Here is a 72,089-nt window from a genome sequence, read left to right as displayed (position 1 = left end):
AAAGGCAAGGCAATGTTTATGATGACCTGATAGTTAACATAATGGGTATCACACACAAAGGGAGTTTTATGGTGGAATGACTTTGGTATTGGCTAATCAGTCATAGTGTTTCAGGAATGAAATAGATAAGCCTATTACATTTTTGTTCAGTTTGGATAAGCAGAGAAAAAAATCTTAAGAGAAATACTACCTTGGAGGCATCTTAGCCCATGAACCAATTTTCAGACTTGACCATTTTCAGAATCATAATCCTTTGAATAGAAGAATAACCAAGTCCTCCTGACAAAGGACTGAAGGGTTGGAATGTTTTTTTTTTCAATTCCCCCCCCCCAGAGGAACCTATGACTTTTTACAAGAGTGGGTGTACACTAAGGTAAAGTCTGTTAGTTTAATCAGACTTTCCAGAGGATACTGGTTCTGAAATGAAACTGGAAACCCAAGAAGCATTGTGGCTCTTTAGTTAAAGCAGGGGCTGTGAGTTTTAGCTAAAGTCTGACTCACAGTAGCTCCAGTAGGTCTCCAAATCATCCTGTAATTATCTCCTCAGCTCCTGATGCATAACTGGGATAATATACTTAGAAATTGTCAGTATTCCCACATTGTTTCTTTTAACTTGTAGAGTGAGGAATATTGGAAGTGTTGGCATCAAAAGGCCAGTTTTGCAGATCTGCTCCAAACTCAGGATGTCACACCTAGGTGTCATGTCACCTGTTGCTATGGTGACCACATACCTTCCCAGAGCCCAGGTCCCACTCTCACCTGCAAACGGATTATATCACAGCCTATATAAGACAGAGTTTTCCCCACTTTCACCCCCTTTTTTCCCATTTGTCTTTCTCTTTCTACCTTCTTTGTCCCCAGTAAAACCTCTTACACATGGAACTGCTTTGGCCTGATGTGTTATGTTCAGATATGAGCCACTATTCTAAGACATCAGGAAGCTTTTAGAATTATCTCTACCAGGGAAAATCATAAACCAAAACTATTTTCTTTTATTGTAAATATTTTCTTTTACTATAGTAAGAGGGACTAGTATAGTATAGTAACTAATATAGTATAATATACCATATTAATTTATATACTATATATGTGTGCTTTATATAGTTATTCTATAATAATATAATACAATATACTAACTAGTAAATAGAGTATATTAACTCTCCAACTCTGTGTCATAACTCAAATCAAATGGATTCTGATCATCTATCTGTTTTCCACAAAATATCACACTGATCACATTGATGACATTATGCTGATTGAGCCAAATAAGCTGAAGGGAACAATCACCTCAAACATATGCAAGCATATGCAAGTCAAATGATGGGAAATAAATCTTAACAAAAATTTAAGGGTCTTCTTTTACCTCAGTAAAAATTCTTGGAGTCAAGATGTATGAGCCATTCCTTTAAAGCTAACAGATGACTTATTGCACCCAGCCCCTTCTATCACCAAGAAAGAAGTACATTTTGTGGGCCTATTTGGATTCTACAGAGCACATTCCTAACTTGGGTGTGACTCAGAACACATCAGACTTTGAGTGGGACCTACAGCAAGAAAAGGCTCTTCAACACACGCAGGCTGGTTTTCAGACTGTTCTACTACTTGGAACATATAAATCCAGCAGATGCAATGGTACTTGAGATGTCAGTGGCAGATGGTGATGCTGTTTGTAGCCTGTGGTGGTCCCCTGTAAGTGAATCACAGAGGAGATGTTTGGAATTTTGGACCAAGGTTTTACCGTCATCTGTAGACAACTATTCTCCCTCTGAGAATCTGGTAAGGCTGCCATTGGCAGCCTGATCTCATGAAGGCATTTCTCAGTTGAGGCTCCCTCCTCTTTGATGACTCTAGCTTGTATTAAGTAGACATAAAACCAGCCAGCACAATGAGTGTTCTGTGATATGTTGACTGAGGAAGAGAAGAGCTGGGTATGGTTTACGATGGCTGTGCATGCTATGCAGGTACCACCTAGAAGTGGACAGCCACAGCTTTACTGAGACAACCCAGAAAGACACGGGTGAAGGAAAATCTTCAAATTTGGTAGAACTTGGGCAGTATATATGTTTGAACATATATATATATATATGTTCAAATTTGGTAGAACTTGGGCAGTATATATATTTTTCTTGGAAATAGAAATGGCCAGATGTGTGATTGTTTACTGTCAGTGATATGGAAAGAGCATGACTGGAAAATAGTTGAGAAAGACATCTGGGAAAGAAATGTGTGGATAGATCTCACCAAATGGGCAAAGGATGTGAAGATACTTGTGTCCCACCTAAATGTTCATCCAAAGATAACTTCAGCAGAAGATTTCATTTATTAAGTAAATAAGATGACCCATTGAGTAGGTAGCAGCCTCTTTTCCAAACCATATGTACCCTTTCCCTAGTGGGCTCATGAACACAAAGAAACAGAGATTGAGGCTATACATGGGCTTAAAATACCAGACTTTTGCTCTCACATGTTAGAAAATGTAAATCAGACTTAAGAGAGTTTTTGTTTTGATTTTTTTAAAATAAGTCTAGAGTTCAGTTCTTGCGAACAAAGATACAGCTCAAAATTGTTGACTTATAGTTCACAATAAAACAGGAATTTAAGATACAAGCACTTGGGGGGCTGGTGAGATGGCTCAGTGGGTAAGAGCACCCGACTGCTCTTCCAAAGGTCCAGAGTTCAAATCCCAGCAACCACATGGTGGCTCACAACCATCTGTATCGAGATCTGGTGCCCTCTTCTGGAGTGTCTGAAGACAGCTACAATGTACTTACATATAATAAATAAACAAATCTTTAAAAAAAAAAAAATACAAGCACTGACAAATGAAGCCAGTGCAGCACAAAGGCTGCCCTAATAATTTATAGTCTAGAGGCAGCCCTGGAGTTTACCATCATGATGACAAATGCACTGTCATTGTTAATAGAAGATTTCCTTGCCAGGACTGCTTGTTATGCAAGTCAGGTTTTGTATGCCATGCAGGATTATAGCAATAAAATCTACAAGAATTTGCAGTGAACTTTAATTACTAATACATTACCATTAATGGGAAATATGTGCAGTAAAGATACGGATTTTTCCTTCTGGTATTCTATGAGCCAATGATTTATACTATAATTTATATTAACATTTTTCAGTATGAAAAGACATCATTTGGTAGGAAACCACTTCATTTTTTAACATTCATTTAATGTAACTTTGTATACAACATAAATGAAGATACATCATTAGATATTAATCTTTCTAATTGTAGTATTTTATTTCTAATGAACACAAGGACATTATTCCTTTTTCGGAATAATACTGTTAGAAATTCTTACTATAAAGCAATAGTGTGAAAGATAATGTCTTTAAATTGGATCTAGCATCTTTGTGTTCATTTGTTTAACTACATTCTGTAATTAAGAACCCCATTAACATTTGCTCTACATTGGTGTCTTTCTTCAAATATTATCATAAATTTTAAAAAGAATAAGCATACATGCTAAATTAAGATGAATTTGTGATCCACAACTTGTAGTTGCTTTTGCCATAGAGACTAACCATTATTTTATAAATACCTGAGTAACGTGTGTGTGTGTGTGTGTGTATGTGTATGTGTGTGTGGAGAAAGAGAGAGTCAGACATGTAGATTTAGTCATATGGCAATGGTTAGATTTCATCAATTTGACAGAAACTAGAGTCATCCAGGAAAGGGAACCTTTATTGAAGAATTTTCTGCCTTGGACTTGTCTCTGGCCATGTCTATGGGGGATTTTTCTTGACTGCTGATTGATGTGAACATATCCCACTGTTGATGGTACTATACCTGGGAGGGTGAGCTTGGGCTGTATAAGAAAGGTTGTAAGTCAGTAAAATTTCATCTGTTGTCTCTACTTCAGTATCTGCTTTCAGATTCCTATCTTGATTTCTCTAAATGATGGACTATGACAAGGAAGGATAAACTAAAATAAACTCTTTCCTCCCCAAGTCACATTTTGTCCAAATGTCAGAACTACCACACAAAGCAAACTAATGCCATGGATTCACATTCATAAAGCCTATATGCATAGACATATACATTGCATCAAAACCAACAAAACTAAAAATGTAAACAGTAACTTAGAAAAGGCCCAGCAGTGGTGGTACACACCTTCCCAGTGCTCAAGTGGCAAAGACAGATGGATCTCTGAGTTCAAGGGCATCCTGGTTTACAGAATGAGTTCCAGGATAACCAAGGTTACAAAGGAAAACTCAGTCTTTCTGTCTTGGAAACAAACAAACACCAAAATAACTACAACAACAAAAAGATTAATAGTAGTAGTAGTAGTAATTTACTAAGAAATTCCAAATTTAAAAACACTGTGAAGGCTAATCTTAGTTGTCAACTTTACGACATCTGCAATCAATTAAAGCCCAAGCAGCTGAGCATACCTATGGGGGATTTTCTTAATGCAATCATTTGAGATGAGATAAGCCACCCAAAATCTGGACCCAAACTTCTGGTGGCAGCCCCCACAAAAGGACATGGAAGGAGGAAAATTTTGAGCTTTGCCTGCTTGCCCTCACTCTGGGATGCACTCCTTCACTGATATTAGATTTCAATATGGACTAGAGACCCATAGCTCTCTAGACATCTTCAGGATCCCCAGCACCTGATTAGGACTTCCGGATACCCAGCTTCATGAACTGAACAACTACCGTATTCTTGGTCTTTCTGTTGGGAAAAGGTCATTGGTGAACTAGGCTGATCACAGCCTATGAATTAAAATTATGAAAATACACCAGCCACAATCTTGGCAAATTATGGAATATAACTTACAACTTGTGCCAATGTGTATGTGTGTGTATGTGTGTACATCAAATAGTTATAAAAGGATTACTTTAGTTTTCTTAATATTTTATTATTCTTAGAAAATACATATAATTTATTTCTATCTCCTTCCAGTTCCCTCCACAAACATGGCTCCTTCCTAACATCATGCCTTCAATTTTTAAATCATTGTGTCAAATTCTGGCTTCCCATGTACATATGTGTGTAAGGCTGTGGGACCATCCAGTGGATCGATCATAGGTAACCAACCACTAATGGCTCCTTAGCTAGGAGTGAGGGCTCATGTTGCCCTTTCATACCCATGTTGGGATGCTGACTGGACTAGCCTAGTACGGGTCTTCTGCAGGTAACTACAACTACTCTGTGCTCATGAGTACAATGGCCATATCATGTTCAGGAGACAGATTTGTAGTAATTCTTCCCAATCTATGGTTCTTATAAGCTGTCTTCAGCATCTTCCATTATATTCTCTGAATCTTTGGAGAGGCTATGCTGTAGATGTCCATTTAGGTCTAAGCACTCCACTGCTTAGTCTCTGTACTTATAGCAGTGTTGATTCTATACTCACCTGCCAAAAACAAAAAACAAAAAAAAAAAACCTAGCTTATCTAATGAGCAGAAAGAGATACACTAATCTATGAGTATAGAACATAAATATAGACATCAAATCACCTTGATGTCATGTACATTTAGCAATATAATAATACAAAGTTTTTCCCTAGGATTTATTACTCTTCCAGCCACAGGGTCCTGGCAAGGAATAAAATAAAATAGATTAATTCCCTTTTACATAACTGAACTTAAATTCATTAAAATGTAGCTGACCACTCCTATAATACCTTATTGTACCAATGGGCATATCTTGCCAGGCTAGTCATTAGTGTATAGTGAATAGGTCACAACTATAGAAGACTTTTCTCTCCCAGCAGCCTACATAGCACCTATAGCCCTGGAAAAAACGAGATAGGTTGGAAGAAACTTTTAGCTCAGCTTGATTTCTGTGACCAAAGTATGAGGTGCCTTCAGCAATGGGATCAGAATCAAATTATGGTGGGAAATAAAAAGCAATGTAAACAGCCTATATTTTTTGGAGTTCTCTAGCAATCTCTTGACCAATATCTTGAAGGAAAGTATCTTATACCTGAGATTTTTGAACAATGCTGCCTTGTATCTGTATCAATATGTCTTACTGTATGTCACATTGTTGTGTGACAAACATGTCTACTCACTCCAGATAAGGAGTCCAGGACAAACCAAAGTAAAGCTACTGCCAAAGTCCAATCTGGTGAACCAGTGAGTTTTATTGGGGTTACTTATAGGAATGTGGGTGAGGGTTTACTTACAGGAGCAAAAATGACTCAAAGACCTGCATCACCAAAGCCCACTTCAGCATCTGTGACAGCTTACACAAGCTAGAAGTCTGAAGCACACTGCATAGCCTGTAGGCAGCTCAGCAGCTTAAAGAAGGTTTTTAAGGTGCACAGTTGGTGTAATCCTCCAGGCAACAAGGTTGGTTTTTTTTGCTAATATTAGGTGGTTGTCTAGTCTGAAACTCTTCTTTGTAGTTTGCCTTGATGTTGTGGAGTGTGTGGATGGGTGGGTAGGTTGGGGTTGGGGGTAGGTTGGGGTTGGGGCAGCCCCAGCAATGGCTAGGTCCCATAGATGACGTAGGGAGTCTGGGAAGGCTCAGTGATTGGGAGGATATTTCAGTCTTATGGACTGGCAGGCAGAGTGCTTCTTTATTCATACAGATCTCAGTAAGCAGGGACAGTTTGAACTGTTCCAAAACATAGATCATATCATTTTTGTCCCCAGACATAAGTTAAACTTCCACTTCTGGGAATTATAAGTTTAGTCATCACTGATAAAGTATGATAGAAGAGTTATCTTTTACAATCATTTTCCCTTATCAATCCCATAAGCCAACTTTTAATAATCTTGCTGTTTCAAGAGTACCAAACAGAAAAAAAATTGCCTAAACAGATTGCAATATCCCAAGCAGTGTATTATCATCTTTTAATTGTCAGAATGTCAATTGTCATTAGACACAAGAAAAAAATCTTCAGGCCAAAACTGCTGGAGTCATTATTTAATTTCTGGTATAATACAATCTTTATATTTTATATCTTTAAAGAATTTATTTATATGTCTAATCTTGGTATTCTTTTGTTCCTTGTTCATATGATACCACAGTGGCCCTGCACGGGCTAACCTTTCTAAGAAAGAGAGGTCTCAATACTTCATTTTCTTAAATCCTTTTTCCACAACATGGAAACTTGGTCCATCTATATAAGTGTCTCTGTAGAGCAGATATAACTCCAACCAATCTAACTTTGTTGCTGTATCTTTTCCTCGAGGTACATACCATATGTGTCAGCAATCTTATATGCTACATAATTGCCTGAGCAAACAGTAGGACGAGGCTTTTAATCTGATCTACTGCCAACTCCTCTAGCACACTGAATCCTTTTTACCTTTCTGAGTTTACTTTGCTCTGATTATCTTGTTCCTGAGTAAGCACAGGGGTGAACATTACAAGAGGATGTTGGAACCAGAGCCTCATAAGAACATCTCTGGTGTCTTTTTGTGAGTCATGACTCCAGAGTGTGAGGATTACCTTCAAGTAAGACCATATAAGGGTATTTCCCTAAAAGTGGGAGAGGTAATATGCTCAGGACTTTCTTTCCTGGGGAAACTTAGAAGCAGTACTCCTGAGAGAAGGCATAAATGATTCATAAGAATTTTCCCATCAATCCAATATCTATGAGTTGTTAAAAGCCCTCCACCCCCTCAAGCATGCAACACATGGAGATCAAGATCAAAAGTGAAAGACGGCACAATTGCAATTGCATCACGCACCTCAGCTTTACTGGATCTTTGTCAAGCAGGTGCACTGACTTTATGACTTTTACTGTTCCCATTAGATATGGCTGTGCCAGCTTGTCTTTGACTTTCAGCAGTCTTTACTGTTTATCCCTAGAGAGGAAGGATCTAGTAAATCTGGCCAGTTTTAGGAATTTTCTAAAGCTATTTTGAGTTTTGAGTCATACAACACACATACACACAAACCATTAGGTATGCATTCTCACATTAGTGTTCATCTCTAGGGAATCTACAGGATGACATAAAATATTTGGTCTTTAAGGCTGCAAACACGGCTCATTTCATAAAGTGTGCTGTGTACAAGCAAGGGGAACTGAGTTTATAGCACTAGAACATATCTGGAAACTGGTACATCAGTCCCAGAAAAACAGAGACAGTGCAACTCTGGAGCTCTGGCCAATCCAGCATAACTAAAATGACAAGTTCAGCTTCAATGAGAGACCATGTCTCAAATTAAGATGAGAGGAAACTTGATGTTACCTTCTTGTCTCCATATGCATGTATATGTACATGCCTCTACATGCACATGAATATATATTCCTGAAACACATATAAAATTTGAACTTTAAACTGACAAAGCAGTTTTAGCCTCATCTCTGTCTAGTCCCTAAATTCATTTTTCTATAGGTACCATGTGATATCTTAAAAGTGAACATTGTGGTGTAGACATGTGCTCACTGCTTTTTTCATTTGAATAGTCAGCAAACATGGTCTTCTCAGAACGATAATGCCTTTAAGAATCATACAGAATGAAGTGTCTCTTAAAGATAAAATGATGTTCATTGAAAGGACCTGTTAAGTAATTTACATTTGTTATACAATAGTTACATGTTAGGGGGGGGAGAATCATACAGACCCTGGTAGGCATTTGACTTGGTCTTTGAAGGGAGACAATTCTAGAAGTGCCCAGTTCTCCTACTTCTTAATTTATACTTTGACCAAATCAGTCTAAATCTAGCAAATCCCCAAGCTGGCAGCTGGATTTGAAAGTGTCACACATGTAGTTATGGCTTTAGAGTCATAAAAGACACATGAGTAAAAGGAATATGTAATCTTCCTTTAGAGGGCTGCTAAAGACAGGTCAAATAAAATGGGGCAGAGGAATCCCTGAGTCAAAAATCAGATGGCCCAATGTGTAAAGTTATGAAAGTGAAGCCTGGGTTAAATTGGATAGTCCAATTACACTTCACTTAAATAAATACCTATTCACATTGGCCTTTAATTTTTAAAAAATATTTTGGACATATTAAGTATTTTGCCTACGTGTATCTGTGTATCACATGTATGCCCTCAGAGACCAGAAAAGGGTGTTGGACCCCTGAAACTGTAGTTACAGATAGTAGTGTGCTAGCACTGGGAATTGAACCTAGGTCCTCTGGACTGTCTCTCTTTCTTATTCACATAAGTGTCTTTGTTTGGTTTTCATTCATCCACCATGACCACAGCATCTTTTACAAGGAAAATATTTAATTGGGGCTAGCTTACAATTTCAGAGGTTCAGTCCATTATAATGGCAGGAAGCATGGTAACTTATAGGCAAACATGGTGCTGGAGAAAGAGCTGAGAGTTCTACATCTTGATCTGAATGCAGCTAAGAGGAGAGTCTCTTCCACACTGGGTGGAGCTTAAGCATAAGACCTCGAAGCCCATTGCCTCAGTGACACACTTCCTCCAACAATGTCACATCACATCTATTCTTACAATGACACACCTCCTAATAATGTAACTCCCTGTGGGCCAAGCATTCAAACACATGAGTCTATGGGGGCCAAACCCATTCAAACCACTACAATAAGTCTATTTTATTTACTAACAATTGGGTGTGAGGTGTCCTAGTTTGCTTTTTTTTTTTTCCTGTGATAAACACCATGAATTAAAGCAACTTGAAGAGGGAAGGGTTTATTTCTTCTAACAGGTTAAAATCCATCATTGAGGGTAGCTAAGGCAGGAAATCAAAGCAGAAACTAAAGAACACTGCTTAGTGACTTATCCCATCTTCCTCTTGTATTCTGTCAGGCTCTTATACAACTCAAGACAAGGAGGTTGGACCTTCTCATATCAATTCTCAATTTTTAAAATGCCCTATAAGCCAATCTGATCAAGCCCTTCATCACTTGAGGTTCCTACTTGCCAAAAGGACTTTAAATTTGTGTCAAGTTTACAGCTGAAGCTAACTATTAGAACAGAGCATGAATTTTTCTTTTAATCATTTTTAAAATTTGCAAATATTTTCTTATGCCTAAGTACAGCTTGGGGGAATTGGCTGGTTATCTCTGCCCACTATTGGACCCTGGAGATTAAACTCAGCTCATAGATTTGGTAGTAAGCATCTTTATGTGCTATGCCATTTCACTGGCCTACAAGCATTTTTAACTAAAGCATTTCTCTTGATGCAAATAAATTACACATATGAGAAACCTAGTAAATATGTGTTGTTATTTCCTGATTGAGTAAACAAATGGCCAACTGTTTCAGGTTTACTATAAAAAGTTACCTACCAGTCATTTTAAACAAATCTGTTTCATAGTTTCCAAGAGAAACTGGTCGAATCCATTTCTGGATAACCTGAGAATTGTTGTATCCTCCTGTCTGCTGATATGCTTGTTAATTTATGTAAACTGGGCACAGAATAGAATCATTTTGTAAGAGGGAAACTCACAGCAACAGAAACCCTAAGATAGCTGACCAGTGCTTGTTTATATCACTCAGGCATGAGATGGTACCACTTCTCAGGGTGTAAAACATAGACACGTAGGAAATCAGAGACTATGGAACTTTAATGGTTTTGCCATTTTGTTGCACTTCCTGAAGTACAAAGGTAGCTCACAGACAAAGCCATGGCTAAGAATTTCATTTTTAGAAATTTAGTTGGCTCCTCTGTATACTAGCCTTTTGTCCTTATTTTGATTTTCCGTAATATATATTATAATTTTTGTTTTAGACAGTAATTTCTGTTGCTGTGAAGAGACATTATGACAACAGCAACTCTTATTTTTAAAAAGTTAATTGGTGCTTAAAGTTTCAGAGTTTTTGTCTATTATCATCATGGCAGGAACATGGCAGAGTACAAGCAGACATGGTACTGGAGCAGGAGCCAAGGTTCTATATCTTGATCCACAGGCAGCAGGAGACTGTTTTCCACATTGAGCATAGCTTGAGCATATATGACTTCAAAACACACCCTCACAGCAACACACTACCTCCAACAAAACCACACTTACTCGTGTAAGAACATACTTTCTAATAGTGCCACTCCCTATGGTCCAAGTATTCAAACACATGACTATGGGTGTCATACCTACTAAACTACTACAATATTCCTGTATTTTATATTTCTATAAGCAAGTTATTATACTTGGCTCTCTTCTGGCAGGTCTAGGCTGAGAGAAGAGAACCCAGTCCACAGAGTGTCTCTGAGGCTGAAGTGGGATGGTGAATGTCGCTGCTCCAATCCCTACCATCTGGAGAATAACCACCAGGAGCCTGGAGTCTGTCAAAGCAGGAACTCATTTGATTGTATCAATCTTTTGTTTATATAGGATTGAGGAAGGAGGTGGGTTTTTTTGCTGAGGTGTGATGACATAGGGGGAGGGGAAGGGTGAAAGAGGGTATGGGGTAACTGACAACAAAGTTATTCTCATCAGCAGTAGCTAGGCAAAGACAGGCTTAAACAGGTAGTGCTGAGTCACTCCAGTACAGAAGTGACTGAGACAGTTTTCAAAACCCGAGCCAGGCTCAAACCAGGGCCAAAATGGGGCCCAACAACTCCCTATGGTCCAAGCGTTCAAACACATGACTGTGGATGTCATACCTATCTAAACTGCTACAGTACTCATGTATTTTTTTTATTTCTATAAGCGACTAATCATACTTGGGGTTGTTATTTTTGAGTAATCCTTATGAATCTGGAACTTTATCAGAAATATTTTCTTATTTTAATTTCTGAAATTTTATCTTAGACAGTATGAGTGTTTTCAGTTTCATGTGATTAAATATGAGGTTAAAAAGAATAAAAGTTGTCTCTGATCATATAATCATACAGTTGGTCATCAAACCTTTGTAGGATTTGAACCTAAGAAGTCAACTGCCATGTCTTCATCTAACTGTGCTACACCATTCCTTCTTCAGAAAGTAGTCTTTATCTTTCTTAGAAGTAACATTCTGATGAGTAAACATATATAAATACACTTTCATTACATTGGTATTCTGGTTTCTGGTTTGGGGTTTGGGGTTTTTTGGTTTTGTTTGTTTGTTTGTTTGTTTTGGTGTTTGTTTGCTTGTGATGCTGGGGATCAAATTAATAATTATACAACTGGTCTAAGTCCTCTACTAACTAGACTACTAAATGGACTATTTAAATGGCAAAATAGAACTCAAAAAGTGTTAGGTCTCAAATGATGGATAAATGGCTAACTGAAGTGCCCATTAATATACCCAAGTGGACAGCCAGCTTCCCCCCTGAAGCCCTCAGTCTCTATCTGCTACAGGGCTATCCAGGCTGGCACACTCATCCCCTACCCTAAACTTCTCCAGCCCAGAGGCTAGGCTCCCCTTCTTGCCAGTTGCCCTTCCCTATATAATCTAGCCATTTTGGCTATGACTGTGAGACCCTGCCTTAAAGCATTTCTCCCTGGAAGGTAAAGCCCCTAAAACATTTCCCCAAGCTTGTTTTCCCTGATCTTTAAAAATACAGCTAGAAAGAAGCTCTTTGTTCTCTATAGCCTACAAAAGGCTTTTTTGTTTCTATACTGTACAACCAGAGATGCTGGCCTTCCTGTGCCGAGGACACGGAGATAAAAATTCAGAAAGAACTCACTCCTCACTCCTGCCTTGTAAATGTCACCAAGGACACCCGAAAGAGAAGAACTCCTCCCAACTCTCCTCCCAACTCCTCCCAACTCTCCTCCCAACTCCTCCCAATTCCTCAGCTAGCTGTTAAAAGCCCCCTACTGTCACCTCTCAGGGTCGAACTCCCCTGCCCTGCACAGGCGAGGGACTTCGTCCTCAGCTAGCTGATAATAAAACCTCTTGCAGTTTGCATCAGGTGTGGTTTTCTATTGGGACACTGGGGTGCTGGCCAGTTCATCCTGGGACTTAAGCGGAGGCCCGGCTTCCAGGGCCTTACATGCCAGTCTCTGAGTTAGACTCTTGGCCTAGGCTGCCCCTCTTAGCCAGAAACTTCTCTCCCTTCTCACCTCCTACTTCTCCTAACCTGGCCAAGCTCAGTCTGGTTATGTTAACTCTGGACCCGCCAAATATACATGCCTCTGAGTACTGTTTCTCTCTCAAATCTACAATAAACTTTCTCCTCCACCATACCTAGGTCATTTCCTTCTTTTGCTTTTTATTTTCATTCACAAAGTACTATTAAATAAATATCTGAAAACATTAAATATATACTTGGATCTACATAGTTTTATAGAATATGAATATTAATTCTTTATGAATTTCCCATTTCATTTTATTAATATAGAGGTCACTTACTTTTTCTTGGCTCATGATAGCAGATCTGAAGGCTGGTAATTTTTGTTTCGAATGTTATCCCCTTTCCCAGTTTCCCCTCTGCAAACCCCCTACCCTATCCCCACTCCCCCTGCTTCTATGAGGGTGCTCCTCCACCTACCCACCCACTCCCACCATACCTCAATGGCATTTCCCTACACTGGGAAATTGAGCCTTCACAGGACCAAGGGCCTCTGTTCCCATTGATGCCAGGCAAGGCCATTCTCTGCTACACATGCAGCTGGAGCCACAGATCCCTCAATGGTGTTCAGTGCATGGGAGCTCTGATAGGGTAGGGGTGGGTCATATGGTTGGTTGATATTGTTTTCTTCCTATGGTGTTGCAAACCCCTTCAACTCCTACAGTCCTTTTCCTAACTCTTCCACTGGGCTGGTAATTTCTATGATAAGAAAGTATCAGGTCTTAAATCTTGTTTACTATAGTATATTTTCTCTTTGGATTTGACAACACCCTCTAAGAGCAAATATCAGAAAGTCACAAGTAAATTCATGTTTATACTAATTCTGAGGGAAACAACTCAGTTTAAGGTGAGGGTATTATTCCTTTTAAAAGTATTTCTATTGTTTTGTTTTGTTTTGTTTTGTTTTTTAGACAGGGTTTCTCTTTGTAGCCCTGGCTGTCTTGGAACTCCCTTTGTAGACCAGGCTGGCCTCGAACTCAGAAATCCACCTGCCTCTGCTTCCCAAGTGCTGGGATTAAAGGCATACTCCACCACCACCAGGCTTTTCTATTGTTCTTATTGCTTTGTTGCTTTGCTTTTTGTTTTGCTTTGTGGTGGTGGTGGTGGTGTTGTGCTGGGGATCAAACTCAGGGCCTTGAGTGTGCCTTGCAATTGCTCTAGCACCTGTTCAATTTCCTGAGCCATATTTACAACCCTAAACTAAACACAAAAAGTATAAGGTTCAGGAAAAAAGAATTCAGCAGTCATCCTGTTTATCATCCACCGCGTACAATGCACCATGTTATACTGAGGGATTCACAACAATATACAAAATAACACTCACGTTTACCTAGAACTTCATCTCCTTGATGAAGAGAAGAAATTTTCTATGGAAAAATTCTAGGAACCAAGGTCAGGATGTCCTAGCTGATTTGTCTTAAGCTTATTTGTGTGAAAAACACCTACAGTTAATGACTTAATTTAGCTGCTTCTGTTAAACTACTTGCTTCTGCAAAGCCCTTCCTCTTCCATCCACCTGTGGATGCTGTCATGATGTGGGTTTTGCTTTTTAAAACCCCTATGCTCTGGACACCTGGGTCTACCCAAATACCTTTGTGTGGTCCTAGCCAGCTGGAATAAAAATTTTCAGTTGGCTCTAAAATGGTCTGAGTGGTCATCTCTGGTAGGCTACCTGTAACACTATCACTAAATTTTAGGCATGTGTGGAGATGGTTTTCTGTGTAACACAGTATTTAGCAAACCAGGCACAATGGTTTACCCTTGTAATCTCAGCAGTCAGTAAGCTGATACAGCAGGCTTGCCATTACAGAGGCCACAGCACCTATGTTACAGCTTAGACAGTATGGTCTATAAAATGAGAGACTGTCTCAAATACAGACAAAATTAAAAAGGAAAACAAAGAAGGCTGTGTGAAATGATCCTTGTGAGACAATTATGAAGCAGCTCACTTTATTAAGCAAATTAAGAGTATACTGAGTCTCTAGCCAGCTGCAGAAGTAGGCTTGTGCCTGGGGAAAATTCTGCCTAGAAAAAAAGAAGGTAACATTTTTTTTTTCTTTTTTAATCAAAAGCCTGCAATCACCTCACACCCGGTGCAGACCTGGAGGGGGGGGATCTTCACAAATATTAGGTTTGTTGTGCTCAACATCTCAGCAGGCCATTCCTCCAGAAGAATTAAGCTGGTTTTGCATATCAGCAAGGAAATAGGGCCCTTTTGTTGTTGTGCAGCACTACCAAGAAAAGTGAAATGCCATTTATTAACAGGACAGGCCAAAGTGGCTCCCAAAAGAAGGAGGAGCAAGGTCAGGGCAATTTGATCATTCTTAATTTATTTTATTGTATATTTCCATTATAGTGAGAATTTATTTACCCTTCCATTTTTTAGAAAAGGCCTATAGAGATATGGATAAGGTCATATTTATAAATAACAATCTGTGAGCCAACCTATTTCTATCATTAAATAGCAAGTCCATTCTTTTCCAACAAAAGGCCATAATTGCTCTAGAGTCTTGATTTCTATCCTTGTGTTGAAGTTGCTCCATCCTCATGAATCATAGATTTACACAGATCTTTCAGTGGTCTTATTTGGGAATCTAATGCAGCTGCCCAAAATAATTAATTTATACTTATTATAAACAAGGCTTGATTATTTATTAATATAAGGATTCTAAGCCATGGAGATTAACTTTGGGTTAAGAAGGGGAACAGACTCCTCAAAGTGACTATTCCACAACACAAATGATAATGCTGTCATGATAACACCACCTATTGTTGAGTTTCAGACCCAGGGACAAGGTGCATATTTTACATAACTGGCCTCCAGGTTTTCCCACCATCCTACAGTCCCTACCTGACATGCCCCATTCCCAACCCTGAACTTTCCAGTCCTGGGGCTGGGATGCCCTTCCACTAGAGGCTCTTTGCTATACAACTCAGATATTTTGGTTTCTCCTCTCTTTGTCTACTCACCCTCCTCCTTCTCCTCTTTTTCTCTTCCTTTCTCCTTTCTTCTTTTTCTTTTTCTTCCTCTTCCTCCTCTTCTTCTTCACTGCTGTTCCTTCTCTGTGCATGCACTCTTTCTCTCTCTTTCCCTTCCCTTTCTCCTTCCCTATAGCAACTTCCTTGGCCTCCTGCCTTGGGGTCAGTGAACTCACCTGTCTGAAAGCAGTTTCCTAATAAGCATGCATTTATATGTATTTGAATGTGGCTTGAATTGGCTTATTTCACTGGGGAGCAAACAATGTATTACCTATGAGTTAAGGCTTCTGTACTATAGAAACCACAGTTCCCTATATCCTTCTCAGTTTTGATGGGAATTCTCATTTTATTATTATAGAAATTCTTCATGAATTACTAAATTATTTATTTATTAACTTAAAATATACTATTATTATAAGAATAACTGAATTATTTAAAACAAAATAAGAACACCAAATAAGCCTTTCCAAATTCTCTGAAATCTTATTGTCCAAAGGTAACTCTTTCGAGTGAGGTTATCAAATAACTTTTATATTGTAATATGTATATATTATCATATATTGTAGGGTTTGTTGTGTCCCAGGTCCACTCCACCACAGGGCTCAGGTTGCTTGGGGAGGTGGGACATGGAAAGTTTTGACTGCATTTACCCCATGCTGGTGCCAGGTGGGTGTCCTGCTATGGGGCACCTCAGGCCATTACTCCAGGGGTGGGAATGCACAATCCCTGATTTGTCAGTAGGTGGCTTGGCTTGGTGGAGGCCATGGCTGGAATCCCTGAGAGGCTTTCTGTGGGAGATTAGATGCCTGACTCTTTAGGAGAAGGCCTGCTCCATTGCTTGCCATGACAGATCCCAATGAAAAGAGACAGTCCATGGTTTAAAGGCATTTATCGTCTTGGTGGAAAGTGAATGGGTAAAAACTGTACCCCACTTCTCAGGGCAAGCCTGAGGTTAAATACCTTTTGCAGAGAAGAGTGTCTGGGAAGGGGAGTTTATTGGCTAAGCCTCCAGGCCTTTAGGTAACTCATTAAAATAGAGATCTATTTTGAGGCTATGTGATCTGTGGTCATGTCCTCTACCTGTGGTGTTGCCCTTCACAAATCTATGGAGGGTTGCAGCCTCATGTCAGGAGCCTAGTGTCTGGGAGTGTGGCAAATGCCTGCCATTCCTCAGGGTCACTGGGATTTCCAGCTTGTTCTCAGCCAGGAACCAGGCTGCATTTCACAGTCCTACAATATATGATATATTTTATATATTTATATGTTTTATAAAACCAAAGATATGTTTTGTGGAGTGTGGTATGGTACAATGGGAGGACATACCTCAGCAGGCCCATGCTAAATATCCCTCCACCCTGAAGTACCTGCCATATGATGGGTCTAGTATAAAATAGAGTTTATTTAGGTTCATGGGAAGGGGAGTTCAGAAGAGAGTAGAGGCAGAGAAAGAAAAGAGACAGAGAAGGACAGAGAGAGAAAGAAAGGAGAAGAGGCTGGCCAGAAGTACATGGAGAGAGGGGCAGAGGGGAAGGGGAGAAAGGGGTCAGAAAGAGAAAAGGGGCAGAGAGTCAGAGAGAGTAGGAGAGTCCAAACAGTCCCTTTTATAGCAAGCCAGGCCTACCTGGCTGTTGCTATTGTTGGGTACAACATAGAAGGAATACCAACATATATGATATATCTATATCTATATATATCATATATATCACATATCATGCCATATAATATCATATAAATTATATAAATATACACATATATTTATATAATATATATAAATACACATATATGTTTATAAATATATATAAATACTATGAAAATATTAGTATTTTATACCTTAGAAGACCTTTTAGATGCTTCAAAACTAAAACTTAAAAAAGTAAACGAAAATGATTTGTACAAAATTCAAGTTTCAGTATATGAAAAGGAGAAGAGATGACTAAATCTTAGATAACCTGGAAGAAAAACAAAGAGCCAATGTGATAATAATCTTTTTAAATATTTATTTTAGTCTTAGTTATATGTGTGGGATAGTGCATATACACGTTAAGTGTTGATTCCCAGAGAGGCCAGTGTATGACATACGATTCCCTAGAGCTGAAGTCACAAATGGTTCTGAGGTGTAACATATACATATTCCACACTGAACCCCGGCAGGTCCTTGGGAAGAGCCATCTGGTGATCTCACCAGCTCCTGACTTTATGATGCTATTAATAAAGCATATGATAGAAACTACTATAGAAGAAAGTGGGAAGATAAACACTTCAGTACAGGTAGAGAAATACTTACATTTTGTCATTAGAGAATCAACAAATATCGCCTTACTCAAAGAATGAATGACACATACTTTATTCCTATTCTAAGAATTCCCAGTACACTAAGAAAATGGAAAGAACTTTATTATCAGTAAGCTAATGAAACTCAAATCACGTTTCCAGTTAGACAGTGTTTAGACAGAGTATTTTCTTTCAAGGTCACAGCCAAAAGTGGCCCACATGGTTCTTAAGAAAGCCTAAGTTGTCTTGGAAATTTGTAGATTTCATTATAAGGGATAATATTGCATCCTATTATGAGATTAATTTTAACTTCAATATTTAAATAATAAAGTATTTGATATTTAAGTAAATCAGCATTTGATCAAAATATAAGCTCTGAATACTCTTATGACTTATACATTTGCCTCAACCACTATGAAACTCAGATTATTATTAAAAAGTACTTTCCCCTCTTTCTTAACACTAAATTCAGGCTCTTGAAGATCTTTCATAATTTCTGCCTTGAGATCCAGTGGTGCTGTTTTGCTAAAGTTACAGGTTTCTGTCAAAAAATCCCAAAGCAGGTCTCCATTTTCATTACCATCAATGAAACAGTCTGTTATATCCATGGTGGACACAAGGTCGTAGCATTCATACTTAATACCCAGGTCATCCAGTATCTGCGCAATATCAGAAGATGTGACATACTGGCAGAGGTCATCCCTCGGTAGGCGACATCCATACTTTTTCCATAGCTTTTCCCAGCCACTAGTTCCTATAGAAAAAACAAGTTGTTGTTTTCTTTATTTTTTCTTTCATTTAGCTTCTCTCAGTCATTATAATAGAGTAGAGCACAGAACAAAATAATATTCATACCCTTTGTGAAGCTTAATTCAAGTAGCATAACAAAACCAGGAAGAAGATTAAATAGATCATATGATATAAAGTGTAAGCAAAAAAGGAAAAAACAACAACAACAACAACAAAAAACCAGTAAGGCTTAAGTGTGGTGAAAGACATTTGAATACTGCTGTTTTACCTATGATGATCACAGAGTGTTTCATATGGTAACATTTGAGTACAAATCTCTCAGCAACCACATAAACATCACAATGAAGGTTACTCCAGACAGAAAGAACAACTATTAGGGATTTGAAGCAAATACAAGGCTGGTACATTTAAGAACTAACCAGCCAGCCAAGGAACTTGGAGTTGAGTGAGCAACCAGAAGAAATGAAAGACATATCAGTGAAATGTTTAGTGTAAAGACTCATCACTTAAAACAAAATTCCAATAATTTATCCTTTCTGTTCATTTCAGTTTTTCATGTTGATAATCAAAAAGTTCTGCTAGTTAGCACTAAGTGAATATTTCTTGAGTTAAAATTGCTCTCTAACAGAAGCAAAGGAACACAGTAGAAAATATAGGATCTACTATAGTACACTGACCACTAAATGACCTGATTTTCTTGATTTCAACCTGTCTTTCTTGTCCTAATTAGTTTTACTTGTTTAGCCTACATTGTTTTGTCTGACTACCTCCATACATAGCATATATGCACATCAAAATATATAGTTTTTTCCACAAAACCTTTTATTTCAATGTAAACAAATCTGCAAATACACATAGTTTCTGTGCTTTATATGTGGTCATTATTAGAACAATCATACTCTCTTTTGGTTGTATTTTAGAACCTGGTAGTCCCAGTATCACAAAACACAAATAAACAACTATCCAGTTGAGTTCAAACACATATTGATCATTTTCTGTTAACCCACAGCTTATACAAAGCAATAGTAATAAGCTGAAAGGCAAAGGCACTGATCTTCACTTTCCTGAGCTCACAATAGCCTTTGATGTGAAATGTCAGGAAGGTTCCAGTGCAGAGAGTGGCGAGGTGGGTACTCAAGATAGTTTGGATAAAATCGACTGCCATTTACTCTATGTTTTTAATGGTTACGCATGAGAGACTATGACTGGGGAAATGAGGAACAATCTAGTTAATAAACTGGTTAAAAATGGACAACATATTTCTTTAATCGGGTTGAATTTATTTTTTAAGCACAAATCAAGCTATTTTAAAACATGACTTTTTATTTTATAATTCATACTTATTTATTTAATTTCTGGCAAGTATAAGCAAATTTCTGAAATATCTTTTCTTGTTTTGCTCAGTGGTTACAGTAAGAAAAAGATAATGTGACATTTCTTCATTGTGACTTTGATAATAGGAAGACCTTATCTGAGGTCTAGTCTAATGAACTGAACACTCTTAGTGCTTAACTCTCATTTCTAGGAACAATATCAATTAGAAATTCTTACTTCTTACACATGACAATCTCCTATTCTTCAATCAGTAAAAACAAAAACCTTGTGAACTACATATTTGAAAAAGCAAAACCTCTTTCTGCCATACGAAGTGCATTGACTGAATAATTTCTGACTCAAAATTCTTTTTTTTTTTAAAGTTACTTGTTACTTTTACTGACTTTTTGATTCCCTATAGAAACACACAGAGCTCATTTGGATCCCATGTATGGATAAATGCAAATAACATGGCTCTGGCTCTCGACAAATAGCCTAAAATTAATTAAGGCTTAGAAGTAAAGTTTATATATGTAGGAAGTACACTAGTAGTCACACCTCATGTGTCTTCATACCCTTCCCTGGGTCTGTTTTGTTTTCAGATTTCTTGATGCTAATAACCTATAGGTTTTATTAATTTTTTTGCTGCAGCCAGCAGACTACTGTATCTATAAAGGAGCTTGGCCAATTCTAAAATTCACATAGAACACCATATTCTAAACCATAAAATGCCTTTCTATCTTATGAAACGGCTCACAATGTCAGATTCACTAGTAGAATTGGTTTGTTTTGGTTTGGTTTTTGTTCTGCTTTTTTGTATAAATATGCCTTTTTTATTGCAGAATTTACTGTTCTAACCATTTAGGAAAAGGATTTCAGAATGCACCCCACCCCTCTCATAAATGAATATGAACATCAAAAAATGTGGGTAGGAAACTTGCAAGCATTTTATGTGCCCTGATGAGAAACAGCCACCACCTCTGTTTAAGTCCCAGTGATCATGTTCATACAATGGAAAATCACTCAGCCATTTAAAAAAGAATGAAAATATGTTGTGTCTTAGTCAGGGTTTCTATTCCTGCACAAACATCATGACCAAGAAGCACTTGGGGAGGAAAGGGTTTATTCAGCTTACTCTTCCACATTGCTGTTCATCACCAAAGAAAGTCAGCACTGGAACTCAAGCAGGTCAGAAAGCAGGAGCTGATGAAGAGGCCATGGAGGGATGTTCTTTACTGGCTTGCTTCCCCTGGCTTGCTCAGCCTGTTCTCCAAGACTACCAGTCCAGAGATGGTCCCACCCACAAGGGGCCTTTCCCCCTTGATCACTAATTGAGAAAATGCCTTATAGTTGGATCTCATGGAGGCATTTCCTCAACTGAAGCTCCTTTCTCTGTGATAACTCCAGCTGTGTCTAGTTGACACAAAACTAGCCAGTACAGGCTTCTACACATGATCTTCATGGAATAAGCAATAACTATAGTCACTGATCTGTCAGGCTGGTTCTGAGTGTGCAGCTCAGTAGGCTGTCTCATTTACAGACACTATGACATTACATCACACATCATTATATAAATCCCAGCTTTTTCAAAAGGATCCCCTTATTTTTATTGGAATGTCTGACTCTAGTGCAGGTTATCCAGGCTACATTCTCAGGTTCGTTTTATCCACCAAGACTGAGCAGATGAGCTGGGCACAGAGACATGATGATGAATAATTTAAATTGTTCCTTTTAAACAGTGTTTTATCACAGCAACAGATGAAAATGTACATATACAAGGCAAAGCATTTTTCCTTTCTTTTTTTCTTTTTTTTGTAAGGTTTGTTAGAGTTTCTGCTGTGCCTATTTGTGTATGTGTGCTGTGCACACTTGTGCATGTGATGGATGTAAACATATGTTAAGTTAGAGTTACAGGTAGTTGTCAGCTGCGTGAAATAGGTGCTGGAAATCAAATTCCAGTCCTCTACAAAAGCAGTATTGCATCATCTCTCACTCCTTTATGAGAGTTACAGAATATTTTCTGAATAGATGGAAACTCAAAGATTTTGTTTCCACAAGATACTCTAGACTAAGCACTGTTGCAAATGACAGTTCTACTAATCTAGAATTTAATTTGAAATGAATTTCATAACAGAGACAAAATATACTCACTTTATCCAAACATATGAATCCATGCATGTCTGTTTACAATTGATATTTTAAAATCCAGGTTGATTGAAATGGCTTACCTGACACAAGAATAATGAGAATTTTAGCATTGGCAGCTAAGAGACCATGGAAGAATTTCAGGGTGGCTGGAATATCCTTTACATAATACAGCATCTAGTAGGAAAGAAAAAGAAATGAGCTGGCTCTCTATGTTGATTTGGACTACATAGTTTGTATGCTTGTTGTTTGGACTATTATACTCAAAGGAAATTTTGATTTTTCACATTGAGTGAATTTGTATCAGGCAAAATCTTTAAACATAGAGTTACAACAAAAAGACATTAGGTGATGGACAAATATGCTATCCGCCTAACTGAGCTGGTCCCTGCAGGTATCCAAATAAAGAAGTGAATCCTCAAAGAAATAAGAATGAACACTAGGTGCAAATTGGGTTTATCAATCTTGATTAGACTTGGGGAAGTCTAATAACAACCAATTTATTCCCAATGTATTTAAGCCCAGTATAACTGAGAAAAAGTTTCATAGTATAATACAATCTACAGTGCATGAGAAAGTATAATTCCACTGAAACTTGATTCAGGTTACCTGTCATTTCCTCTAAGAAGCTAATACAGGTAACCTATCTCTAGATAGCTTAAGGGCCTAAGGGTATGGCTTGGACTTGGTCATATGGACAGCATAGAGGTCATTTCAACTATTTGCCATCTCTGGTGTTGTGGTTTGAACAAAAATGACTCCACAGGCGAATATTCATGAATGCTGGAGTGGCACTCTTTCTTGGAGTATGTATGGCCTTGTTGTAGGAAGTATGCAACTTGGAATGGATTTTGAGGTTTCAAAAGCCCATACAAGGCCAAGTGTCTCTTCCTCCTTCCTTGTGGACTGCAGACACAGGTATAGAACTCTCAAGCTACTTCTCCAGTACTATACCCATCTGCATGCTGCCATGCTTTCTGCCATGACAATGGACTAAGCCTCTCTAAGTTGTACAAGGGAAAATACATAATGTATAATGTGAGGAGAAAAGAAGCACCAGGAATTGTAATGAAGGTAGATTCAGGACAAGACCCCACCCAGCAAAGCTTGCAACTTATAAATGGGAATTAGAGAAAAGCTTAGGCAGTGAAGAAAATCATCAAAAACAGAATCTTGATAAAAATATATTTTAACAAGGAGGGGCAGAGCCTCAGCAAGCAGAAGAACTTGGCAGTTTTGGCCATGTAGTTCTGGCTTTAAAGACAAGGATTCAAGAAAGGGGTTATGGAAGGCTGCTCTGAGTCAGGAGAAGGAGGATGGAAGTCTCCTACTTCTCAGAACAGAGATGGATTGAACTGTGAATTTATAAAATTGGGAATATTTGCTTTCAGGAAAGATTTACATACAGATTTTGACTGAGTCACTTGGGGATTTTCACCCGAGGTTTGGAACTAGGATAGGGAAAATTAGTCACTGACTCCAAGTAGAGAGGACAGTGATAATTACCTGCTATAAACAATTATTAATTAACAATGTCTGTAGCACCAGGTAGAGAGCTCAACAGATAAATATTATAATAGGTATTAATAAAATTAATGTCTGTGGCTCCTTGCAGAGAGACAAACAGATAGATGGTATAACAAGATGGATGCTGTAGGCAAAGAGCCGAACAGAAAGAGTATAAAGGTATATTGCTCTAATATACCTCCCAGGACTGTCAAATTCTGTCTAATGTGGGCTCCATGGGAATCTTGGGTTATTATCCTGCTTGGCAAAATAGAAAAGGCCTAAGAATAGGCACATACAGTATTTTAGTTTACTTCATTTGTTTTGGATTGCTTTAACTTTCAAAAGGGGTGTGATTTTGAGTTTTGTGGTTATATTAAGCCTCTGGGAGAGAGGTTTTTCTGGTTACTGGCTCAAGAATATGCTGATTTGGGAGAAAAGTTTTGTCTTTGCCTTGTTAGAAAAGGTAATTAGTGTCTATATACCTTCCAGAGTAATATGGATCACATTTGATAAAGTAATACCCCCCAGAGAATTAGATTCCAGATAATCTCATAGCCAACCCAGGCTATTTAACATTGAAATAACAAATTTGAGAGGCTGGTTTTTAGATGGCATGAAATCTAAAGCCAGGACATCAATCAGGTGTAGAATTATAAGTCTTCTAAGTTAGGACAGATGACAGAGTGTTCTATTTTTTATTGACAAAAATGATGGACTGGGTGTTAGGTCTATCTTGTGCCTTATAAATTACAAAATGCTAATAGTTGTGCTCAATTTATACTTGAGAGAAAAGTTTTTTTTTTAATTTGAATAGAAATGGTAATATGTAGCAGGATTTTTCCATATTCAAATAATTTAATATTAATATAACAAGAAGCCTGTAATTGGACAGAGAAAAGGAAGGAAGAGCTAAGAGTTGCAAAGACAGGGAGCTAGAGAGAAGAGGAGGAGGAAGATAGAGGATGAACAGGATGATTCAGATTCTGCATGGCTTTAAATAGCCATAGGTAGCTGTAATATCATATATTGATAGAATAATTGGGATAATTTGTCTCTTCTAGGTGGGCAGCTTGTATCATTATCAATTGGCTCTGAAATTATTGTGTAGGTGTCTTGTGATTTGAGAATTTATTGATATATAAATCTGACTATTTAATTATAAGCTTCCTATTCTGTGTCATTGTGTGTTTTGATTTTACTCGGTTACTGGGAATTGTGACAGCTAACTGCAAGGTGGGTGATCATTGCATGGGGCTGGCATGGCAGCAACCCACCGAGGGTACATAGCGAGTTGGTTGGGGATGTCTGGGAAGTGCAAGCTAGAGAGTCTGCCAAGACGAGAACACCCCTCTCTGGTGTCATATGGCCCACTGGTATCCAGTATAGCACAGGTACTTACTGCTCTTATTTAAAATTTCCTGAAACAATGGAATCTCCCTCAGTGAATAAGAAAAGCCACTAGGACCAGGCATGGGTTAGGGGGTACCCCTGCATAGAGGCCCAGAGCCATGAAAGTGAAGCCTGGATTTTGTTGGAAACCCCCAAAATATTGGGAATGCCATAGCCTTGGGATATCTGCCACGGAGAGTTTCTACAAGGCTGTGGACCTAGCCCAAGTAACAGAAGTATGTTGTAATCAACAAAGCTGAAGAGCTGGTGATCTGAAGAATATTTTGACATCAGATATAGAACTGCAGAGTTTGGAGTTTGCCATGATGAGTTTTAGTCACTCTGCTCCCTTTCTTCCCTTTTGGAATGGAAATTCCTATTCTGTGTCCTTGTATGTTGGAAATTTGTGATGGGTTTTTGACTTTATAGGGGATAACATGAGTCTCAGAAGAGGTTTTGGAAATAGATTTTTCAACAGGGTTGAGACTGTTATAGACTGTAGGGATCACTGAAGTTGGACTAAAAGCATTTTGCTTTATGAAATATGTACAGGTCTATAAGAGCACAGAAGTGGAGTGTATTGGTTTGACTAAGAAAGGACCTCATAGAATTATATATTTGAGTACTTTTCCTGTGTAAGAGTTATCATGGCCATAGTGTTTTAAAACAGCAATAGAATACTAGAGCACATAGACAGAGAGTAAAAGATTAATTTTCAGTGGGCTTTTTATTGAAAAGTGGAAGTAAGATGACCAATTAGGAATGAATGATCAGCAACATGTGACAGGAGGAGAAATGTGACAGGATTTTCCCTGTCCAAGCACACTAAAGTATTAGTGCAGCAGGAGGCCTGTGATTGGACAGGAAAAGGAGAGGTGGAGCTAAAAGTTGCAGAGACAGAGAGCATATAAAGGGAGAAAAAAAAGCCAAGATGGAGGCAGACAGACAGGAAGAAAAACCTGAACCAGTATGGCTTTAAATAGCCACAGGTAGTTATGATCTCATAAAGGTTAGAATGATTGGGATAATTTGTCTAATCTAGGTGAGCAGCTTTTATCATTATCAGTTGGTTCTGAAATTATTGTATTAGATCTTGTGAATTGAGAATTTATTGATATATAAATAAGCTTCTAGAGTTTTGTTTCTACTGAGTTGCAGGGCAGAGAGCTATGGAAATTGACCATGGGGTGGACTGTCATTGCATGGGACTGGTGTGGCAGTGAAGGGAGAATTGGCAGACTGAGAGTAGCCCAGCGGGACCACGCCTGGGCAGAAACTAGCTGGATTGAGTGCAGGAATTTAGCAGGTCTACTTGGTTCCTGGAATGTGGAGCCGTCGAATACAACAGTGTATGGCTGAGTAGAAGCTAGCAGCTCCAGGACAAGCAAACCAGAGCTGGGAACACAGTGATTGGTCATTGCGGTGACTAGCTAGAGACAGAGCCTTCAGACTGTGCCAGAGTAGAGAGTTGCTGGCGGTAGTGCAGGGACTTGCAGGATCTTTTTTTATTATTTCTTGCAAAAGAGAAAAGAGAGGAAGACTAGGAAACAGTTGCTTGAGGGCAGTAAATACATCTAATAGAGAAATAATATTTGATTGATGAACATGTCAAATCTCTCCTGACACATAAAAGATTTGTTTTCTAAGGAAATATAGGCTTAGGACTGCTTAAATATGCTGAGCTATAGACTAATTTTTTTTTCTGTTTTGGCTTTTATGATTGTACTCCTTTGAACTCTATGTGATTTGGGCTATAAGAAGAAAGAGTACAACACTGATATATTCCTTATTATCAATAAATTTCAGTGATGCCTAGAGTTGAAGCCTAATGACATTTATGCAATAATATTCCTGATTAGTCTACTTCTGCTGAGTCATAGAAGTAAAGTTCTTCTAAATGATTGACTCATTTAAGTAACATATTGCCATCCTAATATTATAAAATATGTCCCATCTGTTATATGCATAGTATCAAAGATATCTACTAATGGTAAAACCAAGAGGTTTTAGAAAATGTCTTTATCATTTATAGATACAGATATAAGTAGAAGTAGAGATGTACATACATACATACATACATACATACATACATACATACTGGTCATCTATACCAGTAGAGCCATTAAAAACTCACTAGGATGTATAATCACTCTATTGTTTTAAATAAGTGTCCTTTTATATGTCAAACAATATTTGTATTTACCAATACCTTTTTAAGGCAGAAAGTGTTTACTTATAAAACTAGAACCAAAAATTTTCATTTTATGTATTCTTCATACAAATTTGTGGAAAACATCATTTTTGGTAGTATACTGTAAGACCATTCCCTACCTGAATCATATGAATAAAGTCCCACTTCGGTGGCTCTTCTTCTTCTTCCAGCATACGTTTTTGATATTCAGATGATGTCTCCTTGTGCCAAGAAAATTTTATGTTCTCCATGTTTGATGTCTTGGCTACAAGTTCTAAAATACCGAGAAAAGGTGGCCTATTATCAATTTTAATTTAATTACACACAGAAACCATTTTTTCATTTAAAATTTTAATGCAATGAATGTTACAGGATGGCGATAACTAATTTTGGTTGTCAACTCGACTACTTCAAGAATTAACTAAAACCCAAAAAGATAGGCATACCTGTGTGTGTGGGGGGGGGCATGGATTGGATCATTTGGTATGGGAATACCCACCCTAAATCCAAATCACTTGAGGTCAGAATGAGCCTAAGAATCTAAGGTCATATCTTCTGGTGGCAGCCCACATAAAGCTTGTATATTAACTTTCACTGATAAGTTCATCTATCCTGCTGCTAAGATATTCCTTTACTTTTATGATCTTCTAAGTATTATAACCTTCTTCTCTGGGATTACGACCCAGACTGAAGACCAGCTGAGTCATCCAGTGTTACACACTGAACAACTGCTGGATTTTTGGGCCTTTGTATCCAAAGAAAGTCATTGTTCGACTAGAAAGATCATAGCCAGGAGGCAGGATAGGGATAGGGGCTTTTTGGATGGGGATAGCAAGAGGACAAGATGTAGCTACTAGTGTCTTCTGGTTTAGAGGCAGATTCGCCACCAGAAGATTTAGATTTCATATGGCTTACAATATTAGGATTCTAGTTGTTGCACCTAGTGATTGAGTTACCATTGTTTCTGAGCTACGTTTGTAAGGTGTTTTCCTTCATGTGGCAGCTTGACTGAGTTCCAGAGAGCTGGTTGCCAGATGTGTACCACCAAAGGCTGGGGGACTTTTGAAGCATGGCACTAGTGTGGTAACGACCCACCCCCCAGTGGGAACTTAGTGAGCTGGGGGACAGATTTTGGAGCTCTGAGTCAGAGTCTCCACGAGATGAGAAGAGGCTGCCATTGCTTGCCAATGCATGAATTTATAAAATTGGGATTATTTGTTTTTAGGAAAGGTTTATATACAAATTTTGTCCAAATCACATGAGGAATTTCACCTGAGGTTCGGAACTAGGATAGAGAAAATTAGTCACTAACTCCAAGTAGAAAGGGCAGTGATAATTACCTGCTATAAATAGGGATTAATTAATAAATGTCTGTGGCTCCAGGTAGAGAGCTGAACAGGTAGATGGTATAACAGGATGGCTGCTCTAGACAGAGAGCTTAACAAGTAAAAACCATCTGCTTCCTATAGGCAGATATTAGTGAAAGTTTGAATTAATTGCTTTAAAGATGGTATAAAGATATATTGCTCTAATAAGTCTTACAGGATACTCATATTCTGTCTAACATGGGCTCCACAGGACTTTTGGATTTAAATCCTGGTTTCAGAAGCTGCCTGCTTATAAGCAGTATAGACAGAAGTGTAAATCAATTGTTTTAAAGATGGTAAAATAAATTCTTCAAGAAACTCATATTCTCTAACATGGGATCCATGGGAATTTTGGGTTTATATTTTGACATGATAAATTAGGAAAAGCCTAAATATACTCATACAGTATTTATTTAGTTTACTTCATTTGTTTTCAATTGTTTTTATAATCAAAATGGGTATAATTTTGAGTATTATGGTTATTTTATTGTTCCTCTGGGACAGAGGGCAAGCTACAGGTTTTCCTGATTGCTTGCTGAAGGATATACTGATTTGAGAAAAAGGTTTTGTCTTTGTGTTTTTAGAAAAAATGATTAGGCTCTAGACTTCTTCCATAGCTATATGGATCAGATTTGATAGAGGGAGACTTCCAGAGAACTAGATTCCAGAGAATCAAACAAAAACAAGTTACCTTGATGATACTAAAATTTAGGTTTGAGATTTGTATATTACAGAATATATAGCTTTAGTAAGATTCATCATCAGACATGTTAAACTGACCTTCTTGAACCCCTAATCTCATGGATTTTCATCTGGATCCACTCAGGACACAGACATCAGAAACTTTAATAATCTCTGGCATTGCCTTTTTGAGGCCAACCAACTCCCTCATTTTTCCCTACCCCCTCCCTCTTCAAGCTATCTCAATGCCCATATTCATCTTGAATAAGTTATGAAGAGTTGTTGTCCCAGTTCTTTGGACTGGGTCTGGAGGTGGTTATTCTAAGGTTGTCTTTCTGGGGAATTTAGAAATGGTCATAACTGGAATAGGGAGAAAATAATTAGAATTGATTGTATAGCCATAATCTCATTTAGTAGAAATCTTTATAATTGTTACTAAGTTGAAGTCATAATTTCTTATTTTGGAACAAAACTTATTTTGATGCAAAATCAAGGTTTTTATTGGTATAATTTTCCTCTATTGATACAAAAATTTTAGAAGTACGAGGCTTAGACCCAGTCCTTCTATAATTGTTATTGTAAACTGATCTGAGATGTTTAAGCCTGTGAGTTAAGGGCCAAATAGAAAATCCATGGCTCTGAGTTTATTGTTAGGGTGTTTTCAGATACTTTAGTTAGAAACAGCTGAGGGTATTTAATGAACAAAAGTCAGATTACTTTACATAGGTAGTTGGTTTTCAAAACGTCAGAAATCCACAGAATGTGACATTTGATGCTATTTATTCACTTCTTGTTGAGTCAAATCTGCTCCTAGCAGCTCCCTTTTTGTGGCTTCAATGAAGCAGCTGAGCATCTATACCTCCAGGTGAGGTGGTACATTGTGGCTAGGTGGCCACTGAGCAGTAATTACCTATCTCTCCTGCAGACCTGAATGGTCCTTGAGAAAATCCAAGCTACAGGTTAGGACAGCTTAGTTCTGCCAAGACAAAATAAGCTAGTTATTAATAATTTCTGTTTTTCAAGGTTTATTAGAATATCCTGGGCCAGATGGCTGAAGACTGATGCCCCAACTTCCTTACCTACTGGGGCTATATAGGTAAGCAGCTGTCTATACAATTTGTCTCAGTTCTGGAAACCAACCGTGTTAGGCTTCCTATATTTTCAGATAGTATTGGTCACTCCTGGATTTCTCATGAGGTTGAAAGACTACTTCTAGTCTCATAGCCAATCCAGGCTATTTAACATTGAGAAAATATACTTGAGAAGATAGTTTTCAGACAATATACAAGCTAAACCAGGACGTAACATATGGATTTAAAAGTCCTTTAAGTTAGAATAGATAACAGAGTGTTCTATTTAATTGATAAAAAGGATGGACTGGGTGTTAGGTATATTTTATACTTTACAATTTAAAAAGTAGTAATAGTTATGCTAAATTTATATCTGAGATAAAAGAGTCTTTTAAGTGGACAGAAGGGGGCAAATGTTGTGGATGGCCGTGGTGCTGTTTGTATTTTGATGTTAATTCCACTTTCCCAGAAGGGGTTGTATGGATGGAATGAGTCATGTATTCAGATGACTTCTTGTGAACCATCCCCTGATGAAAAAAGGAACCAATCACTAGACTACTAAGCAGGACTTCCAGTTTGGATAGAGGAAGAAAGGGGGCAGGATAGAGACAGGGGCCTTTTGTATGGGAATAGCGAGAGGACAAGATGTAGCATCAGTGTCTCCTGGTTTAGATGGCAAATACACCATGATTCACCACCGGAAGACTTAGATTTACTATGGTTTACAAGATTAGGATTCTAGTTGTTGTGCCCAGTGATTGAGTTACCATTGTTTCTGAAAAAAGAAAAAAAAGAAAAGAAAAGAAAAGAAAAGAAAAGAAAAGAAAAGAGAAGAGAAGAAGAGGGGAGGGGAGGGGAGGGGAGGGGAGGGGAGGGGAGGGGAGGGGAGGGGAGGGGAGGGGAGGGGAGGGGAGGGGAGGGGAGGGGAGGGGAGGGGAGGGGAGGGGAGGGGAGGGGAGGGGAGGGGAGGGGAGAAAAGAAAGAGCTTAGCCTGTAAGCTACTCTGTTATATACCATTTTAATCGATGTTTCTTAATCCTATCTGTTCAGTTACATTAGAGAACCTTAATAAAAGGACATAAAAAAATAAAAGGCACATGTTTTTCTTTATTATGTAGCTAAGGAAATCAAGTTTATCTAGACATTTTTTTCCCCTAGAACTAGACAAAGTTGAATGAGAAAGGACAAAACTAAGAAATAAATTTGAGAATGTGGTCAAATACAAGATATATTATCTTATTATAAAGAGTAAATCAACTGCAGATTTTTATGAGTAGAAATTTGATATAAAACAGATTAATCCATGAACTCAAGAAATTCACTGTCTGTAGTTTCAAGTCTTTTGTTCCTGCATTCCAAGAATTAATTAAGTTTTTCTCCAAATAAATGTAACAAATACATAGTAGTCAGTGTGTTATTAACCATTTGAAGAACATACACACAGAAACACAAACAAAAAACAAACTGAGAAGATCAACCTCTGAAAGTAGAATTAAATATGTACCTTTGTACTTGACAATTTGTTCAGCACTTGGCTCAACAACTTCATTGTTAATACAGATTCCTGGGTATTGAGCCTGGACTTTGGAAAGAATTTGAAGGTCAATTTCACCTAGAAGGTAAATAAATAAAACAAGCTACATTGAATGTAGTAATTAAGAACAACTTGATTTACTTTTTGACTTATATTTCCAAAGAACTGCAAAAATGATTAGCACTCAACTGTAGCATTCCCTTAATATCTATGTTGTTCAAGCACTCTCCATGCCACAGGACGCCTAGCACATCCAGGATCCCCTGATCACCTGAGAGCACATGGGTGATAAAAGCAACAGAGCTTCTTGCTCAGGGTCCCCTCAGGCCTTCATCCTCAGCCAGGAGGCAGAGCTGAGACCCAGACCATTGGGCACATTCCTTGCCAGGGGAGAGTCGGCCTACAGGGAGGGTTCTGACCCCAGAACTCAGGAGGTGGTTCAGAGTTCCAAACTGCTGGACACCTGCCCTGCAAGAGGAGAGCTTGCCTACAGAGAGTGCTCTGACCACTGGAACTCAGGTGAGAGTTGAAACCCCAGGAGTGCTTACAGAAGCTAACAGAATCACAGGAGGATCAAGCTCCAACCAGAGACAGCTTGATCATTAACACCAGAGATTTCCAAATAGCGAAAGGCAAATGTAAGAAAGAATATTACTAACAGAAACCAAGAACACTGGGCATCATTTGAATCCAGTACGCCCACCACAACAAATCCTGGATACCCCAGCACACCCAAAAAGCAAGACACAGATTTAAAATCATATTTCATGGTGGTGGGAGAAGATTTAAAGAAGGGCATTAATAACTCAATTAAGAAATACAGGAGAACAGTGCTAAAGAGGAAGAAGCCCTTAAAGAGGAAGCACAAAATCCCTCAAGGAATTATAGGAGAATACTGCTAAAAAAGTAGAAGCCGTTAAAGAGGAAACACAAAAATCCCTCAAGGAATTACAGGAGAACACTGCTAAACAGGTAGAGGAAACACAAAAATTTCCTTAAAGAATTACAGGAAAACACAACCGAACAGGCAATGGAATTGAACAAAACCATTCAAGACCTAAAAATGGAAGTAGAAACAATGAAGAAAACCCAAAGGGAGACAACTCTGGAGATAGAAACCCTAAGAAAGAAATCAGGAACCATAGGTGTGAGAATCAGCAACAGAATACAAGAGATAGGAGAATCTCAGGTGCAGAAGATTCCATAGTGAACATAAACACAACTATTAAAGAAAATACAAAATGCAAAAAGATCCTAAATCAAAACATCCAGGAAATCCAGGACAAAATGAGAAGACAGAACCTACAGAAAATAGGAGTAGATGAGAATGAAGATTTTCAACTTAAAGGGCCAGCAAATATCTTCAACAAAATAATAGAAGAAAACTTCCCATACTAAAGAAAGAGATGCCCATGAACATACAAGAAGCCTACAGAACTCCAAATAGACTGGACCAGAAAAGAATTTCCACCTGACACTTAATAATCAAAACAACAAATGCACTAAATAAAGACAGAATATTAAAAACAGTAAGGGAAAAAGGTCAAGTAACATGCAAAGGCAGACTTATTAGAATTACTCCAGACTTCTCACCAGAGACTATGAAAGCCAGAAAATCCTAAACAGATGTTATACAGACCCTAAGAGAACAAACATGCCAGCCCAGGCTACTATATCCATCAAACTCTCAATTACCATAGATGGAGAAAACAAGGTATTCCATGAAAAAACCAAATTCACACAATATTTTTCCACGATTCCAGCCCCTCAAAGGATAATAAAGGGAAAACACAAACACAAGGACAGAAATTACACCCTAGTAAAAGCAAGAAAGTAATAATCCTTTAACAAAACTAAAACATGACAACCACAAGAACAGATTCCCAAATTTAACAACAAAAATGACAGGAAGCAACAATTACTTTTCTTTGACTTCTCTTAACATCAATGGATTCTATTCCCCAATAAACAAACACAGACTAACAGACTGGCTACACAAACAGGACCAAACATTTTGCTTACAGGAAACCCACCTCAGGGATAAAGACAGACCCTACCTCAGAGGAAAAGGCAGGAAAACAATTTTCCAAGCACATGGTCTTAAGAAACAAGCTGCAGTAGACATTCAAATATCGAATAAAATTGACTTCCAACCCAAAGTTATCAAAAGACACAAGGAGGGGCACTTCATACCCACCAAAGGTAAAATCTACCAAGATAATCTATCTCTCAATTCTAAATATCTATGCTCCAAATGCAAGGGCAGCCACATTCATTAAAGACACTTTAGTAAAGCTCAAAGCACACATTGCACCTCACACAATAATAGTGGGAGACTTCAACAGCCCACTCTTACCAATGGACAGATCCTAGAAACAGAAACTAAACAGAGACACATGGACACTAACAGAAGTTATGAAAGAAATTGATTTGACAGATATCTACGGAACATTTTGTCCTAAAACAAAAGGATATACCTTCTTCTCAGCACCTCATGGCACCTCCTCCAAAATTGACCATATAATTGGTCACAAAACAGGCCTCAACAGACATAAAATATTGACATTATCCCATGCATCCTATCAGATCACCATGGACTAAGGCTGACCTTCAATAACAACATAAATAATAGCAAGCCAACATTCACTTGGAAACTGAACAACACTCTTCTCCTTGGTCAAGAAGGAATAAAGAAAGAAATTAAAGACTTTTTAGAGTTTAATGAAAATGAAGCGACAACATACCCAAACTTATGGGACACTCCTAAGAAGGCACTCCTAAGAGGAAAACTCATAGCTCTGAGTGCCTCCAAAAAGCAACTAGAGAGAGCATACACTAACAGTCTGACTGCACACCTAGAAGCTCTAGAATGAAAGGAAGCATATTCACCCAAGAGGAGTAGATGGCAGGAAATAATCAAACTTAGGGCAGAAATCAACCAAGTGGAAACAAAAAGAACTATACAAAAAGTCAACCAAACCAGGAACTGGTTCTTTGAGAAAATCAACAAGATAGATAGACCCTTATCTAGACTGACTAGAGGGCACAAGGACAATATCCTAATTAACAAATTCAGAAATGAAAAAGGAGACATAACAACAGATCCTGAGGAAATCCAAAACATCATCAGATCCTACTACAAAAGGCTATACTCAACAAAACTGGAAAACCTGGATCAAATGGAAAATTTCCTAGACAGATACCAGTTACCAAAGTTAAATCAGGATCAGATTAACGATCTTTTTTTAAAATAATTTTATTAGGTGTTTTCCTCATTTACATTTCCAATGCTATCCCAAAAGTCCCCCATACCCTCCCCCCCCACTCCCCTACCCACCTACCCCCACTTTTTGGCCCTGGCAGTCCCCTGTACTGGGGCATATAAAGCTTGCAAGTCCAATGGGCCTCTATTTCCAGTGATGGCCAACTAGGCCATCTTTTGATACATATGCAGCTAGAGTCAAGAGCTCCGGGGTAGGATACCCAAGATATAAGATACAATTTGCTAAACGCATGAAACTCAAGAAGAATGAAGACCAAAGTGTGGACACTTTTCCCCTTCTTAGAACTGGGAACAAAATACCCATGGAAGGAGTTACAGAGACAAAGTTTGGAGCTGTGACGAAAGCATGGACCATCTAGAGACTGCCACATCCGGGCATCCATCCCATAGCCAGCTTCCAAACTCTGACACTATTGCATACACTAGCAAGATTGTGCTGAAAGGATCCAGATATAGCTCTCCCTTGTGAGACTATGCCGGGGCCTAGCAAACACATAAGTGGATGCTCACAGTCAGCTATTGGATGGATCACAGGGCCCCCAATGGAGGAGCTAGAGAAAGTACCCAAGGAGCTAAAGGGAACTGCAACCCTATAGGTGGAACAACATTATGAACTAACCAGATTAACTATCTTAACAGTCCCATTTCCCCAAAAGAAATAGAAGAAGTCATTCATAGTCTCCCAAACAAAAAAAGCCCAGGACCAGATGGGTTTAGTGTGGAGTTCTATCAGACCTTCAAAGAAGACCTAATTCCAACTCTCCTCAAACTATTCCACAAAATAGAAACAGAAGGTACTCTACCAAATTCATTCTATGGAGCCACAATTACTCTGATACCTAAACCACACAAAGATCCAACAAAGAAAGAGAACTTCAGACCAATTTCCTTTATGAATATCAATGCCAAAATACTCAATAAAATCCTTGCAAACAGAATCCAAGAACATAGCAAAATGATCATCCATCATGAGCAAGTAGGTTTCATCCCAGGGATGCAGGAATGGTTTAATATATGGAAATCCATCAACGCAATCCACTATATAAACAAAGTCAAAGACAAAAATCACATGATCATCTCGTTAGATGCTGAGAAAGCATTTGACAAAATCCAACACCAGTTCATGATAAAAGTCATGGAAAGATCAGGAATTCAAGGCCCATAGCTAAACATAATAAAACCAATATACAGCAAACCAGTGGCCAATATCAAAGTAAATGGAGAGAATCTGGAAGCAATCCCACTAAAATCAGGGACTAGACAAGGCTGCCAACTTTCTCCCTACCTATTCAATATAGTACTTGAAGTCCTAGCCAGAGCAATTTGACAACAAAAGGAGATCAAAGGGATACAAATTGGAAAGGAAGAAGTCAAAATATCACTCTTTGCTGATGATATGATAGTATACATAAGTGACCCTAAAAATTCCACCAGAGAACTCCTAAATCGGATAAACAGCTTCAGTGCAGTAGCTGGATATAAAATTAACTCAAACAAATCAGTGGCCTTTCTCTACACAAAGGATAAACAGGATAAGAAAGAAATTAGGGAAACAACACTGTTCACAATAGTGCCAAATAATATAAAATACCTTGATGTGACTCTAACGAAGGAAGTGAAAGATCTGTATGAAAAGAACTTCAAGTCTCTGAAGAAAGAAATTGAAGATCTCAGAAGATGGAAACATCTCCCATGCTCATGGATTGGTAGGATTAATATACTAAAAATGGCTATCCTGCTGAAAGCAATCTACAGATTCAATGCAATCCCCATCAAAATTCCAACTCAATTCTTCACTGAGTTAGAAAGGGCAATTTGCAAATTCATCTGGAATAACAAAAAACCTAGGATAGCAAAAACTATTCTCAACAACCAAAGAACCTTTGGGGGAATCACCATGCCTGACCTAAAGCTGTACTACAGAGAAATTGTGATAAAAACTGCATGGTACTGGTACAGCGACAGACAGGTAGATCAATGGAATAGAATTGAAGACCCAGAACTGAATTCACACACCTATGGTCACCTGATCTCTGACAAGGGAGCTAAAGCCATCCAGTGGAAAAAGGATGCATTTTCAACAAATACTGCTGGCACAACTGGCAGTTATCAATGGGAATTGATCCATTCTTATCTCCTTGTACAAAGCTCAAGTCTAAGTGGATCAAAGACCTCCACATAAAACCAGAGACACTGAAATTTATACAGGAGAAAGTGGGGGAAACCCTCGAAGGTATGGGCACAGGGAAAAAAATCCTAAACAGAACAGCAATGGCCTGTGTGGTAAGATTAAGAATCGACAAATGGGATCTCATAAAATTGCCAAGCTTCTGAGACAAAAAGGCCACCAACAGATTGGGAAAGAATTTTTACCAATCTTAAATCTGATAGGGGACTAATATCCAATATATACAAAAAGCTCAAGAAGCTGAACTCCAGAAATTCAAGTAACCCCATTAAAATGGGGTACAGAGATAAACAATGATTTCTCAAACGAGGAATACCGTACATAGGGCTGAGAACCACTTGAAAAAATGTTCAACATCCTTAATCATCAGGGATATGCAAATCAAAACAACCCTGAGATTCTACCTCACACCAGTCAGAATATCTAGGATTAAAAATTCAGGTGACAGCAGATGTTGGTGAGGATGTGGAGAAAGAGGAACACTCCTCCATTGTTGGTGGGACTGCAAGCTTGTACAACCACTCTGGAAATCAGTCTGGCAGTTCCTCAGAAAACTGGACATAGTAGTACCAGTAAATCCAGCAATTCCTCTTCTGGGCATATACCCAGAAGATGTTCCAACTGGTAATAAGAACACATGCTCCACTATGTTCATAGCAGCCCTATTTATAATAGCCAGAAGCTCAAATGAACCCAGATGTCCTTCAGCAGAGGAATGGATAGAGAAAATGTGGTACATTTACACAATGGAGTAGTACTGAGCTATTAAAAACAATGAATTTATGAACTTCTTGGGCAAATGGATGTATCTGGAGGATATCATCCTGAGTGAGGTAACCCAATCACAAAAGAAGTCACTTGATATGCACTCACTGATAAGTGGATATTAGTCCAGAAACCTAGAATACCCAAGATACAACTTCCAAAGCACAAGAAAATCAAGAAGGAAGACCAACTCGTGGATACTTCATTTCTCCCTAGAATAGGAAATAAAATATCCATGGAAGGAGTTGCAGAGACAAATTTCGAGCTAAGACGAAAGGATGGACCATCCAGAAACTGCCCCACCTGGGGTCCTTCCCATAATCAGCCACCAAACGCAGACACTATTGCATATGCCTGCAAGATTCTGCTGAAAATACCCTGATATAGCTGTCTCCTGTGAGGCTTTGCCAGTGCCTGGCAAATACAGAAGTAGATGCTCACAGTCATCTATAGGATTGCACACAGGGCCCCCAATGTAGGAGCTAGAGAAAGTACCCAAGAGCTGAAGGGGTCTGCAACCCTATAGGTGGAACAACAATTTGAACTAATCAGTACCCCCCAGAACTCTGTCTCTACCTACATATGTAGCAGAAGATGGCCTAGTTGGCCAGCATTGGGAAGAGAGAACCCTTGGTCTAGCAAACTTTATATGCCCTAATACAGGGGAAAGCCTGGGCCAAGAAGTGGGAGTGGGTGGGTAGGAGAGCAGGGGGGGAGGGTATAGGGGACTTTTGGGATAGTATTTGAAATGTAAATGAAGAAAATATCCAAAAGAAGAAGAAGAAGAAGAAGAAGAAGAAGAAGAAGAAGAAGAAGAAGAAGAAGAAGAAGAAGAAGAAGAAGAAGAAGAAGAAGAAGAAGAAAAAGAAGAAAAAGAAGAAAAAGAAGACAGATTTAATTGAAGTTCAAGAAATTACAAACAAATTACTGAATCTTGTTGGGAACAAAATAAAAGGGTGGCCCTGGGGGGCGCCCAGGGGAAGTGGGGGAAGGTAAAGGTGCCTAAAGTTCGGCCAGAGCTCCTGTGCTCTGGGCAGGGGACACAGGCAGAGCTGTGGGTTGCTTTTCCACAGAGCCCTGGGTGAGCATACCTGACCCTCCAGGCGGGGGTGGAAAAGGGGCAGCCCCCAACCAGGACCCCCCCCAGCTACCTTGCTAGTGCCCCAGGATTGTGGGAGAGAGGAAATAGGGGAAGAAGTTCCCAACAGTAACCAGAGTGCACAGCAGAATTTGAAGGAGCAGAGACACCCTATGGTTTAAGAGCTTTATTATAGAAATGCAGGGGAAAGAGAGAAGGTAGGGGAGAGAGAGGGAGAGAGAGAGAGAGAGAGAGAGAGAGAGAGAGAGAGAGAGAGAGACAGAGAGACAGAGATACAGAGAGAGACAGAGACAGCAGAGAGACAGAGACAGAGAGACAGAGACAGACAGAGACAGAGAGACAGAGACAGACAGAGACAGAGAGACAGAGACAGAGAGAGGAAGGAAAGAAGAGGACGAAGAGAAAGGGAAGAGGAGAGAGAAGTGAGAGGTAAGAGGACAAAGGAGTAAGAGGGTAAGAGAGCATGATGGGGCTGAACACCCCTTTTTATGGTCTTCACTGTTGCTAGGTAACTGGGGAGGAGTTTAGCCTGAAGGTCAGAAGCTTGGGCCATAGTCTACATGACTACTGACCATGCTTCTCTTGTGGGGGCTATGGGAGGTGGTACCTTAGGCAGGGGCCGGAGTTCCAGGAGCATGAGGGAATGCCTACAGTGTCATGTAGGTAAATTATGACCATAGGGGTTCAGACCTCAGCTCAACTGGATACCAACCTGAAATTCCCCACAGAATCTAATACAGTAATTTCATTCTGTATACAGAATAAAATACAATATAGAATTTGAAACTGGAATACAATAAAAAGATAGAAATCTAAAGGGAAAAAAAGCAGGCTGAAGTGATGACAAAATTTAAATATTCAAAGATCCAATTAGAAAACCGTAAGGCTGATCTTTAGCAGTCAATTGGATTAAGTAGAAAATAAAATATCAGAACTTGATAAAGTAGAGGAATTGAACCAGTTAATGAAAGAAAATGATATATATATTTTAAATATAGGAAAGGAATATTCAGGACAACATTCAAAGACAAAATTTATTCATTAAGACAGAGTAGTTTGAAAAGAGTGGTAGGTCAGGGGAGTAAACCAGATTTGCAACAACATCAAAGAAATTTTCCCAACATTAAGGAAATATATAACCACCGAGATGCAGGAAGCACACAAAACACTAGGGGACAGTACATACAGAAAAGAGACTCTCAATGTCATGTTATAGCAAAACATGAAAGAAAGAAACAAAGAAAGAGAGAGAGAGAGAGAGAGAGAGAGAGAGAGAGAGAGGAAGAGAAGAGAAGAGAAGAGAAGAGAAGAGAAGAGAAGAGAAGAGAAGAGAAGAGAAGAGAAGAGAAGAGAAGAGAAGAGGAAGAAGGAAGGAATTAAAATTGCTAGAGAAGAGTCAAAAGTCACATTAAGGAAAGCCCATCAGAATAACAGCTGACTTTTCAATAGAAAAACTATCCAGCAAGACTATCATATTTGAAAGAAAATGAAAAACTTTCCATGTTGTGTTATATACAGGCTAAAAGAATCCATGTTTACCAAACCAGCCTGACAGAAAATACTGTAAGTTATGATACTTCAAACAGAAGAGAGGAATAAGCAAAGCCATGTGACCTTAGAAAGGAAATAAATGAGGCTATAATTACAGAAACACAAAATGTGATCCAGAACCATACAAAGCAAAAATGTACAATGAAATGAAAACATTCAATGCATCTTTCAATAATAACTCTAAATATTAGTAGCTTCAACTCTCCAATCAAAAGGTACAATTTAATTAGATGCATTAAGAGACAAAATCCTGGGGCTGGCAAGATGGCTCAGTGGGTAAGAACACTGACTGCTCTTTCAAAGGTCCTGTGTTTAAATCCCAGCAACCACATGGTAGCTCACAACCACCCGTAATGAGATCTGACGGCCTCTTCTGGTATGTCTAAAGACAGCTACAGTGTACTTATGTATAATAATAAATAAATCTTTGGGCCAGAGCGACCAGGGACTGGTTGAGTAGGACTGACCAGAGCAAGCAGAGGTCCTAAAACTTCAATTCCCAACAACCACATGATGGCTCACAACCATCTGTACAGCTACAGTGTACTCACATACATAAAATAAATAAATCCTAAAAAAAAAAAAAAGAAACAAAATCCAACTATTTATTGTCTACAAGAAACTCATACAACTCAAGGGTAGGTATCATTTTGGAGTGAAAGAATAGGAAAAGAATGTCTTCCAAGCAATTGGAACCAGGAAATGAGTAGGTGTCCGCATTCTAATAGCTGACAAAAATAGACTTCAAAATAATTAATCAGAAGAGATTTTTAAAAAGAAACATTTTGAACAAGGAAACAATTAAATAAGGAGACATTCCAGTCCTAATCATGTACACACCAAATTCTGGCTCATCCCATTTCATAAAAAGCTGACTTTAAGACACAGATAACTTGTCAAAATTGACAGATCATCTGAAGAAAAAATTAGCGTGACACATAACTGATACCATACAGTGAAATGTAAATATCATGCATCAAAATTATATAACAGATATCAATTGACCAACTAATCCACCCAAATATCAAGAATACTTATATACAGTAGCCTATAAAATTATTAAAATAAACCACATTTTATAACACAAAACAACTCTCAACTAATACAGTGAAACTCAAGTAATTCTGTGTATCCTGACCTCAATACAGTAAGGTTTGAAATCAACAGCAAAAGAATCTTAAATTCCCAGACAGTAAATTGAGTGCCAAATGGGTCACAGTAAAAAACCAAGAAGGAAAATAAAAATTTCGGTAATAAGTAAAATAAAAGCACAACACAACAAAACATTGGGAACATATCAAATGTAGTCTTAAGAGGAAAATGTATAGCCATAAGCTATACCATGGGATCAGAAAGAGCACAAATAAATGACTTGATGATCCAAATCAAGAATTTGGAAAGACAAGAGCCAAGTCTAAACCCAGAAAATGAAGAGAAAAAATAAAACTAGGGCCGAAATTAATGAAATAGAAAAAACAAAAAAGAAAAACAAAGAATCAAAGAGTCGAAGTGCTTTTCTTTTTTTTTTCTTTGAGAAGATAAAGACTGGCAGAACCTTAACAAAAATAACCAAATCAAAAAAGAAAAACAAATGAACAGAATCCAAGTAGAAGAAAGGAACATCAGGTCATGTGCAAAAGAAAATAAGAGTCTTGAATTATCCAACAATTCAGAAATTCACAGAACATCCAGGAGTAAATAAAAGACACCTGGGAGTCTTGGACCTGCTCTAGGGAGAAAGGCAAAGCAGGCTCTGTTTGCTGTTTTCATTCACATGCGAATGCTATTAGTTCTATAAGTCCTTACCTTGGAAAGGATTATTTAGGCAACTGACTATTAACATCCTGGGACTTAAAACATATAAACACCTAAAGTTGTTTGCATTTACTAAAAGCCTTATCAAGAAATGGCAGTAAATCTCTTTATTAAAAGCTCTACAATTTTTCCTGTGGGAAAAAAATGGAGAAATAATAAAAAGCTATATTTGAATATATCAAACTTTTCCAGTCTTTCCTTTCTCCTCTGTGACTAGCAGAACAAATTAATGATTTTAGAGTTTAGACATCTTATGATGATTTTAAACTGATTTTCTCTCTTAAGCATTTTATGCAATTTGAGCAGTTAGTAAAAAAAACAAGTATGTGTCAGCATGAAACAATGTATTATAGAGAACATCTTTTCAAATTACTGTGCTTACAAAGATTTAATAGCATTTCATTATGGCCACTGGTAACCTTAGGCTGCTTGCATTACAGTTTTTTTCCCTCTTTCCAATAAATTAAAACATTTCTGCAGAAGTTTAAATTATTTTTTACTTAAGTTCATTATTGTAAAAAATTAACCTTGATTGTTAATTTTATATATTAACTGTTTCAGGGCATGATACACCCAGAAGTTTAGTTAAAAAGTATTGTAAATGTATCTTCAAGAGTGTTTCTAGATAGAGTAAATCAATAAATTAGGTAAAGCACATTGAAAGCTAAAATAGAAAACTATGAGCCGGGCGTGGTGGCGCACGCCTTTAATCCCAGTACTTGGGAGGCAGAGGCAGGCGGATTTCTGAGTTCAAGGCCAGCCTGGTCTACAGAGTGAGTTCCAGGACAGCCAGGGCCACACAGAGAAACCCTGTCTCGGAAAAAAAAAAAAAAGAAAGAAACTATGAACTGAGACAATGGTGGTTTGGGTTTTTTTTGTTTGTTTGTTTTTTTGGTTTTTTGGTTTTTGGTTTTTTTTCATGATCTAAAACCTAGTCTGATATTCTGTGATGATCAATATTTAGAATTTAGACAGTTATACAAATTCAAATGTGTCAGTATTACAGGTTATTCTTTGCACTCCAAATAGCCAGCCTTGGTACCTGGAATCATAAACTCCCCTGGATCTCTAGCCTACAAACTACAGATCCTTGGGTTTCTCAGAGGTCATCATCACGAGAATAGACCTGTTATTACTTTACATATGTATCCTTAGAGTTCTATAACAGCTCTACAATTATGCCTTTATAACACTATTACACACACACACACAGTGTGCAAGCACACAAACACAAACACAAAAAGAAAAGAAAACAAGAGAAGCGAAAGAAGCTGTAATAAAACAGGCTCAAATTGATTATGATTGTTCTTTTATATTCATATGACTATCCTAAGGCATGTAAAGCCAAGTATAGAACAATTCACATTAAGAAAGTGATATTCAACTTAATGACATTTATTTACATCTCCATAATGATGACTTTTTAACATTACAATTACTGAAGGTAATTGATCTCAAAGAAAGAAAAAAAAATGTTCCCAAACAACATTTGTTGTTGAAACTAATGGTAGGTTTTCCTATCAATAGGCTATATATTACTTTTTATTAGAAACAGTTATAGGAATCTACAAACAAAGCTTACAGATAGTACCCACATGCTTGTCTTCTCATTGTTTCCCAGCCCTGGAACCCCAAAACCTTTGTCCTTTGTTTTCTCTCTTTTTTTTTTTTTTTACAAATCAATTGTTCTTTGTTAAAGTCTCTTTATCCACAGGAGTATTAAGCCACTGCTTTGAGTTACTTCTCATGGAAGTTTTTCTTACATGATAAATACTGCTCAGATCAATAAATATAACATGTGTTTCTCTCATTAATCTGTCTTTCTGTACAAGGGTCCATCCAGCTAAGAACTCAGGGGAGCTAAAGGAAGACAGCATTTACATTCCCTACAATGCAGTATTTACATAAAATACACAATAGGTTTTTTGGGGGTAAATGTACAGATTGGCAATAGGACATATCTAATGTATCAAGGGCAATGAATTATTACAATACCTATGGAGTTCTGCAGGGCAAACTATGAAAGCCTATGAAAGGCTAAGTTTTAACTAATAAAAAACCAAAAGAGAATACAGAGAGGTCCTGGAAATCATTACGGAAGAGATAACTCTCGGCACAGTCCGTGTGTTTTAATCCATTACACTACAACTTTGACATTATTTTTGAATAACTGGTAGGTTCTGCATGATGTTTATAGTTTCAGTTCCCTTTAATAAATAGAATTACTAAGGCAATTAAAGGTTTAAGAAAACTTAGACCCAAGTTTGTATTATTTCCATTCCTAACTCTGTCACATTCTTCCAGGTAATAAATATCTGCTTTTTTTTATTTTTTAAATTTATTTTTCTTTCATATATTACATCCTAACTACAGTTTTCTCTCCCTCCTCTTCTCCCAGTTCCCACCTCTCTTCTATCCATTTTCCTTCAGAAAAAGGCAGGCATCACAGAGACATCAACCAAACATGACATATCAAGTTGCATGGAGACTCCATGCACCTCCCCTCATACTGAGGCTGAATGAATAGAGCCAAAGGGAAGAAAAGGTCTAAAAAGGAGGCAAAAGAGTCAGAGACAGCTCCTGTTCCCACTGCTAGAAGTCCCACAAGAAAACCAAGCTACAAAACCATCACGTATATGCAGAGGACCAATGTAAGCTTCCTGATTTTCAGTTCAGTCCCTATGAGCCCCTATTAGCCCACGTTAGTTGATTCTGTGGATTTTCTTGTGATTCCTTGTTCCCTCTGGCTCCTACAATCCTCCCTGTTTTCTGCAGGATTTCCCAAGTGATGATAAATATATTAAAAAGCCTTTAAGATCTCAGGCTTCTGAACATTAGCTTCTTCAGTATTAAATGAAGCCCCCAAGAGATGCTAAGAAAATAAAACACTTGGAAAGTGTCAAGTAATGTTTCCACAAAATAACAAACCTGTAATAGTTCAATTCCTTTATTCTTCCTCTATTAAAAATAAAGTCCATAGATATTACTATTTTAGCATAAAAAGAAGGAGGAAAGATTTTAAAATGTCTTTGTTACTAGTCAGGTATAGTTGTGCATACTTGTAACCTAAGAACTAAGGCCCACAGAGACAGCAGGATCATGAGTTCAAATCCAGACTGGACTACACAATGAAACCTCACCTAAAACAGAAACAAAAACAAAACCAACAAACAAAAAAAATCAAGACAACAAATGTGTTGGTAAATTTTGTAAAGCTCCCTGGCCATAAGAACGTCACATGCCTATTTATTGATCTGTCTGTCCTTATGTTTCCTATCATAAATAAGGCCTACTAGAGTCTATGCTAAAGAGTACTATAAATATTAGAATAGATAGAGATAATTTTCCATAGTTAATAATATGTAATAGGTATTGAATAAACTATAAATATATATTTTTATCATCTGGTAGTAATTGTTGTCCCAGAGGCTAACTGCCTCCATCTGCTAACCTAGGCTTAGTCCTGGAAGTTTCTAGACTCTGTACAATCTAATCTAGGCCTAGAATGTTTTCAGCCTCTGAGACTTGCTGCTAATCTCACCCTTTCCTGTTCTTTCTAAACTCTGGCTGGCTGGTTCAACTCAAACACCTTTCCAAGCTGACTGATTCAACCTGGCTTCTCTCAGTACTGAATTGCTCTGCTTGTCTTCATACTATCTTTGGCAATCTATTCTAATCTTCTGGATCCTTATTCTCTGATTCCTTTTGTCTTTACCTGTATCCATCTTCTCTCTTCAACCTGTCTATGTACACCTGTTCTAGTAAAACAGCCTTCTTTTTTCTCTGTCCTGCTCCTCAGATAGCTTCTCTTTCTCGTGAGAGTTAAGCATATCCTATTCTGTCAAATTTTTCTGACTAATTACTTTGTCTGACACTCAACTGGACATCACTTTCAAACTTGGGTGCTTCCTTCTATAAACTAACTTTACCTTCATTATTTAGGATTAAAGGTGTGTACTAAGGACATGTCTGCATTATAGACAGAAGGAGTAAAAGTGTGTTTAGGCTAAGGACTGAGCCACAGCACAACTCTAAACAGGTTTTGTTTTTTCTTCAATAACACAACCTCAGGTTTTACAGTGTGATCACATATCCTGCAACAATAAATTGAAGCTATTATACATTAATTCAAAAACTTAACATTTATGTTAGTTATGTGGTGTGTATGTGCCTATGAATATCTGTAGTAGAAAAATTAGTAAAGTCATTGTATCTGGAACTAACACAAGAGTGTTGGGATTGTTTTTAGGTGCACCTAATCCCTGAGGAAATCTTACATATCTGATCAGTGATTGTCATCTGAGATTTATGAAGCTGTATTTATGAAGGATCTTTATGGCCTTCTCATGACTTCAGTCACAAAACTTGGAATTCTTGTCTTACTGAACACTGAAAATGCTGTACAATAAGGATTGAGAAGTGAGTGGGTCATGTGTTCCCCAGGCAGCACACAGATCAGATCAGAAGTTCCGGTAGAGGAACTTGACTTACTCTAAAGTTAACTCCTCTGTAACAATCAGTAACTACACTTTCACACAGCTACCTGGGGTTCAGTCCACCCTGCTGCTGCAAAGCTGTATACTGCATCCTAACATGTCTCTTCTTATTTGATCAACCACATAATTCATATTACCAACATGAACCCTGTGTATGCATGTGCCAGCACAGGCCAGAAGAGCACATTGGATCCTTTGGAGCTGGAGTTAGAGGATCTTGTAAGGCCCCTGACATGACTACATGGAACCAAATGCCAGTCCTCAGCAAGAACAGGGATTACTTTTAACCACTAAGCTATCTTCCCACCCTAATGTTTGTAAACGAATTTGTATTGTCTTATTTAATAGCAAAGGCCATTTAGAATCCCATTCTCCAATTAATAGACTTTATTCCAACAGGTATAAGAATCTGTAAACTACAAATGTGTATTTTAGGAAAATTGCAATGCCACATCAAGAGATAGATAGATAGATAGATAGATAGATAGATAGATAGATGATTGATAAAATAGATAGAGATATACATTTATATCTATATCTGTGGTAGGTAGCATATATGTATATGCATTTATATATGTACACACACACATATATATATAAAATATCAGACCATTGCTTCATTCTTACTAATTTTATAGCTATACAACTGAACTTATTTGCTTTTCTAAGTATTTAATATATTTAATATTTAAAATTATTTTATTATTTCATGTGTGTTCACCTGTATGTGTGTATCTGTGTAATATATGTGTGTCGTGTCCTCAGAGGCTAGAAAAGGACATTGAATCCCCTGATATTGGAGTTACCAATGGTTGTGAGCATCCGTGTGAGTGGTGGGCATCCAGCCCAGGACCTCTGGAAGAACATCAGTGGCTCCTAACCAATAAGCAATCAGTCCATCCCAAATATAGTTTTTTAATTTACAAATGATGATTTTTTTTCTTCACTTTGTCCATTATAATTCATTTTTTCTGTTTCAAGCCTTATTAAATTAGCTCAAAGAAACTTGCTTGCAGAGCTTTAAAAACATTGGCTCCAATGTCATGTGCACTTGTGTTCCATTCTCCCAAATGTGCAAAATGCTTGCAGATAGTCCTAAATTTTATAAACTATATCACCAAGGTCTATATCTTTCTTGGAAAATAATAATTGCTATTTTGCTATATATTAATGATTCAAATTTGAACTGTCTTAAGTTATATATAATTAAAACCTCACCTAAAGGTGGAGTGAATGTCTAAAAGCCCATGGAAGAGGATAAAAACATGATCTAAATATATTAAATAAAAAAAACCTTAAGTGAAAAAAAATTTATGTCTTCAACAGAAACAAACATATTGACAGCCATGTGAATGGAGAGAGGCCTACCTCTTTCCTAAAAGGCTACTCAAAAACCATAGATTTTTATACTATAAACTCTAATAGCCCAAACATTCAAGATATTAGTGCCTAAGTCCTTTTCTAATATTCATGTGAACAGGTTGGATTTTTTCCCCTCTCTTTGTACTAGCATATTTAGCTCTCTGGATATTTCCTTCCACTTCCAAGCAGGTTTAGTTTTTTGGAAATCTTTACAGTGTACTGAAAAATCACTTTCTTGGGCTTTCAATTTCTGGGAACAAATATTTTTCAGGTTTTTCAACAAGAAATATTTGAAGGCAGCAATAAATACATTCGATTTACTTTTTATTGTTTCTCATCACTAAATTCTATTTTTCATCATTCTCAATCAATTGATCTAGATAGTAAAGCATTAATCATTGCTCTCTGCCATCTCCTAGTGAAGTAAGAAATGGAAGTCATAAACCAGCTACAAACAATTTATCAATAAACTTGTTTTAAAAAATTGTTGTGTAAAAGTGAAATTTAGCTAAAAGAGCACACCTTTGCCAGTCAGTTTAAGAGGACACAACCTTGGCTAACAGCCACTAATTCATTCATGTGCTTCTTCTCAGAAAAAGAATAGTTACAGCAGGCAGGCATAACGACCCTGGTTAACAGTCACCCAGGAAAAGCAGCCCTGGTCTGATGAAGGATAACTATGTCAGTATTATTAAATTGTAACTCTACCCATTTATCCAAACTGCTAAACTTTGGAGTTTCAATCTCTGTAAAACAATTGTCCAAAGTTTAACTTAGCAACCATGGACCTGTACAATCTAAGTGGTGTTTCTGTTCAGGGATGGTCAGGCACAGTCAGCCTTCGCTGCCCTCCTCAGAACAGATCACACACTAGTATTTATTACTGGAAAGACATTGTACTACCATTACACTGTTTTCTAAGCCCAACCAACACTTCAGCCCATTAGTGCCCACTCTCAATCTATTTGTTCTGCTGTTATTCTAACTTAACAGATATGCCAGCCATTTGCTTACCTAACAGCTAATAACAAAAAAACTTCTGTGTTCTCTTAACATTTTATTTGAGAAAGGAAATGAAATTAAAAAGCTGCTAAGATCATATTTTTTCTTATTCATATTTCTTTAAATTTACTAATTTTTATGTTATGTGCACTGGTGTTTGCCTGAATATATGCCTGTATAAGGGTATCAGATCCCTACAACTGGAGTTACAGATAGCTGTGATCTGCCACTGGGTGATGCGAATCAAATCCCAGTCCTCTGGAAGAGCAGGCAGTGAATTCTCTTAACCACTGGGCCATCTCTCTAGCAACAAAAATCGTATTTTCAAATTTTTGGTCACTACTAAATCATTTATTCTCTTTCACGAGGTTAATAATTTTTACATCCATTTTGTATAATTTGTTGCATCCTGGGCTTTATTCTACCTAATAGTGCTCAAGTTATTTGTAAACTAAGGATGAATTACATTTTTGTCCTATTTCTTATCCTCTATAGAATTGTTGGTTTTGTATAAACAACAAATGCTGTGTTGTATAACAAAAAAAAAAAAAAAATCACCTAACCCAAGTGCTCTCAACTGATAGTAGTAAAATTATTACCAAAAAATTATGAGTGAGCCCCTACCACCTGTACATAAAATAATGGGAATACAAATAAAAAGCCAGATAGAATTAGATTGTTGGATTTTGTTCCGTCTAATTCTTGTGATACTCCCTGATACCTGAATATAATAACTGAAAACACATAAATGTCATATATGCAAAGCCCATAGCCAGGAGAACATATTGCCAATAACTTCTTTCTGGAGCATGAGTGTTAAGTTAGTAGGATTGTGAATTATTAGCTTTTCTGCTTACCAAAAACACTACGGATTTCCTGTTTTCCACGCACCATCTAGCATGAAATGACACTTATGAAAATTAAGTGATAGTTGGTAGTAAATCCCTACCAGGTTTAATTCTAAATTAAGGAAGCATCAATATTGAAAAATGGACCAAAAAGCAAATTCTAACAGATTTACAGTAAAAATAATGTTACTATTCTAAAAATAAAAATAAAAGCAATGGCTAAAGTCAATGTGACATGACTATGAAACACTGAAAAACAAAAAGGAAACAAAGAAAGATCAACAAAAATATGCCTGGCTGCTGTTGCTTCTTATTAAAGAACATATAAAGCTCAGTTGGACTCTGTAAAGGTTGGGCTCTAAGGTTTTGTCCAGGATTTGTCTTCTTTGTGATTTTCTTACTTTTTATTTACATAATATTTGTTTCATACATTTCTCTATCACTAGAACATATAATTTGTAGATGACAGTGCTACAGATATGGAAAATTACTTAAAAACTACCTAATGGAGTTTTCCATCAATTTCCTTTCTTTTGAATTGTATAGAGTCCTAATAATTACTTGGATTATGAGTAAAAGTGTCATGAGATTTTTTTTTAAATCTTAATATATACATATACCTGACTTAAACACTAGTTTCTAAAAAGAAAAGAATGTACAGAGAACTTTCTTCTCCTATTTCTGAAAATAAGAAATAGCCAAAGAACATAAGCACTAAGTGGTATATAAAGGAGTATTTCTACACTTCCTTCCCAGAGGAAGATGAAACTAAGGTCTATTCCTTCTCTTAATGAAGATACTGAGCTTCCTTACAGAACAAAAGTGAGGTTAGTTACAGGATGTGTAGCAGCTACCTCAATGGACACCTCCCTACTTTTCCACTTGGCATATAGAGTCTATATATGAATATATAGGTTATACACATATTTTAACCCCTCCTGTGGGCTATGTACAAGGTTGCCAGTTGGTAAAGAACAGTTGATACTTGGGTGTAAGGGGCAATAAACTGTTAACTAGGCTAGTTAGGATGATTATTTTGCAAGTGGATGTGGTGAGAGGTGTATGGCTCTAGATGGCAGTTGCTTGGCTCTGAGAACACTCATGATAAGTAGCAATTTCACTTGTAGGAATTTTTAGTTTATTTGCTTTGGGTATGTGTTTCTCAATTATGCTGGGAGAAATGGCTTCAGTGCTATGAATGGAAAGAATATATTTACCAGAGGTATGTAGAAAATCAGCTGACGCTGAAGCTGCCTATGCATCAAACAGTAGAACATTTAGACAGTGAACCACAGTCTGGTGAGTGAGTGTAGTGAGATCCTGTGACATACACTGTGGGAAGTAAGCACAAAGTACAGCCAGCACAAGACCAATGGCCAGACTTGCAAGAGATTAGAGTTCAGAGACTGATTGGAAGGACAAAGTTCATGGATGATATAATTCAAGATGTTAAAATATGAGAGGTACTGCTTCACTAAGGCAAGGATATGTGATTCCTCAATGAATGGTGCTTGCCTTGAGTTTGTCAGATAAGCATTACCTAGTTGCAATATGAAAATCCAAATGACATGAAATACCACTCATTCATAACAAGGACATCTTGTCCACACAGTTGTTAAATGTACTATTTCATTTGGCTAATGAAAGCTAAGTATATGATTTTAATTTTTCTTTAAGTTCTCCTTATGTTTCTGACCAGTTCTGTAGGAAGAATGACCTAAGGAGATTCCATAGTCTCTCCTAGATAGAGCCTGGTACCAATATGATGTTCAGCCTCCAACAAAAGGACTCTAAGTATTCTTCCTTTTATTTTGATGAATCCTGTTAGCACCTTGCTGCATCTTGATGTAAAGAACCAATGTACAAGCCAAATACTGTTTATAAGATAGTTCATAAGAGGCCTGGTGGTGGTGGCACACACCTTTAATCCCAGCACTTGGGAAGCAGAGGCAGGTGGATTTCTGAGTTCGAATCCAGCCTGGTCTACAAAGTGAGTTCCAGGACAGCCAGGGCTACAACAGAGAAACCCTGTCTCGAAAAAAACAAACAAACAAAAAATATAGTTCATAGGAATGTGGATACATAGCTAAGGGTATTTGCAACCTTTACTACCAGCACTCACTCAGGAGACAGAAGCAGAAAGATTTCTGAACTCAAGGCCAGAATGGTCTACAAAGCAAGTTCCAGGACAGCCAGGATTATACAAAGAAGCCCTATCAACAACAACAACAACAACAACAACAACAACAACAACAAAAAAAAAACAAAAACAGAAGAAGAAGAAGAAGAAGAAGAAGAAGAAGAAGAAGAAGAAGAAGAAGAAGAAGAAGAAGGAGGAGGAGGAGGAGGAGGAGGAGGAGGAGGAGGAGGAGGAGGAGGAGGAGGAGGAGGAGGAGAAGCAGAAGGAGAAGGAGAAGGAGAAGGAGAAGGAGAAGAAGGAGAAGAAGAAGAAGGAGGAGGAGGAGGAGGAGGAGAAGCAGAAGGAGAAGGAGAAGGAGAAGGAGAAGGAGAAGGAGAAGGAGAAGGAGAAGGAGAAGGAGGAAGGAGAAGGAGAAGGAGAAGGAGAAGAAGAAGAAGGAGGAGGAGGAGGAGGAGGAGGAAGAAGGAGGAGGAGGAGGAGGAGGAGGAAGAAGAAGAAGAAGAAGAAGAAGAAGAAGAAGAAGAAGAAGAAGAAGAAGAAGAAGAAGAAGAAGAAGAAGAAGAAGGTGGATACAATTGCATTAGAAATTCAATTAATTTTATATTAAAAGAAAATGAACTAAGCCATAATGGGGAATATATTTATTATTGTTGTTTGTATGGCTGTTTATAGTTTCTAAGCACATGAAGTCATAGTCCTAACACTAAAAGGCTATCTGAAACCCTGGAAATGGTTCTCTTTATTAAGTGAGTTAACAGGATATTCTTTGGGTAATTCACCACAATCAACAGTAACCTTGATTTGCCTTTGTTGCTCCCTCTAACTCTGTGGTTAAAGATAATAGAATAGATGGATATTTAGAATTAGCCTTATTACATTATAGCATACTGAATTTTAGGAACAAAAAAAAGAGAACACATATGCCACCATAAACTGGCTATTCCTTTTTACTGATAGGCTCTTGATTTCCTTTGCATTAATATGGGATACAATACACTTCATTCATAGGGCACTAAACACCTTCTAGTAAACAAGCACAAGACACTAAAGGAACAAGCAGCAGTGCGGGTTCCACTTAGTAGACATAATCATAACTAGGTCAGCATGGTTTACATTGATATATTAAGTCGAAGATGATTAATACCTTCAAATGAAACACAGACTAATCCTTCAGAAGAAACTTGCTTTTTAGTATTTCAGAGAGGCAAAACCTTTGCCTTACAGGAGGAACAGCATCTGTCCAGCACTTTATAAATGATTTCTTATTCCAATACTGTAACTAAGACTCAGTGTTTCCATTTTACTAATGAGAGAAGTCTCAGCTTGTGTATCAAAGTTACACAGTTCATTAGGGGCAGTTACAGAAGACACATATATCAACCTGCTTTTCCAGAGCTAGTATTTTTCCTCTAGAATTAAAAACTCTTAAGAATAATAAGGCCAAGTGATGTTAATAAAACACATATAAAAAAGTACTTTGACTGATTAAAATACTTTTAGAATTCACTCAGAAGAAGGAAGCAGTGAGACCAATTCATTTCAGAGATGGGGCTACAATAATGTAAATTAACTATGATATGTATATTTTTGCCCATATTGAGATGTTTCTAATGAAGAGAGCTATGCATCATAGTGAAAGTTTCCTTCCCTCACATGGGCTGGTAACAGTAATAATCTTCTAAGTTTCCCTGGTTTTCTACTTATAAAAAAAGAATTTAAGAAAATTCTCAGTTCTTACCTATCCTACAAATTATAATGAAGGCTAAAGTCCCAAAGCCTATACATATATTGAGAGCAATGAATTTGAGTTGAATGATGTTGCTAGTATTTATAACTTGATATTTTACAAAAGTAAAGTGGCTTTCTAGAGTGTAAACAATATGGCTATCAAATACCATGGTACCTATAGCAGAATATAAATTTTATAGGTATTATTCATACCTGCACCTCCGCCTACACTCAGAATCTTAATTTCTGCTTTTGCTTCTCCAATCCTGAAAAGCAAGCAGACACACAAAATTATACAATTTAATAACATGAAAGGTGCTTTGCCTGCCAATTCTTCCTATCAAGTCTATTGATAAGCAAAAGAGAATCGATGAATGGACAAGAGGCCAACATGAAAGTGAGATCATGTCTGTGGCTCTTCTTTATTTATTTCTGTTTCTCTTATTAGAGTGCCTGAAAACACAGGCGAAGGGACCCTGGGCAGCTTGAAAGTGGGGACCATGGCTCTGGCAGGCCTTGTCCTTCTCCCCCATTCCCTCTGTCTTATTAAAAAGCATCAGATTACATCCCTAAAGCTAACCACCAAGGTCTATTCCCTTATTTGGCTACTTCCTCCTCCTGGGGTTGACCACCAAGGCCCAGCTAAGGGAGAATTGAAGTCCAGCAATCAAAAGCTCCCTTTGGTTCACCTAATTAACATGGCCAATCAAAATGTACTCCCACATCCTAGCCCATTCTAACACAGGCCTCCCCTTTTCCTCTTAAAAATTGCACCTGTAAAGTCATTTACTGCTATTTTTCTGCCTGAGTCAGAAAGCAATCACTTTCCTTCCCAGCTTAATAGAGGAGTTCACTGTGAAAACAGGTGTTGGGGAGTGGTTTGTGCCGAATTCTGGTTTGGGAGGGAACATCCAAAATGCAGGGGTCTCCCTCAAAAGGATCCATTCCTTTCTTGAATCTCGAAACATAGGATCTGGAGACGTGCTATAAACATCTAGCATGTAAAAACATCTAGCATGTAAAAACATCTAGCATGTAAAAACATCTAGCATGTAAAAACATCTAGCATGTAAAAACATCTAGCATGTAAAAACATCATCTAGCATGTAAAAACATCTAGCATGTAAAAACATCTAGCATGTAAAAACATCTAGCATGTAAAAACATCTAGCATGTAAAAACATCTAGCATGTAAAAACATCTAGCATGTAAAAACATCTAGCATGTAAAAAACATCTAGCATGTAAAAAACATCTAGCATGTAAAAACATCTAGCATGTAAAAACATCTAGCATGTAAAAAGTGGCATTTCTTTGGAGACTAGAAAATAAGAATGCATGGCTCTGTCAATCTCTGTTGACATTTCACACTGATACTATAAAACCTGGACATGGATAAAGACTTGGTGCTACCTTTATAATGTCTTTTCCTCTTCCTCCTTTTTGTCTTCCTTTCAATAAGCAAATATATATTATATGTTTATTGTATGCCTCTCTTAGGAATTATATTTCAAAAAGGAAATAATAAGATAGTGCTTTCAACTTAAAATCAGAGTGCATAGCCGAACTCTCGTAAATCTTTTACAAATTCTACAGCCAAAATTCCATCTAGACTGGGTATATTCAGAAGATGGGAAAAGGGTCATCATTGCCTTACACCCCCTCCCCCCTTCCTTCAGTCTAAACTGTAAGGTTTCTTTAAAAAATCAAGGATCTGGCTAAGCTAAGGGATGGATGTGTACTATCCAAACTGAAAGTATTGAGAAAGTAACCCATAACCTATTAAAAGGACGACATAAACCCCATTTGTCTCCATTTAAGAACCACACCTGATTTCAAAAAGAAGGCTGTAAGGCACCAGCTCCAGGAACAGACCACAAAATCCAGAAACAAGGTCATAAAACCCTCTCCCAAAGAAAAGTCTGGGGATCACCACAGAAAATGAGGAATATCTTATCTCAAGATGAGTCTCCTGTGCTGAGCAGCCCTATCTCATCCTATGGTTGAATGCTCATAACATAGGAATGCAGACCACTGACCAACTGTGACACCCTAGTACCCACCAGTGAAATTTTTGATTGCCTAATCCTTCTAGAGGGTTCCTCTGGCTCCCTACAAGAAGCCCTGCACACCTTTGTCTGAGGTCACCATTTTGATGCATGGCTGACCCCCACATGATGGATGTTTCTGCAGAGTAAACACTCTTTGTCTTTGCCTACTAAGTCTGGCGGGGGGAGGGGGGGCGGGGGGGGTCCCCTTGGTGATTTTTAAAAATGAAGACAAAGGTCCAAAGGAGTAAATTATAGTTTCAGATAAAATTGTCTACTTGGTATCAGTTTTAATATTTTAATGGTTTTAGCTTGAAGACGTCATACATGTACATAATAGGTTTGGAACAAATTCACCCACTATTCCTTCCCCTCCAAGTCTTCCTCTCTCTCCCCACAACTACAATTCCCTCCTAACTTCTTGAGCTTTTGTTGTAAAGCCTAAGTCCACTTATACTTAGTGGCACCTATGAGTGCATGGTGGGGGTGGGGGTGTGTGTGGAACCAATGATTTAATTTGCATAACCTTTATCCTATTATGTGTCAATTAATGAACCGTGTTAAGATACAAAATACAAGGCTAGGGAAATGGCTCAGTCAGTCGTAAAGTGCTTGACAAAAGGAGGAGGAGAAAACATAGACATAAAATTCTGTATTTGTCCAACAAGTCTGCTCTGGTTGGACAGATGAGCTACCACAGGGGACTAACTCTACAGAGAAATTCAGACAGCATAAAATAAAACAACAGGGTTTTTTGTTGCTTGTAAATTAGCTCCACAGTTAGTCACTTCTTACTAGTTTTATATAGTTACTTCTCTCAACAATTTATCCCCAGATAGGTGACTTGACTCTCTTCTTTTACCTCAATAATGCTTATCAGCTTTGAGACAAATTGAACACATTAATCAAAAATTAATCATAGGGGCAGTGGTGGCGCACGCCTTTAATCCCAGCACTTGGGAGGCAGAGGCAGGTGGATTTCTGAGTTCGAGGCCAGCCTGGTATACAAAATGAGTTCCAGGACAGCCAGGGCTAAAAAAAAAAAAAAAAAAAAAAAAGAATTAGAGTATTTAAGGGGCTGGTGAGATGGCTCAGTGGGTAAGAGCACCCGACTGCTCTTCCGAAGGTCCAGAGTTCAAATCCCAGCAACCACATGGTGGCTCACAACCATCCGTAACGAGATCTGGCGCCCTCTTCTGGAGTGTCTGAAGACAGCTACAGTGTACTTACATATAATAAATAAATAAATCTTAAAAAAAAAAAAAGAAAAAAAATTAATCATAAATAAAGGAGTCTGTGAGGATAGAAATCAGTTTCACTGATAATGGTAAATTAATCTTTTTTTTCCAGAATCATATTGATAATACTACGTTGAAAGGAAAAAATAGTTTTGGGGAGAGTGACAGTAACAGATAAAGAAGGTGCATAGAATTAGTGCTTCTCAAATCACATTCTGCAATTACCTTTATCTGATCCTAAGGAAAGAATACCAGAATCTATTTGGGACTGTTTAAATATATATATATATAATTTGAAAGGAGCTTAGAAAAAAATCCAGGCTTAATGATTTGAATCATTTTTCCAAATAAGGTTGGGCTTGTGCCTTTAAAGCCGACAAATAGTTAACACAGCCTGTGCTGCCAGCTATGCCACACAAATCAGTCTCCATGGTGTTTATAGCACAAACAGAGCTGCATAAGCAATGTCAGCCAGTTTAGGCAAGACTAGGCGGCGGCAGCAGCACCAGCAGCAGCAGGCAGCTGTGGTTGTCTATGACTCTAATCCCAGGGCCTCCTCCACCTCTGCCTACCCCCTGGGCTAGGTTGCCCGTTAGTCCATTGAAAGAAATGACATTTTTTGTTACCTTGCTATTATGCCCGGAAGCTTCTTATCCATGAATTCCTGCATGCACTGGTGTTCCGTGGAATTATTTAGAAACCTCCGAAAAGATTCAACGTATCTGCCGTGGTCAGAAAATAAGCTCCTCATACAAGATGCCATATTGGGTTCTCTAATAAAAACAAGGAGGGAGCTACGTTTAACTTCCTCTGCTCCGAGTTCCTTCTTTTCCCTCTTTCTCTCCCCTCCCCCACCAGTTTCCTTAACCCCGCCGTCTCCCAAACCGCTCCAAATAAGCAAAACATTAATACATGAATACGAGATAAACGACAGCACTTAAATCTGCTTTGTATTTGACCGGCGCTGAAAACTTCCAAACAGAGCCTCCTGCTCCCACCACTGTTTGTACAGAACTTTCCATACTTTACACCTTGCACAGCTATAAAAGCATTCCAATCGCTTCCCGGTTGTTGGTTTTGGGTTTTTTTTAGTTTGTTTTTTGTTCTCCCAGCAGGGGTCACAAGTAGTAAGTTCCAAGTAAGAAAGTAAGTTCCAAGTAAGAAAGGATTTTTTGTTTTGCTTTGCTTTAAAGCCAAAGGTTAGTTTTTAGACTGACCAGGGTTATTACAAGGTTATGCCTATAACTTTCAGAAACCTGCAGCAGCTAAAATCTATTACCCTGCCAGCAGCTGGCTATGTGTGTTTGTTGCAAAGAGTTCTCTGCCTGTGTGTATTTTAGTTTTTGATTCTTAAGCTCAACTGCTGATTTCTTCAAATATTGATTGATTTGTTTGAACAAATGAGGAAAAAAAAATAAGTTAAGGAGGAGCCCAGGAGCTGTAAGAGAAATTTAAAGTAACATGAGATCTTCGTAGTCTCATAAAGGGATTAACACAGGCACTTCTCATTTCTGAGCCTCCTAAAACTGAAAGTCCCCTTCACCCATTCACAGTTATTTACCACTCACCTAAAGTCCCAATTGTATCTCTCCATGGTTGTTAGCTGATAAAGACAGGAGCAGAAGCCAGAAGAGTACTTGCTCTCCTGAAAAATTGCACATAACCTTCTGTTTCCTTAAATGGTTATAAAAGTGTGCTTATGCCTTTACACTAACATTGGTTACTTCCACTACTGAGGTGTTCTGTAGTGTCACGGCTCTGAGCCTTTCATTATCAGGTAGATCTAAGTGTTACTAACAGCAGACATGTTTCTGTTGAGGACTTGCATGCCAGAAATAGTGTAACACTTTCAAAATGTAGTCGAGAATACTTTTGTCTGTGCCTCTGTGAGCTTCCTCCCAGTACTGCTGGGAAGGCCGAGATTCTAAGAGGTTGAGTACTTTGCTCAAAGCATGGCAGTGAGATGTGGAAAAGCTGGCAACATTTTAAGGATGTTTTAAGCCCTAGCATCTGTGCTTTCATAAAAACCTTTACATTGAATTTAAATCCACTTCCTTGTACCTCCTAGATAGTACTCCCATTCCAATTTGTCTAAACTAAACAAGCTGTATCCAAATAATCTTGAAAGGAAAAGACACAAATGCTAAATTAATCACACACACACACACACACACACACACACACACACACACATACACACACACGAGAAGAAATTCTTTAACACCCAAAACTTATGGAGAATTTCCAAACATTACCTTTCAAGGATGCTTTGAACATTGTTAAGACTCTTAATCCAAATTATTATTTTGATTCCAATTTCTTTGTCTAAACTTAAACTCCCAGTAACAATGCAGGGACTTGCTTGTTTATGGTATTTTCAATACACAGAAAAGATCATGCTTGTCTATGACTGTTGGTATCAGGACATCTGAAACTCCGGATATCACATAGGTGTGACCCACACACCCGTTGCCAAGGCAACATCCACCTTATTCCCAGAATCTACTTGGCTCATCTCCCACCTTTACCTGTTACTATGTCACCACCCATATACAAAGGAAGCCCCTCTGATCTCTCTCTTCCCCCCCCCCCCTTCTCTTCCCGCTGCCACCATGCCCTTTTCTCTCTCAATAAACCCATGTGGAACTGTTTGGCCTGCTGTGATCTTTCTGCACTCACGTGATGATCACAATGACTGTGCTCATTTGTTTCATTTGTTGCATGAAAATTGTAAATGTTAACTGTTTTCATTTCATTTCATTGTACATGAGAATACACAGTATATGAGAATAAATGTTCATTCTGTTAGCTATTTGTACTTCCTGCTTTGTGTAGCTTCCATTCATTCCCATGCTTCACATTCCAACTGGATCCTGATACTTTTCATTTTGTGTATGTGCTCTTTATAAATTAAATATGTTAATCTTTATATTTTAACAAGCATTTTTCTCAATGTAACATTTACCTTTAAAAAATAAAACACAGTCTTTGAAAAACTCAAAATCAAGACTCAGTAAAGACAATATTACTTATCCATAAAGTATTATGTTCTTATATAATTAACTCCTGGATTTTTTTTTGTTGTTGTTGTTTTTGTTGGAGAGACTCTAGTTTATCCTTTAAAAATGGCACTTGCTAATAAGCATAGAATGCCAAAGGCTGTCTATTCATGGATGCTACCACCCACCGGGACTAGAACATTGTTTCACTAGACATTCTGCTTACTCCAAGGTTTTCCAGATTTCATTAAACTCTCTACAGAATATTGAATATGTAGTAAAATATTTTATAGTGCAGGATTCCTATCTGTGTATTTATATGTTAGCATTTCAAATTTTTATGTAGCATTTTCACATGCTTTCTTGAAATACATACTTTACATCTGTGGCATTTCAATGATTAGCTTTTTACCCAAAATTCTTTTTCAAAAAGGTGAATCTTTTTGCTTTTAATTTGACTTGAATTTTACTAAGTTTGGGGTTCAGCAATCACAACTGCCATTTAATATTTCACAGAAAATATTTTTCCAAATTGGTAAATGGTATGTAATTTTCTTGGGGAAAATCTCTGGTTGGAATGGCTGAATGTAGAGACTCCTCCCTTCCCTTGGGAATATTAGATAGAACATCTATCACTGCAGGAAATTCTCAACAATAATAAAAATATTTTGCCTTTAAAACTCTTTTTAGTACATGAGGATGTACTGAACTTTAAACTTTTCAGACAAGATTAAAATTAACTTCAGATTCTTAATTATTGCCTAAGGAAACTGCAGTTCCCATCCCATTACCCACCATTTATTAAACTCTGATCACACTAAAATACCTTATATACATTATCTCATTTAATATCCTAACCAGGGTATGGAGTTATTGATATTATTAGATAGGAACCACATCCTCTAAATTATAAAAGATCACATGACAATTAAAAGAATAAATTGTTTGATACATTATTTTTCTTAGATTATGCTATACGACTTGCTGTTCTGCACCATTTCAATATGAAGATTACTTTATATTATTTTTTCCCAAAGACAATTAAAGCATTAAGAAATGGAATAGTCCTATATCCCATACCATATCTTACATGCAGGACAGACTGTTGGTCAAAGGTTTTGTGGCAAGCTTGCTGTCAATGTTACTCTTTTGGTAGCTGAAAGAATATTTCCTACAGCAAAGATACTAGAACTTACCTTAAGCTTCACCTCTCCACAATCAAACAGGCAAAGGAAAATAAACAAAACCATCCAAGAAAACTGGAAGTAGAAACAATAAAGAAATCACAAAGGGAGACAACTATGGAAGTAGAAAACCTAGGAAAGAAGTCAGGAGCCATAGATGCAAGCATAACAAACAGAATACAAGAGATAGAAGAGAGAATCTCAGGTGCAGAAGATACAATGGAAAACATTGACACAACGATCAAAGAAATTGTGAAATGCAGAGTTCCTAACCCAAAACATCCAGAAAATCCAGAGAGGACGAAACCTACAGATAATAGGTATAGATGAGAATGAACATTTTCATCTTAATGGGCCAGTAAATATCTTCAACAAAATTATAGAAGAAAACATCCCTAACATAAAGAAAGAAATGCCCATGAACATACAAGCAGCCTGCAGAACTCAAAATAGTTTCAACTAGAAAAGAAGTTCTTCCTGTTACATAATAATCAAAACACCAAATGCAAAAACCAAAGAAAATATTGAAGGCAGTAAGGGAAAAAGGCCAAGTAACATATAAAGGCAGACCTGTCAGAATTACACCAGTCTTTTCTCCAGAGACTATAAAAGCCAGAAGATCCTGGGCAGATGTCTAACAGACCCTAAGAGAGAACACAAATGCCAGCCCAGGCTACTATACCCAGCAAAACTCTCAATTACCAAAGATGGAGAAAACAAGGTATTCCATGACAAAACCAAATTTACACAATATCTTTCCACAAATCCAGCCCTTCAAAGGATAATAAAGGTAAAACTCCAACACAAGTAGGGAAACTACACCCTAGAAAAAGCAAAAAAGTAATCTTTCAACAAACCTAAAAGAAGATAATCACATGGACAGAATTCCAACTCTAACAACAAAAAATAAAAAAAGCAAAAATTACTATTCCTTAATGTCTCTTAATCTCAATAGACTCAATTCCCCAATAAAAATACATACACTAACAGACTGGTTATGTAAAAAGGACCAAACATTTTGCTACATACAGGAAATCCACCTCAGTGACAAAGACAGACACTACCTCAGAGTAAAAAGCTGGAAAACAACTTTCCAAGCAAATGGCTCCAGAAAACAAGCAGGAATGGCCATTCTAATATCGAATAAAATTGACTTCCAACCTAAAGTTATCAAAAAAGACAAGGAAGGGCACTTTATACTCATCAAAGGTAAAATATACCAAGATGAACTCTCAATTCTGAACATCTATTCTCTAAATGCAAGGGCATCCACATTCATAAAAGAAACCTTAGTAAAGCTCAAAGCACACATTGAACTGCACTCAATAATAGTGGGAGACTTCAACACCCTACTCTCACCAATGGACAGATCCTGGAAACAGAAACTAACAGAAACACAGTGCAACTAATAGAAGTTATGAAACAAATGGATTTAGCAAATATCTATAGGACATTTTATCCTAAAACAAAAGAATATACCTTCTTCTCAGCACCTTATGGTACCTCCTCCAAAACTGACCACAAAATCAGTCACAAAACGGGACTCAACAGATAAAAAAATATTGAAATTATCCCATGAATCCTATCAGATCACCACAGACTAAGGCTGATCTTAGATAACAACATAAATAATAGAAAGCATCCATACACATGGCAGCTGAACAATACTCAATGATAACTGATCAAGGAAGAAATAAAGAAAGAAATGAAAGACTCTTTAGAGTTTAATGAAATTGAAGCCACAACATAACCAAACTTATGGGATACAATGAAAGCAGTCCTAAGAGGAAAACTCATAGCTCTGCGTGCCTCCAAAAAGAAACTGGAGAAAGTGTACACTAGCATCTGAACAGCACACCTGAAAGCTCTAGAACAAAAAGAGGCAAATTCACTCAAGAGGAGTAGATGGCAAGAAATAATCAACTTCACGGCTGAATTCAACCAAATGGAAACAAAAAGAACTATACAAAGAATCAACCAAACCAAGAACTGGGGCACAGAGACAGTATCCTAATTAACAAAATCAGAAATGAAAAGGGAGACATAACAACAGAAACTGAGAAAATCCAAAAATCATCAGATCCTAATACAAAAGCCTATATACAACAAAACTGGAAAACCTAGATGAAATGTACAATTTTCTAGACCAGGTACCAAAGTTAAATCAGGATCAGATTAATGATCTCTAAAGAGTTCCCTATCCCCTAAAGAAATAGAAACAGTCATTAATAGTCTCCCAACCAAAAAATGCCCAGGCCCAGGTGGGTTTAGTGCAGAATTCAAAGGACCTAATACTAATACTCCTCAAACTATTCTACAAAATAAAAACAGAAGGTACTCTACCCAATTCACTCTATGAAGCCACAACTACTCTGATACCTAAACCATACAAAGACCCAACAAAGAAAGAGAACTTCAGACCAATATCTCTTATGAATATTGATGCAAAATACTCATTAAAATTCTTGCAAACCAAATCCAAGAACACATTAAAACAATCATCCGGGCTGGTGAGATGGCTCAGTGGGTAAGAGCACCCGACTGCTCTTCCAAAGGTCCAAAGTTCAAATCCCAGCAACCACATGGTGGCTCACAACCACCTGTAATGAGATCTGATGACCTCTTCTGGTGCGTCTGAAGACAGCTACAGTGTAGTTACATATAATAAATAAATAAATAAATAAATAAATCTTAAAAAAAAATCATCCATCATGACAAAGTAGGCTTCATCCCAGGGATGCAGGGATGGTTCAATATAAGGAAGTACATCAACATAATATAAACAAACTCAAAGAAAAAAACATATGATCATCTTATTAGATGCTGATCATTTGACAAAATCCAACACCCCTTCATAATAAAAGTCTTGGAAAGATCAGGAATTCAAGGCCTGTACCTAAACATAGTAAAAGCAATATACAGCAAACTAATGGAGAGAAACTTGAAACAATCCCACTAAAATCCCGGACTAGACAAGAATGCCCACTCTCTCCCTACTTAATCAATATAGTACTTAAAGTCCTAGCCAGAGCAATTAGACAACAAAAGGAGAACAAAGGGAAACAAATTGAAAAGGAAGAAGTCAAAATATCACTATTTGAAGATGATATGATAATATACTTAAGTGGGCCCAAAAATTGCACCAGAGAACTCCTAAACCTGATAAAGACCGTCAGTGAAGTAGGTGGACATAAAATTAACTCAAACAAGTCAGTGGCCTTTCTGCAGGCAGTCTTCTGTAGCATATAATTTTTAAAATCCATGCTTTTTCTGTCTAGACTTTGGGACCAGTAGCCACCCTTGTCTCATTCCATTCCCATGATTGCTCTCCAGGTTGGTCAGTCTCTCCTTGCTGCTGGCCTGCTAACCTGACCAAACCTGTATTTTTGGTTTTTGGTTTTTGATTTTGGTTTTGGGTTTTGGGTTTTGGGTTTTGGGTTTTTGGGTTTCCCTGAAAAAAAAAGGATAAACAAGCTGAGAAAGAAATTAGGGAAACAACACCCTTCAAAATAGTCACAAATAATATAAAATACCTTGGTGTGATTCTAACTAACAAGTGAAAGGTCTGCATGATAAGAACTTCAAGTCTCTGAAGAAAGAAATCGAAGATCTCAGAAGATAGAAAGATCTCCCATGCTCATGGATTGGCAGAATTAATATAGTAAAAATAGCCATCTTTCCAAAAGCAATCTATGGATTCAATGCAATCTCCATCAAAATTTCAACTCAATTCTTCATAGATTTAGAAAGAGCAATTTCCAAATTCATCTGGAATAACAAAAAACCCACGATAGCGAAAACTATTCTCAACTGCATTGTATTGGCACTGTGACAGGCAGGTAGATCAATGGAATAGAATGGAATACCCAGAAATGAACCCACACACCTATGATCACTTGATCTTTGACAGAAGAGCTAAAACCATCCAGTGGAAAAAAGCATTTTCAACAAATGGTGCTGACTCAATTTGCAGTCAGCACGTAGAAGAATGTGAATAAATTCATTATTTTTCAATTTTTTATTAGATATTTTCTTCATTTACATTTCAAATGCTATCCTGAAAGTCCCCTATACCCTCCCCCCTCCCTGCTCCCCTACCCTCCCACTCCCACTTCTTGGAAGAATAGATCCATTCTTATCTCTTTCTACAAAACTCAACTCCAAGTGGATCAAGGATCTCCACATAAAACCAGAGACACTGTAACTTATAGAAGAGAAAGTGGGGAAGAGCATCGAACATGTGGGCACAGGGGGAAAATTCCTGAACAGAACAACAATGATTTGTACTGTAAGATCAAGAATTAACAAATGGGACCTCATAAAATTGCAAAGCTTCTGTAAGGCAAAGGACATTGTCAATAGGCCAAAATGGCAACCAACAGATTGGGAAAAGATCTTTACCAACCCTAAATCCAATAGAGGGCTAATATCCAATATATACAAAGAACTCAAGAAGTTAGACTCCAGCAAACCAAATAACCCTATTAAAAATGGAGTACAGAGATAAACAAAGAATTCTCAACTGAGGAATACCGAATGGTTGAGAAGCACCTGAAAAAATGTTCAACATCCTTAATCATCAGGGAAATGCAAAACAAAACAATCCTGAGATTCCAAACCTTGTATTCTTTGTTTTGTTTTGTTTTTATGTTTTTTTTTTTTTTTTTTTTTTTTTTGAGACAGGGTTTCTCTGTGTAACCCTGGCTGTCCTGGAACTCACTTTGTAGACCAGGCTGGCCTCAAACTCAGAAATCTGCCTGTCTCTGCCTCCCAAGTGCTGGGATTAAAGGCATGTGCCACCACCACCCAGCTTATTTGTTTGTTTGTTTTGTTTTGTGTTTATGTTTCCAAACCTTGTATTCTTAAAAGAGTTGCATAGGCACAATACTATCTGCTAGTTACAAAATTAATTTTAAAATTTGCATCAATATACAAAGATTCATACCAATGAAAACCTTAAACCTATACAAATATGTAAATTTTTGTATCAATGTGAGAAAATATAACTTCAATTCTGCATCAAAATGTAAAGATCACTACCAGCATAAAATTATGGCTATAAAATGTCTTTGTTTAAAAATAGATTTAATAATCCATCCCTATTGTCTAATTTCTTATAATACTACTATATCATTATTTTTTCCTTTCAACCCCTTCCCTTTATCTAAAAAAATGAAAGAAGGATAGACAAGAGGAAAGAAAAGATGGAAATCCCTGAGTTTATACTCTCTGTTTAGTTTCCTCCCTGTCCAAAACTCTAATTATTTGTAAATTATCCCTTTAAATGATAAAATATCTATAATTTATAAAATGACCAAAAGAATCTACTCCAACTTAAGGAACTGGGACAAAGATCTTCTTATGATGGCTTCCTGCTGAATTAGGGCAAAGTATTTTGGTTTGAGTGCCACACACACACTCCAGTGAAGTCTGCTTGACAGGCTAAGAAGCCTGGGAGCACTCACGAGGCATAGAGTTTCAAAAGGAACTCACCTCCTGGAGCTTTGGCGTTCTCATTAACCCGTATACTCACACCCTATCCCTGTGTTAGTCTAGTGTATGGATCCATGTGCTCTCTTTTAGTATTATTTTATTATAAGTGTCTTTTAAGAGTGAATTCTGACATAGCTAAGCCTTTGCCAGTGTTCCAAGTTCCTAGAAAGACCTTAAAACCGACAAACTTGGAATTCAGTAGTTCAGTAAGGAAGTTACCTATTCAGTAACTAATTAAGCAGTACAAAAGACAGAGCCAGCAGCTCAGGGCTGGTCTTCAGAGTGTTTACCAGGGACAGCAGCCAGCCTCACCAAAGCAAAGGAATACACAATTAGCCACTAATTGGTGGGTTTACCATGAAAGAGCTAGGGAATCCCACTGAGATAGAAATCTTCAGTTCAGGCTACATTGTATATTAGAAGCAACTTGGTTAATTCTCCTGACAAATGGAGATTCTCCACAGATACTTAAAAGTTACACTCATACAAGAAATTATCAGGGCCCAGGAAATAGGGGGGTTGTGGTATTGCATTATTCATGAGAAGGTCTGCTAGAGCAGAACCCCTGGTAGTGGGCTTAACAATAGACTAGCTTTACACCTGGCTCCCTTCTTAGTGGCAGCAGCCTGGTCCCCACCTTCTTTTGATGCATACATTCCTTTTGTACTGTGTCACTGTAACTTGGTGGATTGTATCTTGTTTAGTTTCTTGCTATTCTTCTGTATAAAAAGTTAGATGCTTGACTTGACAAAATACATTCAGATTCTACACAATCTCCTTTGTGCATCTGTCTGTCATTTCCACCTACTCCTTGCTCATCTGCACCCAGAGACCCGTCCATGCAGACAAAGGGACCCAGAGGGTCTGCAGCATTTGAGGACCAATAGGAAATTGAAAAATTCTTATGTCAAAATTAAGCTAACTGGCATTATTTGTTTTCCAGTCTTTATGTAGTGAGAGAGTTCAGGGCTTAACTAAAGTCCTGACTGGAACAGTCTGAAAGTCTGGATGAACTGATGTTAAAGGGATTCAGCAGTCCTTTGTGAAGCTGTTATCAAAACAAATCTTTGGGAACTGCATCAATTGAGGTAGGATCAGGCAGAGAGCTGGAACAGCAAGTCATTTCAGCATCCCTGAGATTGAATCTTGTTAGAGCTGCCCTCTAGTTGTTTTATTCTGTAACATATAAACCTTATAATCAATATTTAGCCCTATAAAGATATTTGCATGGAATATGCATTTTTGTTCCTTGTTTGAACAGATAAAAGACAACTGCCTTTTTTATAAGCTAGTTTGATCAATAACCAAATTGCATATAGATCTTCATTCATGCCCTATGAAAGGATGGCATGATGAAATTTGAGGACTTTGTAGGCAACAACATCTATTGGCTATGTAAAGCTGAAGTTCTGGCTAGAGATATTTTTATGTCCCCTCCAGTTTCAGGGCTGCTCCCATGTAGAAGGATCAGCAAATCACGTTACTTTTTGGTCTTCTTGATTTTTTTCTGTCCTGTCTGCAGCCAAGATCTTCAGGCAGTCTTCTGTAGCACGGAATTTTTAAAAAATCAATGCTTGATCTGTCTAGACTTTGGGACCAGTTGCCACCCTTGATTCACTCCATTGCCACGCGTGCTCTCCAGGTTAGTTGGTCTCTGCTTGCTGCTGGCCCTGGTTCCCTCAGCTGGCTTGCTAAACTGACCAGACCTGGTTTGTTTTGGTTTTTTGTTTTTTAATTTTGTTTTTCCTGTAAATGCCTGGAGCTACAGCTCAGGTTCCACAGGCTATCCAACCCCATGACTGGTCTGCAGAATGCCAACAACTGCTACAGTCTTGCTCAGCTCCCTATAGCCCCATGAAAGGAAAACACTAGACACCTTTATATATATATATATATATATATATATATATATATATATATATATATATCCAACCCCAACACACAATTCAGTTAATATATTTACAAGCTGCATGCCTAGATTGGGCAGATCTACCACTACACTACTCTATTGTCCAGCTATGAGATCCCTGGCTACTTGAGGTTCCTCCAGGCCATGTGGGTCTGCTCCATCTTCCACCTCCCCTTCTTCATCGTTTTCTCTTATTCTTCTGTTTTGTCTTCTTCTTCCTTCCTTCCTTCTTTTCTCCTTCACTACAATTTCCAGTCCTGCCTTTCCCTTCCACTGTCCAATCACAGGCTCTAGTCTTTATTTGACCAGTTAAAATGGGAAGAAGGGTTCACATGGAATCCTCTGAGTATATGCTCCTCATTGGGAACAGGATTAGCATCAAAATACAAACAGCACCTGCATTGTCTGAGTCAGGGCATGGAAGAATATATAATTTAAGAGACCGATATGCATTGACTTAAGCTGAAAAGGCAATCCACAACAGTCTCCCTGTATCAAATCTGATCCTTATTATTTTGGAAGGAGTACAGGGCCTTTTTTCTTTCCTGTTAAAACAAATACAGAGCTTCTCTCCCAAAATAGAGAATGGGTATCGGCCCAGCTCCTGTGCTGTTTGAGGCTTATTGTAAATATATGGCTATATGTGTCTTTTATCCAGGAGCTAAATGGTCAAAGCTGGGGTAGAAACCTTGAGTCAAGATCAAATATTACTACAGCACAGTGATCATTGAGTAGAGAGTTTGTAGGTTTTCTGTTGTTTGTTGTTGTTGAAGTCCAGGTTTTACCCATCTTAATTTAACTCTGTTAAGTGGTACATATCAAAAAAAAAAATTATACACTTTAGACTTTTTAGAGCTTCCACTGAGAAGCCAGATGTAATCAAATAGGTCTGCTGTTATCTTTTTCTTGGCTTTCCCCCATGCAGCTTTTAATATTTCTTCTTTGTTCTGTATGTTTATAGTTTTGGTTACTATGTGGCAACAGGACTTTCTTTTCTACTCCAGTGTATTTGGAGTACTGAATGCTTCTTAATAGACATCTTCTTTAGGTTAGGAAAATCTTTTATGATTTTGTTGAAAGCATTTTCTGGGCCTTTGAGCTGGGAATCTTTTTCTTCCTCTCTTTTTATTCTTCTTAACTTTGGTCATTGCATAGTGTCCCAGATTTTCTGGATGCACTGAGTCATCTTTTTTTTTTTAGATTTAAATTATTTTTGGCAGAAATATCAATTTTTTCTATTCTATCTTCAATGCCTAATATTCTCTCTTCCATTTTTTGTATTCTGTTGGTGACGCTTGCCTCTAATTCCTTTTTTGCTTTCCACAATTCCCTCAGTCTGAGTTTTCTTTATTTTTTCTATTTCCATTTTTAGGTTTGAAAAGTTTTATTTGTTTCCTTCAACTGTTTGGTTGGTGTTTTTTGTTTGTTTGTTTGTTTGCTTGTTTGTTTCAGGAGCTTGTTCATTCCCTCCAATTGTTTGTGTTTTCCTGAACTTCTTTAGGGATTCTCTTTAAGTACCTCAATCATCTTATAAGTTGGTTCTAAGATTTTTTTTTTTTTGATTCAGCTATGTTAAAAAATTCAGGACCTGCTGTGGTAGAATAGCTAGGTTCTAGTGGAGACATATTGCTCTGGTTATTATTGTGTTCAGACTCTTATACCTAGGCATCTGAGATTTGGATGATTGTAGTTCTAGGTGCTTACTTCTGGGGTTGTCTTTGTTGGGTGGGTGTTTTATTCCTTGGCCTCTGTTTCCTCTCTCAGTTTTCAGAGTGTGATGGCTGTGTGCTTCCTGTTTTACTGTCCTGCTCAGCTGGTATGTTCAGAGGAATAACTGCTGGTGTCGGACTTTGGGATGTAGTGATAAGTAGAGGGAATGGAGGCTGCAGCTAGTATTCTGTTGCAGGACTAGGGATGAGCCTGAGGGTTTCAGTCTGGAGGAATAGAGAGAGTATAAAAGGATTGCTGGCAGCCTACATGGTTTTTCCATTTTCTCTATCAGTGTAAAAGAATAAGTTATTGATTAATTGATTGATTTACTAATTATTCTTAGTTTTTATTAATTAAAATGTTATTTTGTATGAGTTTAATTTAGACAACATCTGCTTAAGTCTGATGTTTGTGTGAAAATGAAAAGGAGAGGCTCAGATTAAGGGGTTTTTGTACAATCATACTGGTATTATTTTTCCAGTCTCCTATTACTGCTATTGCTCTCATTGAGCTGGTATTTTCCTATGATATTAAGCTTCTGGGAAGTCATTGACTCCAACCTACCCTAATTGACCCAGATAACAAACATTATTGTTTGTCACTAGCATCTATAAATGTTGTTTTTAACTTTTATGGTAGATTTTAGAAAGTTGTCTCTGTATTTGATATTTTTAGCACAAAATACACCTGCATTGTCTGAGTCAGGGCATGGAAGAATATATAATTTAATATACCGATACGCATTGACTTAAGCTGAAAAAGTTGATTACATAGGCTTCCAATGTGTAGGCCAAATACATCCTTTTATTCTCACGTTGCTTTTGGTCATGATGCTTATCACAACAATATAAAGCACACTAAGACAACTTTTCAAACAACAAAAACAGCTGTAAAACCTATGAATCTGCAGAAGGTGAACCAGGCACTATCTTCCAGGTAGAGAATAAGTTGGCCAAGGGCAGAGAGAAGAAGTGTAATGATACAAGATTATGAAAACATTTTTTTAAGTGCTTCTTGGCCATTCAAGTTTCCTCTGTTGAGAATTCTGTTTAGTTCTGAACCCTATTTTTCATTGGGTTATTTGATTTTCTGGAGTCAAGTTTCTTGAGTTCTTTATATGTTTTGGATATTAGCCC

General features: G+C 37.7%; 1 protein-coding gene across 4 annotated transcripts; it reads right to left on the bottom strand.

Annotated features, from left to right (window-relative positions):
- Nucleotides 1–17,857: 17,857 nt before the first annotated feature.
- Nucleotides 17,858–58,998, bottom strand: Hnmt (histamine N-methyltransferase). Of its 4 annotated transcripts, none has more exons than XM_021154245.3 (7): nt 58,938–58,998; nt 58,285–58,431; nt 54,587–54,639; nt 32,067–32,174; nt 27,585–27,718; nt 22,439–22,532; nt 17,858–18,900 (listed from the first exon to the last, which is right to left on the bottom strand). In XM_021154245.3, the coding sequence occupies exons 2-7, from the start codon at nt 58,419–58,421 to the stop codon at nt 18,539–18,541; spliced, it is 888 nt and encodes a 295-aa protein (XP_021009904.1). In that variant the 5' UTR covers nt 58,422–58,431; nt 58,938–58,998; the 3' UTR covers nt 17,858–18,538. The 4 variants fall into 4 exon arrangements, with proteins under 4 accessions (XP_021009904.1, XP_021009911.1, XP_021009921.1 ...); XM_021154252.3 differs by lacking the exon at nt 58,938–58,998 and adding an exon at nt 58,683–58,805; XM_021154262.3 differs by lacking the exon at nt 58,938–58,998 and adding an exon at nt 58,690–58,805.
- Nucleotides 58,999–72,089: the final 13,091 nt, after the last annotated feature.

Source organism: Mus caroli, unplaced genomic scaffold, assembly GCF_978045245.1.
Source record: "Mus caroli unplaced genomic scaffold, Mus_caroli_1 scaffold_2, whole genome shotgun sequence".
NCBI classification, from domain to species: Eukaryota; Metazoa; Chordata; class Mammalia; order Rodentia; family Muridae; genus Mus; species Mus caroli.
This window is presented reverse-complemented; position numbering and strand designations above follow the sequence as displayed.

Bases quoted from the DNA above. Each gene is read 5' to 3' on its own strand.
- Hnmt (XM_021154245.3), bottom strand. From the start codon at position 58,421: ATGGCATCTTGTATGAGGAGCTTATTTTCTGACCACGGCAGATACGTT. The intron at 32,175-54,586 runs GTATGAATAATA...TTTACCTTCTAG, and splicing joins GAGTGTAGGCGGAGGTGCAG to GTGAAATTGACCTTCAAATT. The intron at 18,901-22,438 runs GTAAGCCATTTC...TTTTTTCTATAG, and splicing joins TCTCATTATTCTTGTGTCAG to GAACTAGTGGCTGGGAAAAG.